Source organism: Panicum hallii, chromosome 2, assembly GCF_002211085.1.
Source record: "Panicum hallii strain FIL2 chromosome 2, PHallii_v3.1, whole genome shotgun sequence".
Classification (NCBI taxonomy): domain Eukaryota; kingdom Viridiplantae; phylum Streptophyta; class Magnoliopsida; order Poales; family Poaceae; genus Panicum; species Panicum hallii.
This window is the reverse complement of record NC_038043.1, coordinates 13268829-13339201: the sequence shown is the minus strand read 5'-3', so window position 1 is coordinate 13339201 and position 70373 is coordinate 13268829. Positions and strand designations below refer to the sequence as shown.

The window sequence follows — 70373 nt, the reverse complement described above, 5'->3', positions numbered from 1 at the left end:
ATTTTAAAAATAGAAATTATGGTATAAAAATACTACTAAATGATAGCTTAGGGTTTTAGAAGATTAACGCAAAAAGAACGGATCGAAACGGATCTAAAATGTGGAAATTATGCATGAAACAATGCTGCAGAGACCTACACGTAATTAACTATAGACTTCAGGGGTTAGCAGGAAAGAATTACAAGACACAGAAAATAGTTCTTGCAAATTAGGAAAAGTTCAGGGTTAGATCTGAAAAATTCCACAGTGGGGCTGGATTGAGAAGATGTAATAGATCTAGGGGTTTTCTGCAATTTTCGCAAGACACAGAAAATTACACGATAATTACGTAATTCTTCGGGGATGAAATTGCAAAAAGCTCGAAACAGGCCAATGATCGGCGGGTACTGTTCTCCAAATTCCCGTTGTTCTAGGGCACGAGAGGTCGCAAGGAGCGGGGCAAATGAAAGAGAACGATGAGAGGATTCGATTCCATACCTAACTTACCGTGAAGATCCATCATGGCGATCGAATTTCGCGAAGGAAGTCGCGGCGGCGGGTCTGTTCTGTTCCTGGGCTGCACTTCTGTCCATGGCAGCAGCCTGGAGCGCTTCAGGGCGGTGCAGGAGGAGGGGGCGGCGCTGGGCAAGGCCGGACTTGCAAGGGGGGCTACGACATCTGGTGGCGCGCGGACTCGGCCGACGGCAGCTCTGTTCGTGGATGTGCAGGAGGAGGAAGTGGCTCTGTTTCTATTCGTCCTAGCGGCGGCCTGCACGGAGGGAGGCGAGGCGCACAAGCACAGGGGAAAGGGCGTGACGGTGGTGCTGGTGGCACACGGCGGCGGGTCGGTGACACTCTGGTGGTGGCGGCGTACAGCACAAGGGCGGCGCGCGCAGCAGGGGGCTGGGCAGGGGCGACGAGGAGGCCGGCAGGGGCCGCGTGGGGAGGCTGCTGTGCAGGGGTGCACGCAAAGATGGTGCGCGGCAACAGGGACTCGCGGGGAAGGCTAGGGTCGGCAATACGAGGAGGAGATGCTGCGGCGGCGGCGGCGGCGGCAGCAGTAGGGGGCACGCGGGGGAGAGAGGCACAGGTGAAAAGGAAGGTCGCGGATTTATGGTAGCGCGGAGACATGAGATTTGGCAAGCAGGGTCGAGAAGATGCATCGGGCTGGGACTCATTCTTGAGTCCGGATTGCCGTCCCACGATTTAACGAAAAGAGAGGAAAGAAGAGGTAAAGAAAGTAGGAAACGACCTCGCGTCGAGATTTAAGTGGCGAGCGAGTTCGGTTATGGGCCGAAATAGGTTCGGGTGAGGGCTGAACATGAAAACGAGCTGACAGTGCTGGTGGAACATGAACAGTTTATTCGGGAGCGCAAAAAGAGAAGGAAAGGATCAGGCTGAGTCATTGGAGCTGATGGTGATCGAACATCGTCAGAAAAACATTGAAGACGAGCCATGAGGCGTCGTTTTCAAGCATGACCTGATCGGAGAGAACGGTTAGAGGAGAGAACAGTTAGAGGATCGGGAGCTCGATGGGCATCTTAAGGATTCGGAGAGGATAAGGTTAAAAGGATATACAACAAAGATATGGCTCGGTCCGACTATAATGAGAATCAAAATAGAAATATTTTTCACAACATATTTTTAAGCTTAAAATAAATTTAGAAAAGTTCAGATAAATATTTTAACCCACGAAAACTATATCCGGAAGAATCCCAAAAATTCCGAGGAAAACTCGGGAGGTAATTTGGGTCACGAGGATTCCAAAAAAAATATTTGGGACTCATGAAAAAGAAATTTAGAGCCTTCCAAATAGAAATGGATCTAGCTCTAGGATAAATAGAATAATTTCCAGAAAAATCTAAAAATTCTCGAAAAATCCTATTGATAGATGAACACGTTGTAAAAGATACTCACATAAAATATTTTAGGGTGTGACAGGTGATGGGCAAACCTCTATAATGATCAGGAAGCCATCTATCCTTCCATATATCTGTTGTGTTACCATTGCAAATTCTACGAATCAAACCCCTTTTATGAACATCCTTTATGATAGCACACCAAGTGTGGTTAGCATGTTTCTTCCTAGTCACTAATAAGAAATCAGTGTTAGGATAGTATCTTTCTTTCAACACTCGGGCACACAGAGAATTGGGGTTGTTTATCAATCTCCAACCTCACTCTCGAAGCATCACAATATTGAATAGCCGAAGGTCACGAAAACCACTCCACCTTGATCCTTAGGCTTTGTCAAGTGCTCCTCTGCTAATGGGTATGGCAATTGTCAGCAGAGCTTCCCCACCAATTATTGGATATGGAAGTTTTCATCTTTTTGCATATTGCTGGGAATTTGAAGCAGCTCATAGGGTATGTAAGGACAACATGGGCAATCGATTTGATCAGCATCTCACGACCAACACAACTCATCATTAATTTTGCCACTCCAAACCCCAATCAAGCCCTTAAGTTGAGTTGGCATATACTCGAACATCTCTAGGAAGCCCCGAATACTTCTCCATTATAAGGCTGGTGCCAATGGGGGCGATACCGCCCCTCTATCGCCCCAGCCCAGGCGAGAGACGGGCGAGAGACAGGCGAGAGGGAGAGAGAAGGCAGTAGTGCTACCGCCGGGCGAGAGCGGGCGCTATCGCCTCGCTCTCGCCCGCGTTGGCAGGCGCGGTGGGGCGGTAGGTGGGCGGTAGGCGGGCGAGAGGCAGGCGGTGCGTTGGCGCGGCGGGCCCCGGGCGAGAGGACGTGACGTGGCGCGTTTTGATTGGTCCACGCGGACTATCCGTTGAACTAGCCGTTATTTGACCGTTTGAACTCCAAAAAATTTGAAAAAAATTGCAAAAAATTTCAAATTTCATCTCCAACCCCCTATAAATACCCCACCCTGTTTTCACTCCTTCCACACCCCATTTGAGCTCATTTCTCTCCTCTACAATCCGAAATCTCTTCCACCATGACCGGTTGGTCTCCAGATTTTCGTACCTTCACCGATCTCTTGCAGTCCGACGGGTCACAATCATCTCCCCAAGATGACCCTTCTCCGATGCATCGCCATTCCAATGTCAATTCTTCGCCGCAACCCCGGTCATTATTCCCCCCTGCTGCACCTCCGGCTCCGGGGGCACCTCCACCACCATATCATTATCCGTACGAGGATTCGGAGGAGAATTAGAATTTTCTTTTAATTATTATGTATTTTTGCTATTTTTAATTGCGATGTAATTTCCTTTTTTAATTATGATGTAATCGGTAATTTTTTTAGTTGAATAAAATTAGTTTATTAAATTATTTTGCGTGCGCGAACAAAAGAGAGTGAAATAATTAAATCTGGAAAAAAAAGCTGACGTGGATGAGAGAGAAGTGAGAGCTGACACTATAGCCTCTGTATTGGAGGGGTAGGGTGAGAGTGGGGTCAGAGTGGGGGCGAGAGCTGACGTGGTGGGGCGAGAGTGAGGCGATGTACTCGACTCAGCCTAACTCCTTTTAGCTTGTTAGGATGCAGAATGGATAGCATTTGGAGGCGGGGGTCATTTCAGTCTTTTCTCATCGTTCATGGTCTCCTTTTAGTTTAAATTAGGTGGATTATTAATGAAAACTTTAGTTGGAGTGTGACTAGTTTTTTGAGCTCGCCTTTTAGTCCTCACATTGGATCACCTGATGCTAAAGTTTAGGTGACTAAAAGTTAATCCTAGCCATAGATGAGGAAGCTTTACCTAAACGAGGTAGTGGGGGCGCATGGTCTTATCCGTCACACACACAGATTAGGAATATTGCAGTTTCGATCTAGTGTGCGCTCTGGCTGCAAGTTCTAAAGACCATTTAACACAATTCACTATTGTTTAATAGTAAATATGTATACTTTACTTATTTTTTATCATTTTAGACAAATATTTCTTGCTGAAAGTATCCCTGGTCCCACTGATAACGAGTAGGCCCAAATAATTCGATTGGGGTAGTTGCCGATCCATACCACATAGTTCCGGCAACTACGAAAGCAGCAAAAAAAAAATGTTACGGTACCATGTTTATGTTGCAAATGTTGTTTTTGGATGTTTTAAACATCTATTTTGATATCACAAGTGTGCCGCATTAAAATTGTTGAATTTTAGGCACATGGAATATATCAACTACTGTATAATGTATGGCTACATATCAAACCGGCTCAACAAGTTAGCACGCCCACACATATCCCACCTTTTCATTTCATTCCATGGTGCGTGAAGTATTTATAACCGACAGAAACTGCGAAACGCAAAGGGAACACCTTTTTTCGTTACCACCTGTTGACGCTACCACCTGTTGAAGAACAAAATTGGCACCTCTTAGGTTTGCTAGAAACATTGATCTGGGCAAATCAGTCAGGCTAGAAACATTGTTAAAGTGTAAATTGGACTTCAACAATGGTAGCTCTTGTCGAAACGATTGAAATGCATATATAGAACGTTCAATTTGAATTTCTAATAAAAGAGTTCTGGCTTTAGGGAGATATTCACGTGGGAAACACCTCAGTCCGATTTTGCATATAGGTCAGACCGGTTTTCACGAGTTCGGATGGATTTTGGAGATTCCTGCGGGATTTCCTTTGTAAACTATGTCCAAGTTAGGAAAATACCTTTCCACCCTATAAATATAAAGCAATGCAAAACGCTATATTTGCTGGTACGAACAAAATCCAAATTCAAATAGGAACAAAATGCATATTCATGATTAGGAGGAAAAAGGTACCATTATCCATGTGGTAGAACCGCTTGAATTATTTCGGCTCAAGTGCGCAGACCATCGCTATACAGGCGATATGACCTTAACGCACTTCAAACGGAACAATCCAATGGTCTGTCGAGTAATGTCCCGATGAAACCACCGTATTCCGGATCGTTCAAGCGTACCTTGCACGAAGGCGAGTCCAGAGATACAATCACCGTCATATTTTTACAACGTAGGCATAAATAGTTATTACAAATCGGGTTCTGGTCGAGTACTGCAAACCTAACTAAAATAAATTTATACAGACCTTGTTTGAAAACTTTAAATTTTAACGGACATTATTCAGAGATGGCAGTGGAAAAGAAACAACAACGCGACTACTCGTCGCAAAGCAGGCACCATACTTAGCCCAAAGCATGGTGTCACTCCGAAGGGTCATTACCGGCCGGGGACGGATCCCATTCCACGGACCAGCCAGGCGGTAAAGTGCAGGGCCATGGGGAACTCGCAACTGAGTCTTCGAATGACATAGCTGAAAACTACATTACTATCAAGACTGAGTATACTAATACTCAGCAAGGCTTACCCGTCAATTGGGTATACTTAGTGTGGCAGAACCGCCTGAATTATTTCGGCTCAAGTGCGCTAGTCATCGCTATACAGCCGATACTAACTCAACGCACTTCAAACGGAACAACCCATTGGTCTGTTGGGTCTCCGCCCGATGCAACCACGGTTCAACAGGATCGAAGCAGATTTACCTCGCACGAAGGCGAGTTTACAAACGCACAACAACTCACCAACTTTTAATCCACAACATATTAAATATTATTACAAACTTTTCAAACTTAAGGTAAACTTATACAAATATTATTTAAAATGACAAGCTATACAACTTGTCCAGATTCACAGCGGAAGAAAATTAACACGCGACTACACACGTCGTGGAAGTGGACACCACACTCAGCCCGAAGCATGGCGTCATTCAGGTGGGTCACTGCCAGCCGGGGACGAATCCCACTCCACGGACCAGCCAAACGGAACAGAAGTTGGCCATGCGGAACTATCCGTGGGGTTTTCAAAGGTCATACCTGAAAAATAGACTAGCAAGACTGAGTATACTAATACTCAGCAAGACTTGACCGCTTCATTGTATACTTAGCCATATAACTAGACTCACGAAGGCTTGAAATGGTTCTGGGTTTAATTTCAGCTGAAAAGCAACAAAGAATATGAGCAAACTTTTATATTTTAGCTTTCAGATTCAAATTTTATTAACCATTCTAGATAAGCACCTATACTAGACAAACAAGGTAGATATTAACATCCATCCAGATTATTTCATAATGGTTACTGTTCTTACTCTATGTGGCAGAAGAAATAAGCAGTCTCAATCTCCGCAAGAAATGGACGATTCTGAATCGAATTTCCAAACCTTGCAAGGCAAACCTAACTCACACGCTTGGAACATCCAATGATAATTCCGAAGCAACCATTTGCCTTTCATTCTGACTCGTGGAACAGGGCCGTACGCACACCAATTGTGCAGGACATACGTCTGTAGCGCGACTACATGACCGTACTCCTATCCGCTGCACGGAACGTACTCCCGCACGTCGGTGCGTGAGAAAAACCAAATTACGAGTGGTGGGAGGTATGTCCACTCCTCAGGCCGATTGGTTACTAGGCTTACCGCTTTACCATATTTCGCGGCATGTGTCTAGTACTTTCAAACGCTTAGCCACCATTACCACACACTGTGACCTTATCAACTTTTATCAATACAGACAGGGTAACCTTCCGAGTCATGATACTGCACATGACCCCGTCCATCATCTTTATAGTGATTGCAGAATAGTAAAGATTCAACTCCTATATCGCGCGAGTGACAGGAAATCACCCGACTTCTGCCGGTCCTATTAGCAAAGCACCTATCCAATAAAGACTCAAGCACAATACATAGGTTCCTAGTCTCAATGCATCTAGGGTTCCATTTCAACTCCTAGACTTAATGCAAGATATAATATATACATATAGGATTGCATAAATGTAGTAATTTGAAATACTAGGTTATGCACCGGGGCTTGCCTTCACTAGTGAGGCTGGGGTTAGAGACGTTAATAAACTCTTCCGAACTCGGGTTCGGGGTTTCAGTTAAATCTCCGACGACATTCCTGGGGCCTTCAGAAATTTCCACTTCAGCTTCCGGGAGGATCTGATAATCTCCGTCAGCGAGAAGCGTCGAGTCTACATATCATGTAAACAATGCAGTTTAGAGATGCATACACTTTCATTCTTACTTCACTATAAAGTTGCAATCCAACGGAAACACATTTCACTCATCAAATATATCATTCACTCTTCTACTGGGCAGTCATTTATCGAGTGTAAACTAATCTAGTTAACTACACTAAACAACATGTTTAACTTCATAAAACAATTAGGGTTGGTTTTATTTTAACCTAACAAACATGATTTATAAAATATACCCATCTGATCTTAAGATCAAGATCTGACGCTACAACAAGTATGGTAGATAGAACAAATAGAAACAAAATTACCTTAAAATTTTCAGAACATTTTATGCAGTACATAAATCAGAAGAATTATTGCAAACAATTAACACCTAGAACATGTTTCATTTTTATAGAACAAACTACTATAGAACTGGGGTTGAAACTTTTACCAGCTACAGGTAAAGCTAGGTTTAAGATACTGCAAAAGTATCAAAATTTTATCCTTACAGAAACCATGCCATAAAAATAAACAAGAACAGCACTAACAGATTAAGATCTATTTATAACTGTAGTTCAACACAAAAATATAAAGTTTTTGCCCTAATCCAAATAAATTGCACTAAGTTTAGGGCCTAATTGCTAGTTTATCTGCAGTGTAATGATGACTAGCACTTTACACTTTAGCCCTTAGTAAAAGAAAAAGTTACTTTTGTAATTCAAAACCTTTTGTATAAAAGGACTTGTACTTTTGTAAAATTACATAAATACCCTTATTTTCATAACTTTACACAAATTTCACACAATTCAAAATATACAAAACATTCTTCCCATTTGCTTGCTATATTTAACACCTAGGGTGCCACACTTAGCCCATAACTAGACCATGAGAGGTTGAAAGGCTCTAGGTTTCTTTTGCTGAAAAACAACAAGAGTATGTTCTTAATTCCATATTTTAGCTTTTAGATTCTAGTTCAATTAGACATTCTAAGTGAGCACCTATACTAGTCAAGCAAGATAGACATTATGCATATATAAAAATTATTCCATTAACTATTACTGTTATTACTCTATGTGGCAGAAGTATCAAGCAGTCTCAATCACCGCGAGAAACGAACGATTCCTGAATCGAATTTCATAACCTTGCAAGGGATCCTAACTCACATGCTCGGAAACTTTCCTTTCCGGGCAACCATTCCCCTCATATTCCGGGTCGTGGATCAGCGCCACCACAAGCGACTGCAGGACCGTACTCCCGTCTGCTATGCAGAACGTACTCCCACACGTCGGTGCGTGTGTCCATAAACTAAAATTCGAGTGGTGGGGGATATGTTCACTTGCCGGGCCAATCAGGTACTAGGCTTACCGCGTATCATATTTATGGTATGTGGCTAGTACTTTCAAACACTTGACCACCACTACCACACATTGCGGCCTTATCAAATTGATCAACACAGACGGGGTACCATCCCATGTCATGGTACTACACATAACCCTGTTCGTGATCCTTATAGTGATTGCAAAATAGTAAACAATCAACTCCTATATCGCGCGAGTGACAGGAAATCACTTGACTTCTACCAGTCCTATTAGCAAAGCATCTACTCGATAAGGACTCGGAAATATTACATAGGTTCCTAGGTTTCATGCAACTAGGGTTCCATAACAACTCCTACCACTTAATACACAAGATAGATATATAACAGCATAAGTGCATAATTTTAAATTACTGGGTTATGCATCGGGGCTTGCCTTCACTGGTGAGGCTGGGGTCAGTGATGTCAATATGTTCCGAACCTAGGTTCGGGGCTTCAGAAAGACCCTTGACGATGTTTACTTGAGCTTAAGAAATACCCTCGTCGGGTTCCGGGATTAGCTTGTAGGTACCATCGGCGAGTGTCGTCAAATCTACATGATATGCAATAATTTGAAGCAAATGGTTATTATTTTGTTTTCACGGTAAAATTGCAATCCAACAAGATTACATTCAGTACATCACTTCAAGACTTAACTAATTTTGTACAAACAAAAAGAGATTTGAAAGAAATAAACTTAAGTAGAGTTTCTGGTGTAAAAACTTTATTCCAAATGGCTATTGGTGAAGATTACTACAAAACTGATCGAATCTACTTCACAGCATGCTTTTCAGATAGCTTATCTAGGTGATTAGGGTATGTATTGGCTGTGATTTTTCTTCAGCAAAAGTAGTCGATAGAGGTGTAGCCGATCGACATGTAGTCGATGGGCGTGTGGCTGATGGGTGTGCAGCTGACAGGTGTGTATTTTGCAAACAAGACCCTAGAAAGGAACAGAGACTTGCATCTGGGTCCCAAATCGACTTGAACAGAAGAAGTCGAGCGGTGGTGATTAAAATTTGGCGAGGAGGCTCACCGGCGGCGAGGGAAAGGTGGGGAAAAAGGTTCAGGAGCTCACAGCGGACTTGGGGGTAGTTGAAATAGTAGAAGGGAAGCTCGGAGGTGGCGGTTCGACTAGATACAGAGCCAACGCAGCGAGGTTCCGAGGGCGGCGATGGTGTTCCGGTGACTGGAGTGCAGAAAGGCAAAGGGAAATCGATCAAGAAGCTTCGGCGTGGAGATGTGGTGCTGGTGGTGCTCTTGGCGAAGGAAGAGAAGGGGTGGAACTTCAGTTCGACTAGAATTAGAACGGCGGCGGAGAACGAGATCGCTGGCGCAACATTTTGGGCTGCGTGTGCGCGGGAGGAGGAAGAAGAACGGATCAGGAAGGGGCAATGAGATACAGCGGTGCTGGTGGAGCACAAAAGTGGAGAGGAGGAGCGGCGGAGACGGCTGACGGCGGTGGATAGAGGAGCTCCGGCGAAGTAATTGAGCGGAGAAGAGAATAGGAATGCGGGTGCGCGCGAGGGGATAGAAGAAAGGAGAAGTTTACTAGGCACGTTCCCAAACTAAAATGAGGCGTGCGGGCGGGCGGCAAGCAACTGCTGGTGGTCGACGGTGCCACACGGCTCAGGCGGGCAGCGGCGCGATGCGTCTACGCGAGGAGGAGCCAGCGGGGTCGGTTGAGCGGCGGGCGGGCGAGCTGGGGGACAGGTGGCGCCAAAAGAGCGGCGAAGGGGCAGCTGGCGGCCGGGGAAAATGCTGGTGATAGGCGGTGGGCGGCGCTGCAGAGAAACAGAGAAGGGGAAGCAGGAGGAAGAAGATGAGGACCTATTCGTAAATTTTACAAAAGTTCAAGGAGTTCACTGTAAAGTAAAATTTTCTTCCAAACTATAGCTCTAATGAAAATATGCCCAAAATCAAAAGTGTAGAGCTTAAAAATTGCAAAAGTTCAAGGAGTTCACTGTAAAGTAAAATTTTCTTCCAAACTATAGCTCTAATGAAAATATGCCCAAAATCAAAAGTGTAGAGCTTAAAAAGATCTACCACTTTACTTTAAGGTCCAACTTCAAAAGAGTTAGGGTTTTAAAATTACTTTTAAAAATCAACAAATCATTCAATTTCAAATAAATCCAAAATAAGTTTTACCCTTTCAATGAATTTGCAAATCAATCCTTCACATATTTTGAAATTACCTTCCGTTTATACACAATTTACAAAAAGAACCCTAATTTTTCCAATATTACAAAAATACCCTTTAACGTATATTTAAGTTTTTAAAAGCATTCATCAAAACAAATACACACTAAGCACCACTTCGTACTAGAAATTAATGTGCCTAGCTTCTAAGTATCTGAAATATCACAATCCACTTCCAAAAATTACAAACCCCCCCACGCCCCACCTAAGTGAAAGGCGGGGTATTTATACTGGGCTATAGGAACTGATGCATCCCTCCTTACCCTTAGCTTTTTACAATATGCTTGGAATATTCCATAACGGATGGTCATTTACAACAATAGTATACAACTTCTCAAGCTACTTACTTCCTTCATCCTATGAAGAGTGCAATTCTAGTTTTTTTCAGACAGATTAGTGGTAGTGTCACAGCTGGAGAAAGGCACATCAGTGCCGGTCACAGGAAGCTTTAGTGCCGGTCCCTGTGACCGGCACTAAATGGTCGGCACTAACGTGACAGTCGTTAGTGCCGGCTACATTGACCGGCACTAAAGGGCGAGTGTTAGTGCCGGTCCGAAATACCAGCCGGCACTAACGTGCCTGACCCCGCCCGGCTCCTGGCAGCAAGGTTAGTGCCGGCTGGTATAACTGGCCGGCACTAAATCTTTTTTCCTATTTATCTTTTGTTTTTCATTTTTATATGTATGGCTATGCGTATTTCTACCGTATGCGACTACATAATCGTACTTTTTGCATTGCACAATAATATTAGGACAGCATATTAAACTAATATTATATATATATATTCATCATGTATGGAACACTTAGGAGTTCAAAAGTACTTGAGATATTACAAATTATTAAGAACATCAACTATAGTAATTTATCAGCTTCCCCGTCGTCGGATCTTTTTTGGCAACGCTTGTACGGACATCGCCATAAAATTCGCCCTTCGGATTTATGACTTCATCGAGCAGGAATCCGCATATCGCTTCTTGAATTGCCCTGATTCGAGCCATTTCAATGAGTTCTTCTTTCATCCGCCAATGCTGTCATATTTTTCGATAAAAACATGAGAATAAAAGATAATGAATTAAAATGATGAGCAGATGTGATTGTGCTCACGTACATTGAATGCCTCCACTGTCATTTGCCCTTTTTCACTTGCAAAAGAGTTGATCCACTGGCATACGTAGTATCCACATAAGTTGTTTTCTTGTTCCTGTCTCCAACACTATGGACAAATGTGGGTTAGGATATAGAATTTTTCTGATGTTTATTGCGAATGACATTAGTAGCGAGAGTATATTCATACCGGAAAATCAGTCACCCAACAAAGAGGCTCGATTTCACCTATGGGCAAGCCTATGTGTTTGCGGAGGTAGCAACGCCATGCAGTATTTACCACCTTGATGAGATCTTGGTACTTTGATTTATCTTGCCTTAACGAGTCGTACACCAAGACCTTGTGCTCGTCAATCCGAATACAAAGCAATATCCAATGAAAGCTGTGCATATACATACGCATAACCAATTAATGTTGATTATAATAGTTATTAAATAGTATTATTAATACGAAGGGATTGAAAAAAAGAGGCTAACAAAGAACGACTCACTGATGGTTGTATGGCAAGAGAATGAAGGGACACATGCTATTCTTACGCAACCCCCTGTATATAACATTGACTATTTCTTCAGGCTTTTGCTCTACCGATTTCTCGTGTATAATATCGGGGTCGAAGAACCCAACGTTATGGAAGTTCTTCTTTCGGCAAATTTGAATTTTTGACCTACACGACACAAGAAAAACGGGGATCAGTCAACACACAAGGCTAAAAATAATGAAACGAGAGACAATACTCACATGCACCATACACTCACGAGGGACTTGTGAAGGGCATCTTGATGGTATAAATCGTAAAGTGCTTCAAACTCGATATATACAATATCTGCCCCCCGCTAGAAATGCTCATCTTTAATCCGAGCTGGGAACATCTCTAATTCATTAGCTTTAGATTGCACGGCATACCATTTGTGTAACTCGGCCATTCTCGATGATAGAAATGGTAGCAACTCTGGCCATATCAAAGGTTCACCAAGTATAAACTTTTTCTTGCCGCGGGCATTCTGTAGGGCCTCCCCAAGCAACTGAGCCCTTGTTAGATCAGTTTGCAATATCATCCCAGCCATGGTCAACGGATCTCTTGATTCATCAGGACATTCTTCACACGGCACTATCAACGGAGGGATTGATTGTTTGGACTGCTCTCCGAGCTGGGGAACGGTCTTTGCATTGATCCGTCGATTCTTGGGGTTGTTGTAGCACTTTCTGATCTGCCGATCATAATCCGACTCCCTTTCTTTCTCCTTGGTGGGATCTTTAATGAAGTGTTTAATGAAGTGTGCCTTCGCAACCGGATCTATTTCTGGCTTCTTCTTCGCAGCCTCCCTCAGTAGCTTGCGCTTCAGCAAGAAGGTTTGAAATGATTCTTCTGCCTCTTTCTCTTCTGGAGCCTTCGCTTTCTTCTTTCTTTGCTGCTTATGAGATGGCTGGACCGAAGGTACCGTGTATGCCTTCTGTCGCTGACTCTGATTCTGTTGTGCGGTTGGTGATGATGCCGAAATTGGCTCGCTTTGTGCGGCTGGTGATGGCGGATCCATGCTGGGGTCCCGTGCAGGCGGTGGAGACGGTGGGCCAACACTAGGATTCCTGTCAGCTGGCGTTGGTGATCTTTGCCTTGAGCACCGAGTGGAATCTGTGGCTGCTTGCACCAATCTTATGTCACGCTTTGGCCACGCAATCCATGTGTGTACGGCATGTTGTAGTTCTGTTTCTTCAGGACCTATAGGGATCGGGAGGTCCAAGTCTTCCCAGCGTTCTTCAGTAATTCGGTCAACAAAGACTCTGGCGAATCCTTCAGGAATTGGCTGGCAATGTATTGTCCTGCCTTCTTCTTGGACTTCCGCATAACCCTCAGCACAAACTTTGAGCTTTTTCCCATAAAGAACCAGAAGCTCACATTGGGTCCTAACGGGGATGTCGTCGATGGGGTCCCTCGTCCTGTCGGCACCCAAATTAGGGTGCTTTGTGGAAGCAACACTGCTACGACGCTGAGAAGGGGTGCTGAACTCCACATTGGCAGCTGGTTGGTCCGAGCGTTGCCCAACTGCTGCCTCAAGTGACATTATCCGGTTTTCTAGGCTACAGATCTTCTCTGCCACTACTGCCTTGCTTCTGCATCGGCTTCGGTAGGTTTCGAGATCTCCGGAAAAGCCATGTTTCCATGGAACTACGCCCACGCCTCGGGTCTGTCCAGTGTGTTCCGCATTCCCAAGAGTGTAAGTCAGCTTGTCATTCTTTCTGTTGGGCTGGAAGGTTCCTTCTTCCGTACGCCTCATTGCGTCGTCAAGTCTTTGGGCAGCCTCTCTTAGTACGTCGCTAGTCACAAACATTCCAGTGTCGGGGTCTAGTGTGCCTCCATGAGCATAGAAGTAATAGCTTGCTCGTTTGGGCCAACTCAAGGTCTGCGGTACGATTCCTTTTGCAATTAAATTATTTTCCATCTTTTCCCATTTCGGAACAGCAACCTTATAACCTCCAGGCCCAAGTCTATGGAAGTTTATCTTTTTGCTAGCATTCATTTTGCCTTGAATCGAGGCTGCCATGCTATCAGCACTGTGCTTGTAATTCACGAATTCATTCCACCACTCTCGTTGCTTCTTCCAGACTTTATCAAAATCTGGTGTGAGGCCCTTGTTGACAAAGTTTGCCACCAATTTTTTCTTGAACGAGCCGAACTGAATTGCCATCTTCTTAAATGCCCATCCCTTTACTTTGTCAGCTTTGCCTAGGGGAAAGTTGAAGTGCAACGACACCTCTTTCCATAACAAATCTTTCTCTGAATCTGGCACGATATCTTCAGGTCGATCAGAGACTTTATTTCTCTTCCAAAGCTTGTACTTTATGGGGACGTTCTCCCTAACAAGATATCTCAATTGATTTATAAAGGTCATCTTAATTTGACCAGGGGCTAGTGGCTCGCCGGTTGCTTCGTTGATCTCCGTGATGGTCGTACATCCTACCATCTTCCTCTTAGAGCCATGTTTCCATTTAGGCTTCGTCGATCCTGATGCCTGAAAGAATCGCAAATTTATCAAGCGGGTTGCTAGCAACTAGTGGACATCGCGGCAGGTATTGACAAAATGTTTATCCTGATGCCTGAAAGAATCACTAAACTTTCATACCTCGGCTTCCTCGACATTTTCTTCTTCCTCCCCACTAATATCTTGCTCCTCGTCGCCATGATAATGCAAGTTTAAAAATTGGCTGCCATCGTTCTCGTCCTCATGAAACTCTGGAGCTATGTGCCCAGTACTACCACAAATGAGCTCGTGCATTAACTCGTCTTGGTTGTCCGTAGGATCCATTTCCACTACCCGAAACAATAAAAAAACATTAAGTATTTTCTAGTACTAATAAAATGTATGTATTTGCAAAAATATTGTCCACATGTTTATATTCATAAATGCTCACATGGTTATTTAGATCCAGAAATCAAAACACCAAGGTGCCGGCTTAAATGCACCAACCATCATCTTAATACTTAATCAAGTTACTGTGCACTTAAATGCAATCATTTACCGAGTAAACAAAGCAACCATACTCATAAAAGGAAACAGTTAGGTGCTGATGTGTGAGCTTAGTTTTAAACTGCTTTTAGCCTGAAGTGTTTCCTTCAATTACACGTTACTAAACTCGTTTCCAACAGCTAAGCACACACATAAAACAAGAAAAGTATTTAGAGTCTCCTTTTAACTAACAGGCAAATAGAATCAAGGTATATAAAAGCAACCATATTTTAATCCAAAATAAGTTAATATCTTTTACAACTGAACAAAACAAATTCCTGAATTTATATATACAGAAAAGAATTATTTAGTAACAATTAACAGACGCCTCTCCGCGCGAGATTGACGGCCCGGCCTGCCCCGCCTCCATGCTCGGGCCTCCCGTGTGCGAATCGGGGCCAGTGCATTGCCGGAAGATCAACAGCATTCACACAGAACACAAAACACTCAAGGCAAATCAGCATTGTAGATGCCATACTATGCTGACTGATCACTGGAACACAAAAGCAAATCACAGACTATCATTGCAAGTTCTCAACTATACACCAAATATTGAACTAAAGCTAGAATTAGCAGTAGGCATAGACATTACTGAAAATTCTGAACATCATTTCACTGTAGCTTTCACCAACCCTGGACAGAACTGGCCACACTAAAACTAGATCAGGTAATCAAAAAACATCATTCACCCTGGACAGAACAAATAGCTTTCACCCTGGACACTGAAGATTCTTTGATACCTGCGCATTGCGTCTCAGACTGAATAGCTTTCACAAATAATTCTGGACTAAACTACATGGGCCCTTACACACTGGACTAAATTACTCCTTTCCTTTCATATTTAAGCTGCTGTAAATCCTCACCAAAGAATTTATACGTCTGCTAACAATTCAATGGCCAGGTAGAACCTACTAGGATGTCCTGATTACTCAAGAGAAAGTTGATTTAATTTCCAATCCAGATGGCAGTATAAGCAATTCTTTTTCCTAATAATTTACTCATGTATAACTGTATAGCAGTATAAGCAATGCTAAGTGGCTCCTTAGCATGGAGGAGCATAGTTCAACATACGAGAATTAAGAAAGCTAGCGCTTCAAATCAATTTTAGCCTTGTAGGATCTTTCACGCGAGCATCAATCCTTCACATCCGGTCATTAGCAGAACAAAGACAAATTTGAGTTCTGAGCAAGCCAAGCTGATAATAATGAAAAGTTGACAACCAAACTAGTTTTAAACTAAAGGCAGATACACGTATGAAAAAGGCAAGATATTGCACTGCTTACTAGTGAAAGCTTGGTCACTGAAGTTCCAAACCTAAAGAGAATTCTGTATAAGACAATATTTGCAAACCTCCCCCAGCCAGGAAGGTGATAGAAGCTTATACTATTGAGCTTCTCAGCTCATCTGTTTCTTACTTGGAAATGTTGGGAAAACATGAAATACTCCACTGCCGTTGTCATTATAATGCCAACGAGGCAATCCATCGAGTGCCCGAATAGCTCTCTAGTCAACAAGAAAACTCCACATATAACAAAATTAGCTAATACTCTTATCATCAGACAGAGAAAATTAATTCTCACAGTGATCGACTAGACTTGCTGCAAAGATGCTCAAGTGTACAATTAAATCTCAATTATCGAACTCAGTTTCGGTATGCATACACAGACACACACACAACGAATCGGTACGCATCCAAATAGGTTGAGAAATATGAGCTGTTTCATAGAGCTTCCTACTATGCATATTTAGATTGTAAATATATACGATGATGATGAAGAAAGCTATATAAGGACAGCTGGAACAATATCTTATGCTATTGTTGGAATGGAGAATCACATGGCTCTGAATCAAATAATTTAGGTACCTAAAACTTTGCATATGTATATGCCTTTTTTTGCTAAATTTGTTCTTAGTGATGTGCTTTGCATAGCCATTTATAAGAGGAACTACTATCTAATTTGCTAGAAATATAGATAAAACACCTATGGTTTTTGTCAGAACAGGTCTGAATGTTGTACTTAGTTCCGAAATGCGGCAGCCAAGCAAATAACAAACAAAAATGCTATCTAAGATTGTCGTAGACAGGTAGATTGTCGTAGAGGACAAGGTGCTCACCGTGAATCCGTTTTTGCGATCGGAGGGCGAGGAGGAGGTCCGGAGGGAGGGGTCGACGGTGGGGGCCGGAGCTTCGGGCGGCGGCAGCAATGGCGCGAGGACGCCGAGCAGTGGCGCGAGGACCTCGATGCGGCAGGGGCAGCCGGGCGGCCGGGCTGCGCGGAACGGGCCGCGCGCGAGGACGACGAGGTGCGCGGCGGCCGGAGCTTCGGGCGGCGGCAGCAATGGCGCGAGGACGCCGAGTAGTGGCGCGAGGACCTCGAGGCGGCAGGGGCAGCCGGGCGGCCGGGCTCCGGGGAACGGGCCGCGCGCGAGGACGACGAGGTGCGTGGCGGCCGGAGCTTTGGGTGGCGGCAGCAATGGCGCGAGGACGCGGAGCAGTGGCGCGAGGACCCCGAGTCGGCAGGGGCGGCCGGGCTGCGCGGAACGGGTCACGCGCGAGGATGACGAGGTGCGCGGCGGCCGGAGCTTCGGGCGGCAGCAGCAATGGCGCGAGGACGTCGGGGCGGCGGGTAAGTTGGGGGCGACGTCGATTTGAATTGGGTGAAGGGGCTAATTTGTTGGGGGGTGGCTCGATTAGTGCCGGCTGACATTACCAGCCGGCACTAATGCGCCCACGTGATGTCAGATGGACAAGTTAGTGCCGGCTAGTGTTACTAGCCGGCACTAACGTGCTCAAGTTAGTGCCGGCTGGTATTACCAGCCGGCACTAACGTGTACCATCCGCGCGGGAATTGGCCACGCCAGTTCCCATTTACACTAAATTTTTAATATTCATAAATTTATTCATAATAGGCTTAATAATTAGAATAATATAACAAAAATTTATATCTTATTTTTAGCTACACAATAATTATAGTAATTATATGTACACAATAATAATAGTAATTGAAGTAAATTAACGAATATGCAACCATTATCAATTATGTGTAGAGTAAAGGGTTTATATTTGTATATGTTTCTGTTATTCATAATAAATCGAAAACATTTCATTTTGATCCATGCAAAATTCTTCAAAAAACTTTTCAATAGTAGCCTATACAATGATGTAATCAATTCGCATATTACTTGATTATTTGTTTGTAATTTAATGTTTCAACGCTTCTAGTAATGCAAAATTAGTGAATGTAAATAATATTTATACCATGCAAAAATATAATATTATCTGAAGATGATATTATGTCATAATTGGAGAAATAGTATCAAGAATTGAGATAAATACCATGCGGTGCGTTACATTACATCACTGATTGAGAGAATTCAATAAATAATTTATATAAAACTACTACTCATTATCATTATCTACTGGAACATTGATAATCTTCCTTTTGACAAAAGTGCCTTGAGCATGATCACAGCGTAAGTAAGGTGTGTCCTCTTTGGATAAGAGGATGCTAGGGTCAATTTCAACTGAGAATGGAGGAAGGTCATCAATCTGGTCATAATCTTCCGAATTGTCCGAAATATCCTCAACTCCATCAACTTTTCTTTTTCCTGGAAGAACTATGTGCCGTTTCGGCTCATTTCCAGCCTTGTCTGCTTCAGGCGTCTTATCTGACTTCTTCTTCGGTTTGCTCGACATGTCCTTCACATAGAACACTTGTATCACATCCTTGGCTAGAACAAATGGTTCATCTTTATATCCAATCTTTTTAAAGTCAACTATGGTCATCCCATACCGGTCCTTCGTTACGCCTCCTCCAGCCACCCATTCGCAATGAAATAAAGGGACAACTATGGGTCCATATTCAAATTCCCATATCTCCTCTATGACACCATAGTAGTTGTTCTTTTCTCCATTACTGTTTACTATACACATACGGACACCACTGTTTTGGTTGGTGCTTTTTTTGTATTGAGCTCTCGTATAAAATGTATACCCATTGATTTCGTACCCTTGGTATTGCTGGACAGTGATTGATGGTCCCCTAGCTAGCCATTGAAGTTCTTGATCAACTGTGTTGTTGCCCAATAATTTTCGTCTGAACCAGCCGTCAAAAGTTTTTATATGTTGGCGTGTAATCCAAGCAAGATTCTTTTGTGGATTTTCAGACTGTATAATATTCATGTGCTCATCAATATATGGAGCCACCTTGGATGAATTCTGAAGAACCGTGAAGTTTGCTTGGCTGAATTCACTACAAGGGATGTTCACATTACATTTCTTTCCTAGTGTGCCTTTTCCCTTTAGTCGCCCCTCATGGTGTGACACGGGGAGCCCAATTGGATTGAGATCAGGAAGATAGTCAACGCAAAACTCAATGACCTCCTCGGTTCCATAGCCCTTAGCAATGCATCCTTCTGGGCGAGAATGTTTACGCACGTACTTCTTCAATACTGCCATGAACCTCTCGAAAGGGAACATAATGTGTAGAAAAACAGGACCCAGAATAGTTATTTCTGTCATAATATGAACTAGAAGGTGTGTCATAATATTGAAGAAGGAAGGTGGGAAGACCATCTCAAAGCTGACAAGACATTCGACAATGTCTTTCTGCAGCTTTATTAGATTATTCGGATTAATTGCTTTCTGTGAAATTTTATTCATGAATGCACAAAGCTTTACAACTGCCAATCTCACATTTTCCGGTAGAACACCCCTCAGTATAACCGGAAGTAATTGTGTTATCAGAACGTGGCAGTCATGGGACTTCAAGTTTTGAATTTTCTTCTCTTTCACATTTATTATGCCCTGTATATTTGAGGAGTACCCAGACGGGACCTTGATACTGTTCAAGCAATCGAACATGCTTTCCTTCTCCTCTTTACTCAGATTATAGCTGGCAGGTTTTAAATAGTGGCGTCCTTTGTCTCTCTTCTCGGGTTGCAAGCCTTGTCGTCCAGCTAGCATCCACATGTCGCGCCTTGCTTCCAATGTGTCTTTTGACTTACCATACACTCCCAGAAAGCCTAGTAGGTTGACGCAAAGATTCTTCGACAGATGCATCACATCAATTGCGTTGCGAACCTGTAAGACTTGCCAATAAGGTAGGTTCCACAATATAGACTTCTTCTTCCACATTGGAACATGTCCCTAGTCATCCTTCGGAACAGGTTGGCTACCGGGACCCTTTCCAAATACTACCTTCACATCCTTGATCATCGAGAACACACGCTTTCCATTACAGAACAGAGGCTTACGACGAGTTTCGGGCTCTCCTTTGAAATGCTTCCCTTCGGTTCTTAGGGGGTGATCGGTAGGAAGGAATCGGCGATGGCCCATGTATACGCACTTCTTACAGTGTTTCAAATAAATGCTATCGGTTTCATCATAACAGTGGGTGCAGGCCATGTATCCCATGTTCGACTGTCCCGAAAGTTTTGCAAGTGCAGGCCAATCATTGATGCATACAAAAAGCAAAGCTCGGAGGTTGAAAGACTCCTGTTTATACTCATCCCACACATGTACACCTTCTTCTTTCCAGAGCAGTAAGAGATCATCCATCAAGGGTTGCAGGAACACATCAATATCGTTGCCAGGTTCTTTTGGCCCTTCTATAAGCACCGGCATCATGATGAACTTACGCTTCAGGCATAACCAAGGAGGAAGGTTGAACATACATAGGGTCACGGGCCATGTACTATGAGCGCTGCCAAACTCACCGTACGGATTCATTCCATCCGCACTTAGAGCAAATCTTATATTCCTTGGGTCGTTGTCAAATTGAGGATACTCTCGGTTAAGGTTTCTCCACTGGGACCCATCTGCTGGGTGTCTGATCATGTGATCCTCCTTACGGTCTTCTTTGTGCCACCGTATCAACTTAGCGTTGTCCTTGTTTTTGAAAAAGCGCTTCAGACGTGGTATTATAGGGAAGTACCACACCAACTTCGCGGGAACTCTCTTCTTTACCGGCTCCCCATCAACATCACCTAGATCATCTCGCCTGATCTTATACCGCAATGCGCTACAAACAGGACAAGCTTCCAAGTTCTCGTATTCGCCGCGATACAGGATGCAGTCGTTAAGACATGCGTGAATCTTCTGCACGTCCAATCCAAGAGGGCAAACCATCTTTTTAGCTTCGTATGTTGTTGACGGCAGTTCATTACCCTCAGGAAGCATGTTCTTTACAATCTTTAATAGCTCACCAAATCCCTTATCGATGACACCATTAGTTGCCTTCCATTTCAGCATCTCTAGCGTGGTACCCAACTTCTTCTGCTCCGGTTTGCAACTAGGGAACAACGGCCTTTTGTGATCCTCCAACATCTTCTCAAACTTTAATGCCTCCTTCACAGTGTCACTGTCTTTCTGTGCATCAAGCAACGCCTGACCTAGCTCGTCAGGTGGCTCCTCTTGTGCAACATTTGCTTCACCCTCGTCCATTGGTTCATCTTGAAAGCCACCTGCTTCATGAACCCATTCCCAATCTGGAAGATTGTTATCACCATCGTCATCTTCTTCATTATCTTCCATCATAACTCCAACTTCGCCGTGCTTAGTCCAAAGGCTACAGTTACTTATGAAACCATTCAAGGCCAGGTGATTCCATAGAGTTTCTCTTTTTCGGAATTCCTTTTTATTTTCGCAAACACTGCATGGACAACACATTAAACCCTTTGGCGACCTATTTGCTATTGCCGCCTTGAGAAAAGAATCTAAACCCTGAATCCACGCCGAGGTGCTCCGGCTTCCGTGCATCCATTGCCGGTCCATCCGTACAAATTAAAAAAAATCATGCTCATTATCCCTAAAAACAGGTTACTATGAAGTAATTCAAAAAAAATATAAATGTGTCATAGGCCACCTATCTAGTAAATTTAAACTAAATAGCAAAATAAATTGGCACAATAACATATACACATGTCACCATGAAATAATTTAAAAAAATCATTCTAAATGTGTGATGGTCAAACTATATAGTAATCATTCTCTAAAAAGCAACTAATCAATTCTACCTTGCTCAAATTAATGAACAAATTAATGAATCATGCTCATTGTCCCTCATCCTTAAAATCCCTAAAATTTTGCATAATAACATATACACATGTCCCGTGAAATAATTCAAAAAAATTACTCTAAATGTGTCATAGTCAAACTATCTAGAAAACCTTCTCTAAAAAGTAACAAATCGATTCTATTTTGCTCAAATTAATGAACAAATCGGAAAATTATGCTCATTTTTCCTCAACCTTAAAATCACTATTTTCTTTATCTAGAAAGTATGAAACAAAGAATAAACACCGTGAAAGAAGAGTGGAAGAAGCTACTAACCTTTGGTGCACTTGGATGGGTGAAATCCTCACAAATTTGGGGAAAAATGGGCAGCACCTCCCCTATAACACGCCATGAGAGAGAGGAAGAGCTCGGTTAAAGGAAATGGAGGGCTCGGGAAGAAGGACTGCCAAATGAAATGGAGGGCTGGGGATGTAGTGGCCGGTATATATGGGGCAAGTTAGTGCCGGCTGGTGGCTTTAGTCGGCACTAACTGTGTACGTTTAGTGCCGGCTATAGCAAACAGCCGACACTAACTTGTAATTGACCAAGTTAGTGCCGGCTAGATATGCCGACCGGCACTAACGTGCGTTTTGACCGTTGTGGCAGCCGTCTGACTGTTGGGGGGATGGCACGTTAGTGCCGGCTGGGATTTCTAGCCGGCACTAACGTGCCCGCCTTGCCCTGTTCAGGCACGTTAGTGCCGGCTCGTTTTTTGGTACCAATGTGACATTCTCCGGCAGTGTGTGAAAAGACTTGCACTCTCATTTATTTGTCATACACGGTTAGTTTTGGTATGCAAATCAAATCTGACCACTTAATTAGGCAGGCAGTCGATTAAGATCCAATCTTTAAAATTGCACTTTTTGTGAGATTTTTTTCAAACTTAGAATTTTACTTTTTATGGAACGGGGGGAGTAGTTTACGTACTCGTGGTCACCCTCCAACCTTCGAGGATGCTCCACGCTTCCCGTGTGGTCGTGAGGCGTCACTTTCGATCTACCTCTTTGGGACAAGTTTCTCCAAAGGTGCTGATCGCAGCATGTCTTTCTTCGTTGCTTATGTCATAATTAACCTTCGATTCGCTTATACAAGGCCTCCTGCACAAAACACATTCAACAACACTGTTTCAACAAGTTAGTTCGCCGGCAAAGGTTTAGTCTCCCTTAGCGAACGATTTTTGCACCAACACGTGACCTTCTACTTCCATTATTTTTTAGTGATCCCCCGACAATATTTACCTTTTACTTTTTCTAAACTCTAATCTCTCTTCCAACCTTCATTGTTGTTTGTGTACTTATCTCCATAACCAAAAATGGCATCCTAGCCTTGCTAGCCGACCAAGGGCACACCGGCGATGTCCACACCATGGCAGGATCCCTCCGGAGGAGAGCATCTTCCAACACATAAGTGTGTGAGTTATCGTCCTCGAATGACCGATTCTGGTGAAGTCCAAGGAAACCGATTTGAACTCTTTCAAAAACTGTGGTCAAACATGTTTTCGCACACTCATAATGTGTCGACCATTTGCGATCTGCAATGCTCTAAAATGCTCTAGTGCTTTGGCATTTGACCAAATTTTGCGTCAACACCACAATTATATTTTGCATCATGTTGCAATGGTCCTAGAAAAGACTACCTAGCCATACCTTTGTTCAATTAAGGATTGATTGATATACAGTCATACACTACTATGAACTATCATGTATTTGTCCGAAAAGAATATACATCAATTGTTATCATGTAACAAAAGGCGTTATAATTTTGTCCTGAAAGTCCTCCTTCCATCGATCGATCGATGGGATATACACAGCAACACAGTATATGTACGAATTTACATACACATATGCATGCATATAAAATGACCATGTATGGGCAATTCACGCCTCGGAATTTCCTTCGAATTTCCATCGGACATGTTAAGCTTGCGCGTCGTCGTCGGTTTGCTGCTGCTCATCGGGATCCGGACCCTGGTCGTCGTCATCGATATCGGTGGTGCCTCCGCCTGCCACGGTGAGGTAGTCGAGCGCGGTGACGACGTCGCTGATGCCGGGGCGCATGGTGGCGTCCTCCTGGAGGCACATGGCAGCGATGGCGAGCGCCTGGTGGAGGCCCTTGGTGGGGTAGTCGCCCTGGAGCATCGGGTCGGCCATCTCGGCGAACCGGCGCTTGTTCTTGAAGCGCGGCCCCGCCCAGAGCACGAGGTTGTGCTGGTCCGGTGGCCTGGTCGTGTCGATGGCGCGGCGGCCGGTGATGATCTCGAGGAAGACGACGCCGAAGCTGTAGACGTCGGACATGGTGGTGAGCTTGCCGGTGAGCGCGTACTCGGGCGCGCAGTAGCCGTAGGTGCCCATGACACGCGTGGAGACGTGGGTCTTGTCGCCGGAGGGGCCGACCTTGGCGAGCCCGAAGTCGGAGAGGCGCGCGCGGAAGCCGGTGTCGAGGAGGATGTTGGAGGCCTTGAAGTCGCGGTAGATCACGGGCGGCTGCGCGGTGTCGTGCAGGTACTCGAGCCCCCGCGCGGCGCCCTGCGCGACGCGCATGCGCGTGGCCCACTCCAGAGGCGCGCGCCCCGGGGGCAGGTCCAGCAGGTGGTCCTCCAGGGACCCCAGCGGCATGTACTCGTAGACCAGCATGCGGTGGTTGGCGTCGGTGCAGAAGCCCAGCAACGTCACCAGGTGGGGGTGCTTGAGCAGGCTCAGCATCAGCGCCTCCACCAGGAACTCGCGCGTGCCCTGCATGCCGTTGCGGTCCAGCTGCTTGACGGCCACCTCCGGGCCCGTCGACTTGGGGGGCAGCCGCCCGCGGTACACGGGGCCGAAGCCGCCCTCGCCCAGCAGCGACTCCGGCCGGAAGCCGCCGGTGGCCTCGGACAGCTCCGCGTACGTGAAGGCGCGCGCCGTCACCTTGCCGGCCTTGCCCATCTTGAGGATCTCATCGGCCACGCGCTTGTGGCGGTAACTCACTGCATCACAGATTCACAATCTCACATCGTTGCCATTCGAACGGACGATGACCATCATTGAGATTATTTGAGAGGGCATCGATGGATTAAGGTGGGTGGGTACCTGAGTCGCCGACGATCTCGTTGACGAGGGCCACGAGGTTGCTGTAATCAACGCTGTTGTTGCGCTCGGAAAGAGGACGATCCTTGTTTCCGCTCGACGAGGTGGCAGAGGACGGAGAAGCCGCCGACGAGGAAGGAACAGCCTGATCATGGCCGCCCCCGCCGCCAGCGTGGGACTGGAAGCAACACAAGATGCCCATCGGCGTCGCCTCGGCCGGTTCCCGACTGGTCAGCTACCGCCCGGGAATCGAGGCGAATGCTTGAGCAAATTCGAATCGAATTTGCCCAAGCATTTCAGTCCAATCCAATCGGATGGGATTCTCTAGAACAATGACACCCGATGCTGGGTGCAATGCCAATGCAGCGTCGAACCGTGCGCTCCGCCGGCCGGCAAGGGGAGGGGCGATCGGAGGCACCGATGATCCAATTGGATGGAGGCTTGGGCCCGGAAGATGCAGCAGCAACAAACGAATCAATAACACAGGTCACCTAGAAAGTGAATGATCCAGTTGTCTTGTGGCCAGCAACCTGGCCGCCAGGGCGCCAAAACTGGACCAATATAACTAATGGCTGGCTACAAATAGCATATGGCCGCGTGCATGGTTGTGTGCTTGCAGGTTGCTGCTGCTGCTGCTGCTAATTTTGGAACAAAAACAACTGCATCTCTTCTCTTTTGGGCCATTTCAGTTAATATACATACTACCTTGGATGAATCCACCTTCAGAAAACACACTATCAGCCAACTACCAAATTCAGTACATACCAAGCACATAGATTGATCAATGACCAGATCTTTGAAAAGCAGCACTAGCATATCAAGTGCCTGATATGAGAATATGGCAACCTAACTCTCCCTCTCAGGCTCCCCACATTGCCCACCGCCATTGCTTTCAAGATTCAGCTTCACTATCGTCTTCTGCTGCTCATCATCTGATGGTACATGCAGATGAGCCTCCAAGGTAATAATCTCCCAGTCATGATGCCGCAAAAAGGAAAGCAGACCATCCTCTGTGCGACACAACAGATTCCATCATCGTGTTGTATCAGGTACACAACTAATCAGGCACAGCAAAGGATAAAATTGAACACCAACCTCCATTTCGGGTTGCCTCAATTTGGAAAAAGCCTGACCCATGTGGCCCAGATACAGGGAATGCGCATGAAACAGATCTGCGTCGGTGGCCCACCTCAAGAGATGCTTCATACCACGGTCCTCTAACTAGAGGCACCCCAATTGCCTCGATAACCTTTTGGTTGTCAGCAGCCTTCTCAATTGCCTTACTGAAAGAATTCAAACTTGTAAGATCTCCTTTATTAGGTTTATCATTGAGAAAAGCACACAAAAATGCAATGTCACATCCATGTACATTTCTAACATTGCACAGCAGCACGGGGTCAGATAGAAAATATGGAAAACAATGTTCATAAGCATCTAGAAAATTATTAGGGTAACAGAAAGTACGATGGCTGATGAACAAAGCCGATGTCCGCAAAAAATTAGATAAAAGGAAAAAAATATAAGATGGATGGAATTCAGTTGGCAGTCACACAGCTATGTTATTTATTCGGCGCAAGGAAAACAACAGAGACCAAATAGACCAAGCACATTATATGTGTGTGAGGACTCAACCCATCTATTCCTATTTGCAGTCATGAAACGAAGCACCATTCACTAAACAAACAAATTACCATTCAACCAGATAATAGAGGAACCATTGTGGTTGTCCCAGATGAAGCCACAACTCATATTGAGTGCTGTGCGTCAATTTTAGGGTGTGTTTGATTGGAGAGCAAGCTAGGATGGAACGGTTCCATTCCAGTTTTCAAGAATGGGATCACTCCATCCTAGTACCTTAGCATTCAATTGTAAGCATCTGATTTTATACCCTACATAGAGTTCAGTCTTAATTATAAGTGATGCATAAGTGCACACAAAAGCGAAATGCTCACTTTTGGGGAAATTGTCCGAACTTTGCCGTGCCCATCCCCATCCCATTTTGATGCGGAAAGAAATCACACCTTTTGCTCTTGAGTAAAGACCAAAGCTACTGATGTTTGCCGGTCGCAGTTGCTCGCATGCAATTCAATTCTCTCCCGTAACTAAGAAGAATAAAATATTGGGAGCACAAGAGTAGATTGGTACCGGATTGGTTTTGAATGGAGCAAGCCAAAAAAGAAAAGGGAGAAAGGAAGCTGACGTTGTGCATCCATGGAAGATGGCGAGGTCGTTGACGGCGCTGAGCACGAGCCCCCCAGCCAGGCTGATGGCCCCGATCGACAAGACCCTCCGAGGCAGCGATCCCTTTCGGCTTCCGCTGGAGCCGCCTCCATAGGAGCTGAAGCCAAGGTTGGCATGCCATGGCATGGCACAGAAGAGAAGATGGAAGAGATCTCGCGTCAGCTCGGGCTTGGGATTTGGAAGGGAAGAGTTTAGGATGAATGCATACCGGTAGAGAAGACCACCGGTCGAGGCTGGTGGAGCGCGCAGCTGAGAGATTCCAGCGAGCTTTCTCGCCGCCGCCGCCCTCGACATGGGACTTTTCTCCGGCGACGGAGGAGAAGAGGAAGGAGGCACCGAAAAAGAATGAAGGACAGCAAATTGCATCGTTAATGGGCCTCCTGGTGAGGCTCGGCCCAGCCCAAATGCTAACCGCATCGTATTATCTCCGCTCCACCAGCGGACAGCGGCCTCCCCTGCCTGTGGCTGGCTTCCTTGGTGGTGGTGCTGCTCCAATCTAGCAGGGGAGTCGAATCGATGGCGGCGTGGTCGTCGTCGCCGTCGCTTCGCCACCTCCTCCTCCTCCGCCCGCGCTTACCTCTCGGCCCCACCTGCCTCGCCGGCTCCTTCTCCCGTCGCCACATCCACAGCCACAGCCGCCGCCGCCTCTTCTCCTCCGCATCCTCCTCGACGCTGACCCACGGTGACGAGGCCTCGACCCATGTTGATGCTGGCGGCGTTGTCGACGTCAACCCGCCGCGCGGCACCAGGGACTTCCCGCCGGAGGACATGCGCCTCCGCACCTGGCTGTTCGATCAATTCAGGGAGGTCTCCCGCCTCATGGCCTTCGAGGAGGTGGACTTCCCCGTCCTCGAGTCGGAGGCGCTCTTCATCCGAAAGGCAGGGGAGGAGATCACGCAGCAGGTCTCTTCTTCTTTTTTCCCTCCCTCTATTTTCTGCTCTCATCATCGTCATTGTTGTCATTCGGCGGCTAAGCCCATTCTGATTTGTGAACTGAAGTCATGTAGTATAATTTTGCTATTGATTCTGCAATGCAGCTCTACAACTTCGAGGATAAAGGGGGTCGCCGTGTTGTTCTCAGGCCCGAAATCACCCCTTCCCTCGCGCGCCTAGTCATAAAGCAAGGGTATGTATGCCTTTGCTATTCTATTCTCACAATCTCACCCATTCTCATGCCTAGAACCTATCTACTTATTTCTGTCAGAATGTGATTTTCGCCTACCCTTCTTCTGTCTAGAAAATCAGTCTCCCTTCCACTGAAATGGTTTACTATAGGACAATGTTGGCGATATGAGCGCATGACCAGAGGAAGAAGACGGGAGCATTACCAATGGAATATGGATATCTTTGGTGTGCCTAAAGTTCGGGTACCAATCTTCTCCTCCTTTGCTGATTCCTGATGCTGCTATGCTTGTACATTTGAATTGATTCAGTATGCCATGCCATTATTCAAATTCAGGCTGAGGCTGAGCTTCTTCAGGCTATTGTTCTCCTATTTCAACGTCTTGGAATTACATCTTCAGATGTGGGGATCAGGGTGTCCAGCAGGAAGGTAATCTTTCACTCACTCAATTATCAATCCATCTGAGTTCACCTTATCCTCAATATTTCCATTTCATGTTTTTTGTCCTTTTGTCTTGGCTGTATGTCCTCCAAAAGTAAATTCGTATGGTTTGTTGGTATGCAATTCATCATAGTTAACTCTTGAATTTGTGTTGTCAAATTGGTTTGGTACATGACCATGATATTTTGTGGTAGTGGTTGTCCTTTTTATTCCCACCTATTTCACAAGGAGGTGGAACTCCAGTGGGAATTGGGCTATCTGAATGATGCAGATGCAACTTGAAAACATCTTGATATATGCCAGTGCATGTGTTTTCTTTTCATTCTAGCTGACTATTATTTGCCTTTTCCAGGTTCTTCAGGCTGTGTTGAACATGTATTCCATACCAGAACATTTATTCACTGAAGTTTGTATTATTGTTGATAAGGTATGCCAAAATTCTGTTTGTGACATAACACATGGTCTTTTCTGATTGTTATACTATGTTGTCTTCTTGCCTATTGTATTCTGTTTGTAGCTTTGGGAGCTGACAAGCTGTGGTAACTTCTAACCTCAGACTGCAAATCAATGTAGGATGATTTGTATATCTTCTTCAGCTTCTTACATTTTTAATAGTGGACTAGTTGACCAACATTTCTTTTTTCTAATGGAACAAGTTATTTTAAACCCCCCTCAGCTCTTGTTAGAATTCAGAAAACATCCCTCTATTCCAAATTTTGCCTTTTAGTAGTTTGGCACTTGCTACCAAGAGCACCTGTTGGTCCATTAGATGGTGGTATGGACCATTCCATTGTACCCATGCTTGTATCATGTGAGTGAACAGCTGTTAAGCTGATAAACTTAGACCTCATCAGCTCATGACTAACTTTATCGTGAAATTGGAAGTAACCAGTAATCATTTATTACAGAGCCCTAGTCCTTTTATACAATTATTGAACAGTGCAACAGATTATCAGTGCTGTATCTTTTGTAACAATTTGATGAATACCATGCATTAATTTATTTGTTTATTGCTATAATTTTTATTGGTATTATTACATGTCTTGCATTCTAAGATGAGCATTTTGCAGTTGGGAAAATTGACTAGGGAAGAAATTGAGAAGGAACTGATGTCAACTGGGCTGTCATCTGAAGCTGTCCAGGGTATCATTGAAGTGCTTTCGCTCAAGTCATTGTCCAAGCTTGAAGGTTTTCTCCTAACCTTTGGTGGTTGACTTGTTATTATGCATGCTCTATATGATATATGATATACCTTTACTTGAATATCACCCTAAGGTAATGTAGCTAAATTGTTAATTGTATTATTTAGAAACTATTAATTAAAGTTATGCGCTGGGGTCTTTGTGCTGAATTTGTTGCTAAGCTGATAATTTTGGCTTTCTTTATCCATATTTAAATGTTTGTTTTAATGAATAATCTTCACTGATGGACGTTTTGACAAAGGTTCTTGTTTAAATATTCATGCAGAGGTGCTAGGCTCTGGTGTTGAAGCTGTTGCTGACTTGAAGAAACTCTTCTCATTTTCGGAGCAATATGGTTATGCTGATTGGATTTGTTTTGACGCATCAGTGGTCCGTGGCCTTGCATACTACACAGGAATTGTATTTGAGGTAGTTTTCAGCTCATCTCTTTCTCATGTCTAAATTTGTGAAACTTATTGGTTCAACTGCAGGACTGCTAGCATCAAACTGTAAACAGAAGCTTATTTAAAAAGATTTTATTCATTTTCAGATAATAATATATTGTCTACAAATAATATTTCTGCTAGGTTTTCCCAAGTTAAATGCCGTAGTTTGTATTCTTACTTAGCATTGTTCTAACAGCGCTGCTAGCGCCCGGGCGTCTGATGGGAAATTTCCCATCGGACGCTTCGTCGCAACATTGAGAATTCACTAAGGTAACATCGGACAACACCTCTTGCAATATACGAAATCATACGTAAAATTGACTATAACATCTGATTCTGAGATATAAAATTCCCACCGCAACATGTACATCATGTCTTGTGCAACATCCACTCAAAATAGTAACATGCAGAAACAATGTTTGCAACATTGACGCTTACCTTTTGGGACATCCAAAATTATATGTTGCAACATCAGAAATCACAAATTTTAAACATCAAATAAAAACTGATCACCCGTTGCAACAGCATAAATCATCTCTTGCAACATCCAAAAAGAATCTTTGCAACATCTCAGCTCGGCGCCCTACGGCTGTTCGGCGCTCCGCCCTGTGCATGCATCCTTCCGACGCCTGCCGGCTGCCGGCCACCGGTCGCCCGCCCTGCCCGCCCTGGGCGGATGCTCGCCTTTAGCCCTAGAGAAGCCGCCCCTACACACACGCCAGCCCCTCCCTCCTGCCACGGAAAAATCGAGCCCCTTGAGTAGCCGTCGCTGGAGGAGATGACTTCTATGACTTTGTGCATGCGGGTGCCTGAGGCTGCCGCGGGGGCGCGGTCCTACCCAACGAAGTGCTCCCAAGGCGTCGGGGTGAGATACGAGCACACCGACGGCGGAGGTCATGCTGAGCTTGGCAGCGTAGGCCAGCTGTTGACGCCATTGATGAAGACTCCTGGGGAATGGATCAGAGCAGCCTGGGGGAAAGATGAAGGAAACAGCGGTGGGCTGTTGGCCGGACTTGAAAAGGCACGTCCAAACTCCAATGAAGGGAAAACTCGAGTCCGTGTCGCTGGGTCCGTGCGACGTCTCCGTATGGAGCGAGACGTGCGTCCGGACGCCCGTGCAGAAGCATTACCGTTGTTCTAAGCGCTTAAGCAAGATTATACATTGTCCATGCAGAATGGCATATTAAAATTTGATCAACAATTTAATATAGATGCCTGATTAGATGACTTATTTCGTTATCATAAAGTATATCTGGCTTCTTTAAGGTAGTGTTGATGTGCCATTCCTTCTTCTTTTTTCCCTTTTTTGGCTAAATATATTCTGCTTCATCATTTTCATGCCACCAACTCCTGTTTCATTTGAAACTCTTGGTCCACTTTTGTAGGCATTCGATAGAGAAGGTAAACTTAGAGCAATTTGCGGTGGTGGAAGGTATGATAGATTGCTTTCAACATTTGGAAGTGAAGATATTCCAGCTTGTGGCTTTGGATTTGGAGATGCTGTTATAGTGGAAGTATGCCATGTTCTAACCCATCTTTGGTTTCTTTCTTTACAGAATCAAACAAGCTGCTTGGTGTAAGAAATAAGTTAGATTGATGTTTAATGAAGATAGAGACTACTTCCTGTTAATATGAACTTAGAAACAGAACCAATTCAAGACAGTAAGCATCACAAGTGTTAGCTGTGTTCTAATTTATGCAAAGTGGACGACAGAAATAAGATGTCTACTACTTAACAACTTGAATTTCTCAAAAGTATTATTTGAAGTTTTAAATTATCTTGAGTCACTGCTTCAAGAGAGTGACATTTCATTATTGTAATTAATTTTCATTCTGACAGCTGCTGAAAGAAAAGGGTCTGTTGCCTGATATGTCACGTCAGATAGATGACATAGTCTTCCCTTTGGATGAAGAGCTCGAAGGACCAGCATCCAGTATTGCTTCTTCTCTGAGGAAGAAAGGACGAGCTGTTGACCTTGTAGCAGACAAGCGTCTCAAATGGTATATATTATAGCGTCTCCCCACTTCCTATATGCTGTGTCTGAAACATCCCTTTTACTACTACCAGGGTATTTAAGCACGCGGAGAGGATCAATGCTAGCAGGCTGATATTGGTTGGAAATTCTGAGTGGGAGCGTGGTATGATTCGTGTAAAGATACTATCAACAAGGGAAGAATTTGAGGTTAAGGCAGGCGACCTCGAGTGAGCTTTTGCTGATTAGAAGACTTAAAGTTCCGAACGTCATGCTTTCTTGCCAAGTTGTGTAGATACATATATACGTGGAATAGATACAGCTCATGATATGAACCTTTGTTGTCAGAGTTGTATTTTCATTTGTTTGGTTTCAGTAATTTAGTGTAAAGAGTCATCATCGGGAGTTATTGTTAGAATGCGAGGTGAGGCTTGCTTGGATAATGCTGGTGTGTTTGGATGGATCAAATCAAACAGGAGCTAGCTAGCTTTGAGTTTAACCTGATGTAACAACTTGGGGTTTATAATACTTATAATAGCCTACAGAAAGATACTTATCAGATACGTGCCATGAGTAGCTTGTTGCTGTAACAGCAAACCTATTATATTCATTCAGACAATGCGAGGCTCTTGCCCTGACGGAAGTCCTGCTCGTTAAGAATTCTTCTTTTCGGTGGGGGCAGGCGAATCCTGCCTCTCTGTGAGCCCCGAGAGCACGAGAGGCCTGTGAGGATACACCTAACTAAGCTCGTTAAGAATACAACCCATCACTCCTTACCAGCTTATTTTCTATCAAACCCTAGGTACAAAACGGCAGCGCGGCCGTCCAGGCAGTAGCACGGCGCGGCTCACCTGCGCGGGCGGCGGCGCAGCGTGGCTAGGCGGATGGTGTCGAGGCTCACCTGCGCGGGCAGTCCCGCGCAGGCCGGCGGACAGTGAGCCGTGACGGCGCAGGGAGGCGGTGCGGCGCGGCGTGGCCGGCGAGGGGATTGGCAGGACGACGACGTAGACTAACCGGACCTACGTGGGCTAATTGGGCCGTCGGGCCGGCCCGTCATGGAAAAAGTCCCCTGTGCTGAGGCACGTGGGCCGCCCCGGCACGAATAGATAATCGAGCCAATCGGGACGGGTCTAATCAGGTCCGGACCGTGCCGTGCCGGACAGCCCGAATGGCTAACTATAGTCTCAGCCTCTCAGGAGGGTGCTGCTGGCACCGAGGCGCCGACGTAGCCGAAGCCGACGATGAAGGCCGCCGCCGACTGCAGGATCAGGTACAAGTAGAAGTGGTCCTGGCCAAAGAAGACCATGTCGTAGACGGCGCAGTAGAGCAGGCACGCCCCCATCACGAGCTCCAGCACGTGCACCTCCCGTCTCCGCAGCAGCTGCTTCTTCTCTTTCCTCGCGACCGCCGCCGTCGTGGCTGCCGCAGCCTTGCCGCCGCCGAGCTTGTCGGTGACCACCCACTCGTTGGCGCGGCTGGCCTCCAGCAGGCCGATGGCAACGGCCTTGGAGCGGTGCAAGGACATGACGTTCTCGAAGAGGATCCAGAAGACGAGCAGGTGCCCGGACCTGGGCGTGCAGACGGCATTGAGTAGCGTGATGACGGCCGGCACGTACACGGCCACGTACTTGGGCAGGTGCACGTCGCCCTGCACCAGCACGCAGGCCGGGATGACGAGGCAGTAGAAGAGGAAGGTGACGAGGTGCGCCACCACCTTGCGCACGAAGAAGAAGGCGTAGAGGAGGTGCAGCTTCTTCCACGGCGAGACGCGGTCGCTGCGCAGGATCTCCGGGAGCACCTTGCGGAGGAGGTTGGCGGGCCCGCAGGACCAGCGGTGCTGCTGGTAGCGGTAGGCCCGGAAGGTGCTGGGCAGCTCGTTGCGCACGGCGAGGTCGCCGGCGTAGACGAATCGCCAGCCGCGGAGGCTGGCGCGCACGGCCAGGTCCATGTCCTCGACGGTGGTGCGCTCCTTCCAGCCCCCCGCGTCGGCCAGCGCGGCGGCGCGCCACACGCCGGCCGTGCCGTTGAAGCCGAAGAAGGCGTGGCAGGCGGAGCCCACCTCCTGCTCGACGGCGAAATGGTAGTTCAGGGACATCTCCTGGATGCGCGTGAGGATGCAGTCGCCGGCGTTGACGAAGCGCCAGCGGGCCTGTACGAGTGCCACGCCGGGGTCGCGCAGCAGCGGCGGCACGGCGCGGCGGAGGAAGTCGGCGTCCGGCTGGAAGTCGGCGTCGAAGATGGCGACGAACTCGCAGCCCCGGGCGTAGGGCTTGCGGAGGCCCTCGCGCATGGCGCCGGCCTTGAACCCGTTGCGGTTGCTGCGGTTCTCGTAGCGGATGCGCACGCCCTTGCGCGCCCACCGCGCGCACTCCACCTCCACCAGCTCCCGGATCGCCGGGTCCGTCGAGTCGTCCAGCACCTGGATCACCAGCCGGTCCGACGGCCACGACAGCCCGCACGCCGCTCCGATCGACAGCCGATACACCTGGGCCGTGCGCGTGTTTTAATTATTCTTACTGTAGGATCGGGTAAACTGACTGCTCTAGAATCTAGATATACAGATTATATATAAATATAATAAGCGTGGAAGCATGCACACCGATACATATGGCAAGAAATTACTAGATATAATCAGATTAGGGAAACGGAAATGATTAATTCCAGCTTAGCTATATATGCAAACCATTCATTTCCGTGGGTTTTGACGTGGGGCAAAGGTAAAGAAAAAGAGGGGAATAGGAAAACAAAAAACTGCTGAAGCTAAAAGGGAAACAAAGGCTTGGGGGGTTTCTAGCTTTTTCGTGGAGGAGAAACAAACTAAAGTGCATATAAGAGGCAACAACCAATTGCACAGAAGAAACGCACCCAGATCATGCATGCTTGGGATGATCGATCATGCCATGCTTGGACAGGTACGGTCTATCGACGCTTCCCTTGCTTTCAGTTGTTTCGCATGCATGAAGACTTCATGCTTGTTTGCTTGCGCTATTGCAAACAAACAAACAAACAAACAAACAATGTCGTACTCATACCATAACAGTGAGCCAGGCATTAACTCAGTGGCAAATTAGCAGCTAGTAGAATTAAGGAAGAAGAAGAAAGCAAAACGTGAATCTGGAGCAATAATCAGAGCAATCACGATCACTCACCTGCCTCTCGTTGAACATGGGGATCTGGACCAGGACCATGGGGCAGCGGCGGTCTTCGCCGGACTCCAGGTCGTCGTCGTCGTCGTCTAGCCGCATGCGCTTCCGGGCATCGTCGCGGGCGAGCCGCCGGCGGCCGGCCCGTTTGCGGCGCCGTTGCAGCCAGAGCCCGGCGACCACGGCCGCCATGTAGAGGCGCTCGAGGAAGAGCATGAGCGACATGGTGGCGCAGACGTACACAGCCAGCTGCAGCCCCGGCACCACCACGTGCCACCGCACCGCCTGCCAGGCCGCGCGCATGACGGACGCCGCCGCCGCCGGCGGCGACGACCCGGCTGCCGCCGCGGCACCCAACGCGAGGCTTCTCATGGCTCGTTTGGCCGATTTTGCTTGGCGGTTGGCCGCCAAAGATTGTTTTTTTTGGCGGTTTTTTATATTTCTTGGCGCGGTTTTTGGCTGCCAAGGCAATTCTGATTTCTGGTAGCGACGGATCGCGCGGATGTCTTCCTCGATCCCTCCTCATGGAATGTTGCTGGGGTCGTCGACCAGGGTTTAGTTTGCATGTGCACGTACGTATACTGCTTGTACTGGAGTGGAGGGTTGTCTGTCTATGTGTACACACATACTTACATACTAGACAGAGGGGGTGTATACATACAAGTATACAGTAGAATATACATATCTGGCGCGCCGGCTAAGGTGCCCCGTCGAGTGTCGCCGCTTATTGCATTGCTTTCCTTTGCGATGCGTTTTTGGCTGTGCCTGCGTTCTGTGTATGTATGCACTCCAGACTCCAGCCGTAGAAATACCGGGTGCGGTGCACGTATGGCCCACAGGGTACGGCTAACACGCGCGCGCGCACGGTGGTATGAATAAATGCTTGCTAAGATGAAGATATATTCTCCGATCTCGATCCATCCTATGAAATTGTTCGTATGTTCCTACGAGATATTAGATATACTTGCTAGCTACAGTTCTTGCAGGCCTCGTTAGGCAGGCTCACTACCGGAAAAAAGATCTTTGCCGAGTGTCAAATATTTTGCCGAGTGTTTTTTTTCGGGCACTCGGCAAAGATCTTCTTTGCCGAGTGCCGGTCTTTGCCGAGTGCCTTTTTCAAGATACTCGGCAAAGAAGCTCTTTGCCGAGTGCCCTATTTAGACACTCGGCAAAGAAGCTCTTTGCCGAGTGCTTTTCCTAGACACTCGGCAAAGATAATTTTCAAATCATATTTTGAAGTAGTAAATTAATTCAAATAAAAATATTTTCAACTACAAAGTTGTATAACTCATCAAGATGCACAATTCTTATTTTGGACATTTCTTTATTTGACAAAATAAATATACATTTGTTCACAAAACATATATCTCTCTCTCGTAGTTTATGAAACTAGAAGAGAGATATATAAGATTTGTGAACAATATTAGAATTATCATATCAGATGAAGAAATGATAAAACAACCAAAATAAACTTTGTAGATCTCAAAAAGTTATGAAAGTTTGTAGTTGACAACTTTTTTATTTGAAATCATTGTGTTATATTAAAATACGTTTGAAGTTTTCAAATTTGAAATTCAAATTTTGTAAACGATCTCGGATGAAGAAACTTTCAAAATAAAATTTGTAGATCTCAAAAAGTTATGAAAGTTTGTAGTTGACAACTTTTTGATTTGAAATCATTGTGTCATATTAAAATACGTTTGAAATTTTCAAATTTGAAATTCAAATTTTGTAAACGATCTCGGATGAAGAAACTACCAAAATAAAAGTTGTAGATCTCGAAAAGTTATGCCACTTTGTAGTTTACAACTTTTTTATTTGAATTTATTTACTATATCAAACAAATAATTTACACTCGGTTAATTATAATATGTGGAGAATAAAAACGTAATGTTGACACATGTGGTCTAATGGTGCAGTGGTAGAGTGAGTTGTTTGTATGCAGGAGGTTGTGAGTTCGAAACCTATTATCGACAAATTATGAAAAATTGCTGGAAAAAAATGTGCAACCCATTAGATGGGTCCCAGACACTCGGCAAAGCCTCTGATTCCGGTAGTGGCTGGCATATAGTAATATATATCATCCACACATACCACATGCGTGGGCGATGGATACTTTATAATTCTCACCGTCTTTTTTTCCTTTATTTCCGCCTCCGGTTTCCGTCATCTACTTCCTACTCCGTGTTCCTCTCCGATCCATATATTCTTCTTCCTCCATCTCCTCCCCCTCATCACCTACCCCTAGTAAGAGTTAGGCGGGATTTATATAAGGAACCACTTAAACTACATTAACCAAACCATATTGCATAGCTTTTTGATTAATTTAAACCCAGGCATCCTTGGGATGCACCCATTGTATACAATTAGCACAATTATTATAGGATCACAGTTGTGGTGCATGCATACATGAAAAAGGAAACAATGCAAATTACGTAGACCACAACTAGATTGATAAGAGAAATAATAAAGGTTTAAGAAAAGAGTTCAAATTACTCCCCTCAAGTATGGTCAAAATCCGTATGATCCCTTAATTATCTCTTAATTCAATTTGGCCCCTAAACTATATTATTTGATTCAATTTACCCTCTAATACAATTTATCTTTTTTATTTCTCGATGTACAAGTGGAATCTTAGGGTCCCTTTGGTTGAGCTGTGGATTCCTGAGAATCTGATTTCAGCTGCCAGCTATGGGAAATCAGCTGTGAGCTGCCAGCTGTGGGAAAGCTGAAAGCTGTTTGGCTAAAGCAGTTGTCAACTGTGAATTCTAGATACAAATGTCTGTTTATGCCCCTATTATGTACAGAATAACAACCAATTCATATGCACAGAATAGCAACCATATAAGCAAATAGTTGATCTTCATCCATTAATCTACACTGGAACAACATCTCTAACACATATATGCAAAGAAGAAGGGAGGGAGGAGAAGAATGGGAGGGCGTCGGCCGGAGCAGGGCGTCGCAGCACCTCGGACGGGGGCAGGGAAGTCGCAGAACCTCGGGCCGGAGCAAGGAAGTCGGTGCACCTCGAGCCGGAGCAGGGCGTCGCACCTCGGGGCCGGAGCAAGGCGTCGCACCTCGGGCCGGAGCAGGGCATCGGCGGCGGCAACAGATCCCGCCGCGTGCGCCCGACGGGGAGGCGGAGCAACGACGGTTGGCCGACGGGAGAGACGGAGCAGGGCGTCGGCGGTGGCGTCCTAGGCTCTGGGGGCCCGACGAACGGATCCGGCGGACCGGCGGGAGAGGCGGAGCAAGGACCGCACGCCGGCGGGAGAGGCGGAGCAAGGACTGCGCGCCCGCGTCGGCCGAAGAGGCGGCGACCGGCGGCGCTCGGACCGGCGGCGGCGCCAATCCTAGCTCAGCTCGTGCTCGTGCTCGCTCTGGACAGGGAGAACATGCGGCGGGGAGAGAAAAGAAAGAGATAAGAAACGAACCGTTACCTTATAACCAGTGGCATGGTGGGTAATTTCCACCCAAACGGAGAGAAATCTGAGGGGAGGGCAGCTTTCACAAATGAACTAGAGAAATCAGTAGATTTTCGAGAATCACTTCACCTCCTGTACCCCTTTGGTTGAGATTCTAACTTTCAATGTAGGAATTACTTCATGGAAGCCAAACCAAAGGCACCCTTAATTTAAGATTTTGCAGGGCTATAGTGGGCATCACAATATATGTCAAAAAATATATTATAAGTTTTCCATAATTATTTGTTTCTATAATTTTATATCATAGTTGTTAATTAATTATTAAATAGCATACCCTACCAAAATAATAGTAAAAAATTCTTGAAATATTTTCTAAAATGTGTTATGATATCATCTTGCAAAATTTTAACTCAAGACTTCGCTTGTGCATGGATAAATAAAAAGATTAATTTTATTAAGGGTTAAATTGAAGCAAATGATATTGTTTAGGGGGTAAATTAAATCAAAAAATACTTGAGGGGAGTAATATGAATTTTTTTCAAGGTTTAACAGCATGCGCAGTAGGACTAGTTCTACATACATACCTAACATGGGCTAGGTTACACGGGGACTCCTATCAATCTCGTGGAAGATGGCTTAGATGGTGTATCTTTAAACCCAAAACTGCGGCCAACAAAGCCCAATCAACAGCAAACCACTGGATATTTTTAGGCTGCGCTAAAAAAACCGTACAAACCTCCGTAACAGGCCCGCAACATGGCAGAAAAATAGAATTAAGCCCAGGCTGCAACGGTCGGCTTGTTGTGCATGCCGGTTTATTCTTTTACACTATTTTCCCTTTAATGCGTTTGTCTTTTTAGTCTTTGTGATTAACTCACTATGTTTATAATTCTGTGCTTTCAACATTTTGAGTAACTGGGTTCAAAAGCTTTTTAAAACCCCATTCAACAATTTAGAAATCTAGTTCAACATTTCTATGAAAATATTGAAATAATATTAAAATGTTGATTAATATGTAATTAGTAGTCAACATTTAGAAATATGATAACATTTCTTCAAACATAGTTCAATATTTTGCAAAAGCCATTTCGATATTTTCATTAAATGTTGAAGTAATATATTCAACATGTTGAAACGGTTAATTGGAAATGTTGAATATAAAAAATATATTCATATCGGATCTTATTTTGTTATGTTAATTCTAAATGACATTATAGTTAAAACGGTTTTGAAATTAGATAAAAAGTGCGAGAGATAGATGCTTTTAAAGTTTGAAAACAAACTAACGGTGCTCACTTTTCCTTCCAAGCGAAGTCTGCCACGTGTAAAGCACAAGCGTCAGAACGTGCATGGCTGATGCCCCGTGCGGCCGTGCGCCTACATCCGCGTGGAATTTCAGCCATTCTAGGTTTCTACACGAATCTCAAACATTGGTAGGCGTGTAAGCTTGTTTTTTCCAGAAGATGTATAGGAATTCCCAAGTTACACATAGGGGTGCTAACGGGCCCAAATGGTCTGTGTCGGCCCACTAGGTAGCTAAATTGGCCTGATTTGAAAGCGCTGGGTTAGGTAGGCCGGTCCAAGGGCAGATGGTCCGTATGGCCGAGGCCCCACACTCACACACTAGGCGGACGGTCCGTTGGTCATTGGGTAGACACATGCAAGGTGTTCGGTGAAAGGTCCTTAGACCGATGCCAGCGGACGGATAGACCGCGTGGAGTATGTCAGAAATTTTGAAATGGGCCTTGGAGCCGACGGCCCAGCAGGAGGAGCAACGGGTGGACTAAATTGCCGACTCAGCGCTGCAGTTGGGCGTCCATATCCAGAGTCCAACCGTCTGCCTCCTTCTCCCACCGACGAAATCTGCTTGCTTCCGTAGCACGCGGCGGCGGCGGCGACGACAGCTAGCGATCTGGCGACTCCCGAAGCGACGAACGGGACGGGAGGCAGATCCGCACCCGGTGAACCTAGCAGGAGGCGGCGCCGGGAAGGAGACGCGGAGAGAGGTGCCAAGGCGAAGGCAGCTCGAGCGGAGAAAGTTGGCGACGACGCTGTCAGCCTGGATCCGCCGTCACCACCAAGCGCATCTTCCTCTTCCGCTCGCCCGCGCTGGTAAGTCGGCCCTAAATCTCCTCATAGCTTTGGTTAGGGTTTGGTAATTTGGTTCTTTCGTTAGGTTACGGTTTGGTTTGATTCGTTCGGTTGTTTGCCCCAAAATCTGGTGATATCCTCGTTTGTTTCGGTTCGTTCGGTCACGGATTGGTGGCAATACACACAGATTAGTTTGTTAGAGCGGGTTAATCAGCTCTGGTTTAGGAAAATCTTTGCATTGACTGGGTGCGTTCGGAGGTGGGTGTAGCGGCGTAGTAGCCTGCGCTGCAGCCCGTAGGCCATCAGCCTATTGCGCATCCACGCGCTTGTGTAAATCGGAGATGGTGCGCCACAGCCAGCGTCCTAGCTTATCCGTAGTGTCATATGCTCTTTTAGGTTTTGCCAAAAATTTTAACGCGTGGAGTATCCCCTGCTCACCTACCTATCATCCGAGACATTGCCAAACTCGCATTGGTTGGAATCGGAACACTTGTCAGTGTGGCGCAGCCTGCCTTATTGTTAAATGTTTTGCAAATGCATATCTGTGTACTGCAGTAGTACTTGTGATCCAGAGCGTACAATGCAATCCCATGACTGGATTAAATTCTTTTACCATATGTCAAGTATTTACGACAGCCATTCGGTTTATTTGTCGATCTTCATTAAGTTTCGACATCGCAGGGGTAGCATACAAAATTGCAGTACGGCATTGCATGAAGCGATTACAAAATTTATTTAGTATTGCACTATTAGTTCACATGCGGCATGCGGCACACCATATTTGTGCTGCCTGTTTTTTATTATATATCACACTTGTTAACCATAATGAAGTCCTAATCTCTGATTATAGTCCTTGCTAACGCGCCAACAATCATGTCCACACTCCACAGAATGCAGACTTTATAACGAGTATAGGATGCAGTACATATAAAACTTGAACTGTCATATGCAATTTTAAAATGAGTAGGTTGATGTTTTTATGTGTAACCTTTTCGGTGCTTTCTATATTCTACATATATGCCCTGTAGTTGAAGCAATTTGTTATACCCACCGTGTCTGTTTTATTAGCCGTTTATTTGGTATCATAGCTCTGTAACAGCATGTATTTCTTTTTGTAACCATATGTTGTACGCAATGTAGCTACCCGAGAACCCCAGTCAAGAGGATGGCCGATCCAAGCAATCACCTTCCACCCCACTTGAGCCAGGGCACCGCGAAGCCACCAAATTATGGCTCCTTGGACCCAAGTGCTATGGCCGACCCTCAATTTGTTGCTTTTCTGCAAGCTACCTATGCTGCCCAAGTTGCCCAAGCTGCCCAACCTGCATATTTATCCCCGCCCGCATATATAGACCTTGAGTCCTCCCCAGCTTCATGGCCACCACGCGCTGCCAGCCTTGCCGCTTTGCATGCTCAGCTGCGTCCACCCATTGGCATCCCCGCTATGCCACCTACTCCAAACTTTGATAACAGCCCTACCCAAGTCAAAAGTCGAACCGGCAACTTCACAATTGCTGAAGACAAAGCTATATGTTCTGCCTTCATAAATGTGTCCAAAGATCCCATTGTCGGTGTGAATCAGAGTAGTGAAGCTTATTGGGACCGTGTCCACAAGTTCCTATATCCAAACACCCCAGTAGAGAGACAGAGGCCGGCATAGTCCATCCGGAAGTGCTAGGGAACTATCCAAAAAGATGCTGCAAAGTTTTGTGGCTACAAAGCCGAACAAGATAGGAAAAACCAATCCGGCAAGACGGAAGAAGATAGGGTGAGTATCATAGTATTAGTAAACAACATATATTTTGATCATGCTGCTTTGGCACAGATGGTGTCTCATATAGCTGTTTCTTGTTGTTACAGATTGAAGATGCGAAGAAGCAGTATCATGGCCTTGTTGGGAAGCCATTCACATTCATGCATTGCTGGGAATCACTTTGTGGCCAAAGGAAGTGGCTGGACCTTGTGGGGGCGAAAGGAAAAGACGCCGACAACAATGGTGAAGAGTCAACACCTGATCTTGTAGACCTTAGCTTCCCTGAAGAAGATGCAAATGACACTCATCCAATTGGCCGAGATTCTGCGAAGAAGAGAAGGAGCAATAAGCTGCAGTCCTCTTCTACAGCTTCCGCTTACGTGGAAGTCCTTCAGAAAATGACTGACCACAAAGGAAAACAAATTGTGGCGGAGGTGGAGTGGGCTAATGCTTTCAACGATCGTGAAGATCGGAAGCTCACTTTGGAAGAGAAGAAAAGGGAAGATGGGATCATGAAAATGGATCTATCTGCGCTCGATCCATATCAGCGGAGGTACTTTCGTCGGGAGATCAAGGCGATCCTTGCAAGGACACCTGCTGACGACGATGAGCAGGAAATGGATGACGACTTTGGCGCTAGAAGCCACGGACCTTCTGCTGACTAGTTCGTCCGCAATGGTTGTTTTAATTTTATGTAGTCTTGTACTGTACGACCTAATAAGTGTGTTGCCGTGAGTAGAGAAACATCATTTTATTATTTATTGTCCACTGTCCGAAACTTTTACATTTGCTTGTTCTGTATTGTTTAGGAAAAACTTTCGTAATGGTTGATGTCTAGCAATAAATGTTGTTAATGTAGGTACAACTGGCCCTCACGGTCCATGGCATGTCCAGAATATGGTTCAATACACGCTTGTGCAACGAAAGCAGCGGACCCAATGTCTTCCACAAACTAGTGCCGCCTATACACTGTAGGCAGCGCTTGAATTACATGGTTTTCAGAGACTACTACCCACAAATTGTTGTAGCGTCTACTATACCTCCGGTTCCCTCGGCAAAAATATGGGAACGTGGCAGTGTGGCGGCAGCGGATGCACACACCAAATTGGCACGCCTTTTCCATGTCCAAGCATAGCACAGCAAAAAATGAAAGCTTCTTGTTTCCTTGCTTCCTGACCGGCAAATTAAGACCATGAGGAAGCCTCGAAGCCCTGCCTGTACAAGAAACCATTCAGTGGGTGTTCATAACGGTGGATATAAAGAGAGCTACGTACACAACATTGAGTAAAGTTAACGTACCATAATCGTGCACACGATTAGTTCGAGCGTCGACGACAATTTGCCCACACATGGTCCACCAAATCATCACGGAGTTGGTGGTGCGTTGTTTTGCTTTCGATGAGCTTGTGCCTTGCTATCAACTCCTCTATAGGGGGAATATTCCTACCTGTGCCAAGGTTAGGATCGGTAGCGTCATCATAGTCTTCCCACCTTGGAAGTGGGAACTCCCTCTCATCTTCGATGGTCATGTTGTGAAGGATTATGCAACATTCCATGACGAATTTGAGCACACTTGGTTTCCAAAGCCGAGCTGGCTGGGCAACAATCCTGTACCTAGCTTGAAGTACACCAAATGCCCTTTCAACATCTTTTTTGCACTCTGCTTGCTTGAGTGTAAAGAATTTTTGCTCATCAGTTATAGGACAATGCACCCCCCTTCACAAGAGTAGCCCACTCAGGGTATATACCATCAGCAAGGTAGTAACCCATGTCATATGAATTTCCATTGACGGTGAAGTTAACAAGAGGGGCATTACCTTGAGCCAGGTCATCAAACAAGTGAGAGCGGTGCAACATGTTGATGTCATTGCACGATCCAGGGAGCCCAAAATTGGCATGCCATATCCACAGGTCCGATGAAGCCACGGCCTCTAGAATGACAGTGGGGTGGTGACAATGACCACTATAGAAGCCGTGCCATCCAGTAGGGCATTTGTCCCATTGCCAGTGCATGCAATCCAAACTTCCAAGCATGCCAGGGAAGCCCCTCCTCTCACCTATTTCCAGCAGCCTTGCAACATCTTGAGCATTAGGGCGGCGGAGATACTCATCACCAAATAAGCGGATTATTGCCCAAGCAAATTTCTGTGTCGCTTCTGCAATTGTAGTCTTTCCCATCCTAAGTTTCTCATCAAGCTTGTCTGCTGAATTGCCGTTGGCCAGCATCCTCAATGCAGCTGTAACCTTTTGCCTAGGGGTGCAGCCTAAGAGACCCCTTGCGTCCAGGTTTTGCCTGAAGTAGTAGTAGTTTGAAGCAATTGTTGTTGTGATCCGGTGGAACAACCGTTTTGTCATCCTGAACCTACAAGCATGAGGTCAAGCATTACATAAATATTGTGTACAGCAAGTGTAAGTCTGCACAAAATAGGTAAATAAAAATAAAAAATCATCACACGAACAAACGTCTTGATGAGGCAGTAGCATATTCAGACCTTAGCAAGCCAATGAAAAACATGCAAACGGACGATTGGCATTTAAGTTTTGATACTATTGGTAGATGTCTTATAATCACAAAAGCCATGATATACAAAAAGTAGTACCATATACACACACTCTAAATAAAAGGAACGCAGCATAATACACAGCAGAACCAGGTTTGTCAGAGCATATTGCTAAATGGCCATGTTAGTTATATACATATTTGGACTGCACCTAGCAAAAGATGACAAAATCATAAAGCTGTCTAACATTATGTTGAAGTTGTGGTTCTTAAACTCAACTGAACTTTCATATGCTTCAATTAATGTACGTAGGTCATGTATAGCTGGAGAACTGAGGCAACGCAGTGTCATCATAAAAGTAACAGCTTTGTTAATCTGGTTTTGTCTAAACTAATTAATTAAGAGGTAGCAGGCTGCAGGCACCACTAATAACCGCACCATTGCCATGTCAAAAGGATTGAGAGCAACCAATGTGCTCCAACAATGCAGAGCTACAACACACTATTGGTAAAAAAATAAGGCCGGTCAATATTTACAAGCAGCCCAAACCTTCTTCTAAACGCTTTGTCATTGTAAACATGAATGTCGTTGAAGTAGTCTTGCCCAAGCCGGGCGTCGCCTTCGTGTAGCCCTCGCAGCACAACTTGGCGACCCATCACAGAGCCTCTCCTTGTCCTCGGTTCGCGTTGCACGCAAAGCTCCATCGGGTCACCAAAGATGGCCAAGTCTTCATCGTCATCGTCGCACGAATAGGCGGGGTACGCGTCCCGTGCGATGAACTTGCGAAAAAGTTGGAGCGCCATGGATTGGAGCCAGTTCTGGGGGTTAAGTTCGAAGGTGAAAGCAACGTACACCTCCCACCTAGCCTGGTTTGCTTCGTTGGAGGCGCAAGAACACAACGGAGATGTGGTACAGTGAAGATCTACAACGCTACAGGTCGAATGGAATGAAAAGGGGATTCGAACCTTCACAGCGATGAATCTGCCTGCGAGACGCGGTGAAGAACCGGGCGGACCAGCAGAGAAGTACCACCCATTAGCCTTTTGCCTTCCCGGCCGCGGATGGCGAGCTTCGGTAAGCGCTACGATGGCGCCATGGCACTTGAAAGCAGCAAGAGCTGTGCGGATGAGGGAGACCACCGAGCTCAGCGCCGCCGTCTCATAGAAGGCTTCGTTGTCCTCCGACGGACCGCGACGGCCAGTCGGCTACTGGACAATGGAAAGTGACGGAGTGAGCGCCGACCGCGGGGAGGATTTCGTTTCAACTGGACGACCGCTTTGCGTGGGAAACGAAAGAGGATGGGGATTTTTCCCACCGGCCGCGCCAACGTCCCATGGCCGCCAGCCCTTCCACATCGACAATTTAGTCCACCCGTTGCTCCTCCTGCTGGGCCGTCGGCTCCGAGGCCCATTTCAAAATTTCTAACATACTCCACGCAGTCTATCCGTCCGCTGGCGTCGGTCTTAGGGCCAGAACATGCAAAGTTGCGTGTGCTCAAGGGGTCATCACGGCGAACAGGCTAGTGGTGCGCGGTTGGAGTTCGTCATGGTGAGGCAAAGGTGCGGACTTTAGGCAGCCTGGACATGCGCTGGCGTGCCACGCCCGCGCATGACCACGGTGATGCGGAGCGTCATGGTCGTCGTGGTCCGCGCGATGATCGCGGTTGCAACGATGACATCAGATGTAGGGATGGGCACCTGCATCAAAATGCAGCTCGAAGGCCAGACACAGGGGTGACGGTGGCTACACGGTGGCGCAGAGAGGCTCGGCTCATGGGCCCATGACCCATGGAGGCTTCCTCGGTGGCTGCACGGATACCACGCCTATCATGCGTGGCAGCTAAGTCACTTTGGGTCGGTAGTGTGAGTTGAGTTGTGGGCCTTGGGCTGTTACATGTATTGTGTGTTAAGCTGGCCGAGTGCCAACGATATATGTAGTGAGACCGTGATCTTTTTTGGCATCCAAGAAATGAATGAAACATTCCTCCCACCATTTTTGTTCTTCTCTTTCTCTTTCTGATTTTTTTCTTCCCCTTCCTTGGATTTCCTTCTTCCAAATTTTATCGAAGTTATTGTGGTGATCTTCGGACACTACATTTGGTATCGGATTTGGATTCTTGATCAGTGGATTTCTCGTTTGTCCTCTCGGCTCTTGAGGCATAATCCCCGATTGGTCAGAGGTCGCCCGCGGGCTTGATCTCTTCGTAATTCCAATTTGTGGTGCTCTCGGGCTTGGAGCAGAGACTTCACCACGACTCCCACTCGCCAAGCCGCTCACACACGCCAGGTTTGTGCGGCCATGGAGGAGATGGAGCAACGCCTGGCCAAGCTGTTCGACGAAAAGCTCACATTGATGGCCGAGAACATGGAGGTCCTCATGGAGGTGAAGCAAAACATTGCCGATCTGGATTGCAATTTCTCGGATCAGGTGGCCTGTATTGACCAGATTCAAGCCAAGGTGGATCTGGCCATGCCATCGCTGGGACAAGTACAGCAAGAGCAGATTCAGGTTGCTCGAGCACTCAAGGTGACTGCCCCGCCTCCTCCCAAACTGGTGATTCCCCCTCGTGATGGTGCTGGTTTGATGGGTTCTCGTCCTTCGTTCCCACCTCCACCCACTCCGCAGTACCACCCGTCTCATGTGATTTTTCCACCGTCTCCTATTTTACCTGACCCGGCAGTGGTTAGTCAGTCGTCCTTACCCGTTTCATCTGGTGATGGGAGTTCTCCTCGTGATGATCATCCGATTAGTGGGGGTTCTGAGGATGTGGGCACGAAACGTGTTTGGCTGCCGAAGATGGGTTTTCCAAAATTTGATGGTACTGATGTGCGCATTTGGCTCGATAAGTGCTCTGCTTACTTTCAGTTGTTCCAGATTCCTGAGGCATTCAAAGTTACTGCTGCTACCATGAGTCTACTTGATCGAGCTGCTCACTGGTACCAGGCCTACAAGGATTCGTACGGGGATCAGACATGGGATCAGTTTCAGAGTGCTATTCTGGCTGAATTTGAAGGAACCACACACAGGGAATGGAACTTCTCACTCTGAAGCAGACTGAATCTGTGGAGGCCTATAGGAAGGCATTTGAGCAGTTGGTCTACCATATTTGCTTGTATGAAAGTCTATCAGTGAGACTGTTCTGATCTCCCAGTTTGTACTCTATATGCAAAAACCATCGAGAAGAAAAAAAATCTTTATTTAGGAACATGTATCTGTCGTTAACTTTGACCATACGGTGATGACACTGCCATTCGGAGCCAACATTGATATCCGTGACACGGTGCCGCACAGAGACGTGATGAAGGAGTACGGTCTTGATCCGAATGGTGGCATCCCCACCTCGCTCAAAGGTGAGGATTTCTTCATTGGGACAAGGCCGTACTCCTTCACCACGTCCTTATACCGCACCATTATACCACACCATGTCACGAATATCATGTTGGCCCCCAATGGCAATGTCATCAACACATGCTGAAGGTTAACGACAGATACATGTTGCGAAACAAAGGTTTTTTTACTTCTCGACGGTTTTAATGTGAGCTGGAATAAATACATCATTAGAGAGTCAAAGTCTTTCATTCATAGTATAATACCAAGTATACATCTTTTTTTCACTTTCTATAATTATTCAATTTGACATTTCACATTGCACATAAACATTCAATTTAAAAACTCACATTCACACATTTCACATTTCACATTCAAATCTACATATGGTCATATATACATACTCTCATTCTAAAAATAAAAAATCCTACTATACTCATTTTCATATCAATATTTTTTTCTAAATAGTATTACTCTCTCTATGTATATACTCCCATTCCAAAAAATAACATTCTACTCTATGCAAACCTTAAGTAATTTGGGCTCAAATGGTGTATAAATCGAAAAAACTCCAACATTTTTTCCAATCTAAAAAACCTCAAAATCTCTATTTCTAGACCATGAAACGAGCTACAATAGCAATGGAAGATGAGGGGATGAAGTTTCTAATCTTTAAACCATTGGATGGATGGGGGAATCAAAAACTTTCATAAATCATGGAGAAAATTAGCATGACCTTCCCTCACCCGAGAGCCAAGAATAGGAAGAACACGAATGGAGGAAGGGCTCGGGCAGGGGAGGAAGATGGGGATAAAATGGTTTGGAAAATTTAGTCCTGGTTGGATCCACCAACCGGGACTAAAAGTCCCTCATTTATTCCGGTTGGTGGCTCCAGCTGGGACAAATCGGCCCGTGGGCCTCTAGTCCCGGCTGGAGCCACCAACCGGGACTAAAAGTCCCTCATTTATTCCAGTTGGTGTCTCCAGCTGGGACAAATCGGCCCGTGGGCCTCTAGTCCCGGCTGGAGCCACCAACCGAGACAAATGAGGGACATTTTAGTCCCGGTTGGTGGCTCCAACCGGGACTAAATGTCCCCCACCCTCCCGACAGGCCCCTAACCATTGGACCCAGGACTAATGCTTTCATTAGTCCCAAGACCAAAACTGCCCGAGATAAATGAGGAGGGTGAAAGATCGTTTCTGTAGTAGTGCCGTATCAAAATTTCATTCGAGTGAGTGGGAATTGTCGAAACAAGTGGACGTCCAGAATCTGTCAGGGTGCTGCGTCGTCATCTTTTGGGCTGTTGGCCCATGTATCGTGTTGAAGCCCAAAAGGGGTCACGGGGGTCTAAGTCGACCATTGGAGCATATATTCGGTAGCCGCCGCCATATCAGGATTTGAGTTTTGTTTAGTTCTAGTTTTCCATCGAGAAATAAACATCTTTTATTGTAATTATGACGCCGAATCCTTTTGCTGTGAATCAGGACCCTCATTGTTGTTCTACAACATTATGGTGATTAGTCCTTTCATGTTAAGAGTTTGAACCGCATATTCATCTTTGCTTCATACATGTCTGCAATTTCAGATTGCGTGTTTATACTTTCTTGCTTGTGTTCTTCGATTCACTTGCAAGGAAAAGCCTTCTTGGCAAGGTCAATCAAGTTGTGCTTGGTTGACAACCAACAGAGCAATAGTGTAACGGTTGCACGGGCTCGAATCGCGACTGATTAGAAGTCCGGATCGCTAACATAGAGACTCCACCAATCGAATTTACCATACCTATTGAAAGATCGGGCTAGTGCTACATCAATGGGTATCAAGATTCAGGTAAACCGTGAGATATATTATTTTGTGCTCTTTAGATTTATCTTACTTCCATTACCAACGGTTGAGAAAACACCCTAAAAAAATAATTCCGCTATCCTATAACCCCTTTGTGCCCCACAATTTTTTAGTTCAATTTGTTTTTCTAAAATTTTAGTCCCCCGTTGTGTTGTCGTGTTCATCATGTCTTGGTCTTGTTCGTGGTCTTTAGTGTGAACTCTTGTTTTTGGTTTGCTGGTGCATGTGTTTGTTGCACACAGCATAGGTTATAAAGTGAGAGAGAAAAGAAATTTTTTCCACCACCAGATTGGATTGCTGCATTTATTGGAGAGAAGAAAAGTGTGAATCATATACATATTTGGCTTCCTTTGTTTACTCATAGAAGGATATATTTTGTGTCTTGCAACAATTCTAAAAAAACATAAAGAAAAAGGCAAAAAGGTTCTAAAAAATGAAAATAAAAAGCCACACCAAAAACAAGGGAAAGAAAGAAAAGGAAAGAAAAAATTCAGAAGCGCTTGCATCCTTTGTATCCCTGTGCAGATACATGCAGAGTTGTATTGTTGCTTGCTTGACCTAGGTCCAGGACGAGTTTAGGCCGACGACATATACTAGCTTGGGACTACTTTTCAGTCTTGCAATTCTAAATTGAATTTTTGATATTCCTTACTTCCATATTATGCCTACCCAAAGCTACACATATACTTCTGATCAATACAGGTTCACCTTGCAACTATTACCCTCAAGCTCACAACGGATTGTGCCGTCCTGTTGGATTTGGTAAGAACACTTGCAAGACGGTGGTAAGCCGCTTGAGATATTGCAGTTCACTTATCCACCTCCCAATCCCAATAGTTGCTAGTTGATAGGGATAATACTTTTTGTGTTGTCTTTTACTGTCTTCTAACAATGATAGGTTGTTCATATCCACCAACTTATGATGGCATAAGTGCTGATGAGTACGTTGAGTGGGAAATAGCAATGGATAAAATATTTGCTAATCGTTCTATGTGTGCAAGGAGGAAGGTTCAGAATGCATCTAGTGTATTGCGAGATTCTGCTTCAACTTTGTGGGAGACGTTAAGTCCATCAGATAAACCTCAAACTTGGAATGATATGAAAATTCTTATGAGAGAAACTTTTGTTAATCCACCTCCTGTATTGAATTCTAATAATTAGGTGCATCATCTAGATGATCAATCCATTGTCATTCCTCTTGCTATGGCTAACCTTTGGCAGGATACTATAAAAAGCGAGAACACGGCATGAAAGAAAATGAAGTGCTCACAACCTCATGTCAAAATTCAGAACAGTCTTTTCATACTGCACCTGTTACTCCCGCTGAAAATGAGAGCAAAGGTAATGCCTATGGTGGTACACTCACGGATGGTGAGACTTCTCTTGATGTGCTGAATTAGTCCACCAATCATGCTTTTATAGAGCAACTATTAGTGGAACCTACTCTTGATCTCTCTTTGTCACGGGATGACTTCGTCGATGTTCCTTGTGATAAAGATGATTTGTTTGATAATGCTTCTGCTATAAATGTTTTAAAACCACACACTTGCGCTTAAATTAAACATGTTATTCATATTGCTAGCGCAAATGATGAGCTCAAATAGTTGTTTTCTTTAAATACTTTGGGTTACACTGAATTTGACATTTTCTGTAATCTAAATTGTTTGGAAGATAGACTTGTTCACTATGCTGATTTGCCATGGTTTTCTAGACACACATATCATGCTATTGGCAAATATAACAACAAAGGACAGTATATGATACATGGAGTCTACATTTGTGGAAATCTGAAGTCTCCTTTTGTCATGCAAAATTGTGATAGATTAGAGGGCTGCCATACTACTAAAAATGTCATCCCATGTTCCTCTAGTTTTGTTTTAAAGAAATCTATTCCTATATTGCATTTTGTTAGTGCTAATCTTTTGCAGGATAGTGTTGGCAACCATCGTGTGCATTCCGATCCAGGAGCCTACATGCTTGCTGAATTTTTTGTGTGAGATGACACACTAGCAATTTGGAAACATTGTCAGATTCCTCCTCACAATTATTTCGGTTGCCTTTATTTTCGCAACCCCATTCGCCTTTGTGTTGTGCAGGATCAGTTTAGAGCACATCTGATGCCAAGGACAGCTTTTCGTCAAGAAGGGGAGGATGCTGAGGACACGACACCTATACATATGATCATGATTGGCGCATCACATGGAAAAGGAGTCCAGCAAGGGTTTCCAAGTAAAGGAGGAGTCCCAAGGCTAATTCAGTTCGAGACGCTAAGGTGGAGGCCTAAAATAACTCAAGTTCGAGTCCACCTTAGAGTCCAAGAGCAGCACACACCAAAAATGAGGCCTAGGATGCATACAAAGTCCGTTTTGGATGTTATTTATATGGATGGAAAAGAATTTCATAGAGCTTCTAATGGCACCAGTCCCACATCAAAATTCCATCTGAGTCAACAGAAATTGTCGAAACAAGTGGACATCCAGAATCTGTCAGGGTGCTGCGCCGTCATCTTTTGGGCTATTGGCCCATGTATCGTGTTCAAGCCCAAATGAGGCGTGACCAGGGGGTCTAAGTTGACCCTTGGAGCATATATTCAGTAGCAGCCGCCAGATTAGGGTTGAGTTTTATTTAGTTCTAGTTTTCCATCGAGAAACAGACATCTTTCATTGTAACTATGACACCAAGTCCTTTTGCTGTGAATTAGGGCCCCCGTTCTTGTTATACACCATTGTGGCGATTAGTCCTTTTATGTTTAGAGCTTGAACCCCATATTCATCTTTGCTTCATACATCTGCAATTTCAGATTGCGTGTTTATACTTTCTTGCTTGTGTTCTTCGATTCGCTTGCAGGGAAAAGCCTTCTTGGCGAGGTCAATCGAATTGTGCTTGGTTGATAACCATCAGAGCAGCAATGTAGCGGTTGTAGATGTTCAAATCGCGACTGATTAGAAGCCCGAATCGCCAACGTCGAGACTCCACCAAATGAATTTACCATACCAATCAAAAGATCGGGCCAGTGCTACATCAGAAATTAAACAAAAAATTTTGTTCCTTTTATCATAATCAGTTTTTTTATGCAGATGGAACATGCAATAAGATACATGCTACCTTCCGGGGGCTCCTCCCCCAAGCTAGCTCATTGTCTGGGGTTGGGGTTGTACCCTTGAGCTTGATAGAAAGCTCTCTACTTTGCTTCTTGTTGCCTCAGTATGGCGAGGGCTTGGGCAAGCTGCGCATCTTGATGGTGGTGTTGGCTCTTCGTGTTGTACACATGTTGGTAGAAAGCACCTTCGAGCTGCTGCTGTCAATGGCCTATATCATCCACTTGGAGATTGATGTTGCGTATTCCCTGGCTGAGCTCATGATAGCCTCGAGCCGAGGATGAGCGACGAGCGGCGAAGAGTGGGGGAGTGACACTTGAACTAGAACCACCACTCTAGTTCCAGTGTGTCCTTGCGGGCTGATCCCACTCTGCGCTGCTCACGCTTTGCCATGCCGAACCTCCAGCTTGTTGTTGGTGGGTGGTTTGCTCCCAACCGGGGTGATATCCTGACATAGACTCGGATACCTCCCCAGCTGGAACATACCCTCCAGCATATCCATGGTATGCATAAGGTGGTGCTTGTGGCATGTCCATCGTGGCATTCCATGACATGCTTTGCATCATCGTTCTTGACACACTACTCCTGCGTGCGGCTTCCATTGGCTGCAACTCATAGGTCAAGCTCCGGCACTTATATAAATGATACCCCAGGTTAGGAAGCGGGATTTCATTTACATAGCCCGGGAAAAAGAAAACAAGAGAGCCATCTGGAGCATGTCTGAGTGTATGTCCATAAACCAAATAATTTTTCGTCGATCACTAAACGCGGGGAGCTGATATAATAAATGTTTGCCCAGCTCAAAGCATCCAAACACATGGCAATACGGGTGATCAAAGAAGTGCATTCAATGGAACCCACCGTAGTAAAATTTTCTAGCCATTGTTTTATCATAGACTTCACTAGGGAAATCTTGATTTTGTTTACCATGGTGAAAAGAATTCTGAGTTCATCTATATAAATGGGTCGAACATCATCTCGTGGGAAACATGTTAAGGCGAGCCATTTATGCACCAAATGCAAAGTGGGATTTTGAATGTCATTGCACCTTGGTTTCCCATAGGTGCTCTCCCCCGAAATGGACTACCTAAAGCTTTGCTTTTCAAAACCGCGAGTAGCTTTTACAACATCAGTATTGTAGCGGTGATGAAAACCCAAAATCGTGCTGAGTTCCTTCCAATAAAGAAAGAATTCATTTCCAAAAAGGCGAAAAGAGATGCCATCATTTTCCTCAACGAGGGTGCATAAAAACTGAATGGTCAAATCCCGGGAACCCAGCTCAGAAAAATTTGCAAAGTTAGTCCATCCCACGGTTTTTCAAATGTTGGCAAAATCGGTATCCATACCTGCTTTCTATAGGAGGTTGGGGTTGAAAATCCTCGTGTGGCGGAATCGCTGGTCCTTCAGCATGTTGTAGCCTTGAAACTCGCGGTCACCTTGGATGTTGAGGTGGGAATCATCATAGGCTTCTTCCTCCTCCTCGGACTGCTGCTCTTGTTCCTAAGGTTCGGCTTGCTGCTCCTGGAACTAAGGCTCGGGCTGCTGGGATGACGCTTCTTCGGGCTCTCTCATGGGGCTCAGCACGTATGTTGGTGTTTTACCACCACGCCCACTGAGGGATACCCCCGAGCTGGTGAGTTTGTAGGTAGGTGCAAGGAACATAAGGTTTAGATAGGTTCGGGCTGCCAAGAGCATAATAACCTACGTCCTGTGTGGTTTGTATTGCCTTTGATGGTGATCGAGTGATCTCCTAGGTGATTCCCTGGATAATCACCCCTGAGGGGGTCCACTCCGCCCTTATATAGTCTGGAGGGACAGGTTTACATGGAAGTCCTAGTCAGATACATGCCCTAGTCCTATCCGAGTACTTTTCTGGTAGTTCCCTACTGTATCCGACTAGTTTTACTACAATAGGAGCAGTTCTACTAGGCTACGAGTAGTTACACAGATGTAGAGCGTGGGCCATATCCCAACCCTTATCCTAGGAAAAATGTGCCACGTGTATAGTCCCGTGTACCCGAGTTTGACAACATAGCTGCTGGAGTGGTGCGAGCTTTAGCCACCATGAGAGTGGCTCGATTTTGAGCCCGTCACCTTCTTGAATGTGCCCATGACCTTCTTGCTGAAACCCTTCATGCCTGCAAATGAGAGTAAAGAACAACACACAAACAACTCGAAACGGGTTATGTGAGAGTCAGCGAAAATAGGTTAGCCGTCCGAGAGTTAGTAGTCCTTGCGGGGCTTGGTCGCCTCCACAACAAATCATCCTTGCAGGCGGGAACGCTCCACAAAATCATTCTTGCGGGTGAGAACGCACAACAAAATTGTTCTCGTGGGGTAGTAGTACCACCACAAACACGTTCTTGCAGCGGAAATTGAAGGAAACACATAATGCAAGTGAAAGGAAAAGTGAGGGAAATTTTTTTTTCTTATGGATTAAGAGCAAGAACACAAGAACAAGAATAGAGGGAGATGAAACTCAAGTGCTAGTAGGCACAGCTTGGTTTGGGGCAACAAGAGCCAGCCCTATGCACCGGCTTTAATAGAGGAGCTTCCCCCTTGGTCTGGCGGAATCAAGTGGGTCGGCCGGCCCCATTTTGATGCCAAAATAGTAGAGTTTTTGCTGCTGCCTTAATCACCCGCCACAAAAGCCCAAAAGCACTTGAATGCATACAGAACTAGGCCGGTGCAGGCTTAGGAGTGGCCCCAAATAATTTGGACATGAAAATCATCCATATTCATGTAGGCACTATCTTCCAAATGCTCATGGCTGAAATTTTCTCCCCAAAATGCCCTTTGAATGCTTGTCCAAATCCAGAATTTATGAGGGATGCAAATGCAAAAGTTGAGGGGATCAAATATGCAAGGGTTTGAATGCAAAAGATGCTAATGCAAAGCAAAAATTTGAATTGAAAATCTGAGACTTCAAACATGCAATGAGTGAAATCAAATATGAGATAACTACCGATTTACCTGCCGGCTAGGGTTCAATATTTTAAGTCTTTTGAACGAGACATTTTCATCCGTCAATTTGAATTTGATTGATGAAGAATTTGATTTGCCTTTGAAGGAAATTTCTTGACTCACCGGTCATTTTGATTATCGATGAAATTCTTACCTCGGAGCAGGTGTTAGTGGGTCTTCGGGGATATCTTCTTGCTTTTCTGTATCGAAGTCAAGAATTGTTTTTGATATTGACCATCCTGTACTGATGACCCTGAGAAATGGATTAATATCCACTACTTGAATTGATTGCATCCTGATGATGTGGCTGATCGTCTCATCAACGTAGTCCCTCTAACTGCTGGTGATCGGGCAACAACGGTAGAAACAAGACTCGAAGAGAGATCAAGAGCCATTTTGTTGAAGCTTGCTGAATGCAAGCAGGACTGATTCAATTGCCGAGAGTTGGACTTTTGAAATGTTGATGCCACATCATGCCCTTCTTGAAGTCGACTCGAATTCGTCATGGAATTTCCGGCTAATTAAAATCAATTGAACACTACCCTGTCTTCACATAAAGAGAAAACAACAAGGTTGTCCTCTGCTAGAATATTGGCTACCAATCACAGATAAAATCCAGAACATTAATAATTCTTTTAACCTATGTCTTTCCCAGCAACGACACCAAAAATGCTTGTTGGCATTTCTTAGCATCATCAACAGGATCGTTATATCCTCGGCAACGACCCTAGAAATGCCTATGGTATTTCTTACGTCACAGATAAATCCACAAGCGCATGGAATACCGTTGTAGCATTTTACCCGTGAGTAATCTCGGGTGTCGTAATTATATTTTTGCAAGGAAGGCAGTTGTTTAAAGAGTTCTCAAGTTTAAGAGAATATCATGATCAAATATCCAAGTTCTAAACAGGGTTAATTGATAATATAGTTGAGAGGTAGTGTGACATAATATATATCCACTCAAATATAAGGAACCAGGATTAGAGAGAGAGAGAGAGAGAGAAAAGAGAGCATTCAAGGGCATAAAAAGATTATTCATATCTAAGCAAGCATAGCTCATACTTGTGTACACATACACATATGCATGCTTAGGATCAGGTTCTAGGCTCCCAAGCACTACCAGGAGAACCACACATGACTGGCAGAGGAGCCGCCAGCCAACTCGGCTACTTTATGGACCTCCTACCGTCACTATCCGAAAGGGGAGGGTTACGCTGGATGGACAAGACTGTCACCATCTGCCGCCTATCTCATCTAGCCATGGGATAGGACCGCATTCAAATGTAACCTTTAACCTAGACACCACGTCTGCATTAACGATTACCACTCTAGTCTCACGCAAGGACATCCATCTCTATCAGGAGCCTTAGTTCTAGAGCGCCCAATTGAGGATGATGAAATCGTTGCTGTGGCCTAAATGTCTTACCATGTCTAAGCATGCAAGGCACATGAATCAAGTATGAACTATAAAGGATCACATACTAGCCATAAGCATATGAACCAAAGAAAAGCTAAGATAAGAAAATAAACTTTATTACTAAACTCAAGTCATTACATAAAAGAGAAGATACAAGACCATACCAAGCTCTTCATGAAGACCAGAAGACCTTGAAGGACTACTCTTCACCTACACTCCACTAGCCTAGAGACCTTTACAATGGAGTGGGAGGCTACATCTTGGTGTGTTCAATTAGGAGGAAACCCCCTTGTATTTATAGGTGTGGCACAGCTCCTCTCAGCCGGCAAACTAGCAGGGCTCACTTGGAAACGACATTGAGGAGGCTTCAGGAGGTGACACGTGCAAACTTAAGTCGGTTGGAGGCCAAGCTGGTTTGCCCGAACTAGCAGTTTGGCTGAACTAGCCTTGGGACCCACCGACTTCTTCTCCGGTTGAGTGACTTCCAAGTGGGTCCTTGCACCTCTGGTTGATAATAGGGCTGGAGTCAAGTCAGTTTTGCTGCGGTTGTGGGCCCTCCAATCCATGTGATGTCCGTGTGGTGGCGCGTGATTGGTTGAGGCCTTTCTCCTTGAATCAAAGGGTGTGCTTTCTCCTTTATTTTAGCTAAATTTCTGCATACATAAATTTCTCTAAGGACATGTGGAATGTAGGGTTTTTTATTAGTAGCATGTGTATAAGAAATGCAAATTCCTCCTTATTTGAGGTCAAGTTGATGCTTATTTTTGGTCCGTAACGAGCGTCGACAACCACATCGGTATTTTCCCCTGAGGATGTTTTCATTTCCCTGAATGCGATCTATGGGGTTGAGAAGCAGAAACTGATCAAGTTTAGATCATTGGCTTCTAACCAAGTGGTACTGCAGCTCTTGGATACCTGCAGCTCTCACACATTCCTCAATGCCAACTTGGTGGATAAAGTCCTATGTACTATGGTTGACACTGATCCAGTGGAAGTCAAGATGGCTAATGGATTGTTCCCAAGCTGTCAAAAGTTTTAGTTGGTGGGTTCAAGGCCATACTTTCCAAACTGATGCTCTGGTCCTTCCTTTGGGTTCTTATGACATGATTCTAGGAATGGACTGGTTAGAGCAGTTTTGCTCCATGAACTGTGACTGGATGGCGAAATGGGTGGAATTCTCCTACAATGGTACTACAGTTAAGTTACGGGGTATTGTGCCTCATTCTTCTGTGGAACTGCAGGAAATTTCTACTGACCATTTGTTCAAATCCTAAAAGGCAATGATATATGGGCCATGGCTATGGTGAAACAAGTGGTGGATATTCCTATACGACCTTGCCTGCTTGCATTCAGCAGCTATTACAGCAGTACTCACCAGTGTTCCAGGATCCTAAATGCTTGCCTCCTTGTAGAGCTTATGACCTTGCTATTTCACTCCTTCCTAATGCTATTTCGGTGAACTCAAGGCCTTGCAGGTATTCTCCTTTAAAGAAAGATGAAATATAAAAACTAATGATATGCTGACTTTTGGCATCATTACTACTAGCATTAGCCCCTTTGCATCTTCAGTGCTCTTAGTTAAGAAGAAAGATGGTTCTTGGAGGTTTTGTGTAGACTATAGAAAACTTAATGACCTTTCGGTCAAGAACAAATTTCCCATGCCCATTATTGATGAGTTGCTTGATGGGCTGTCTGGAGCCAAGTACTTTGCTAAGTTAGACATGAAGTCAGGTTTTCTCCAAATAAGGATGTTGCCTGCTGATGAGTACAAAACTGACTTCAAGACACATCATGGTCATTTCCAATTCAATGTGATGCCATTTGGTCTAACTAATGCTCCAACAACCTTTAAATGCTTGATGAATTCCATATTTGCCCCATATTTGAGGAAGTTTGTCTTGGTGTTCATGGATGACATCCTCATATACAATCCCACACTTGAGTCCCATGTGGAATACCTATCTCTTGTGTTTCAAGTGTTGCAGCAGCACCAGTTAGTGGCCAAGTTCAGCAAGTGCAGTTTTACTCAGTCCAAGCTTGAGTACTTGGGGCATATTATATCTAGTGAAGGTGTATCTACAGATCCCACTAAAACTCATGCTATGCTTCACTGGCCAGTTCCAACAAATGTTACTGAGTTAAGGGGATTCCTGGGCCTCACAAGATACTATAGGAAGTTTGTGCGCCACTATGGAATTATTGCCAAGCCACTCACTCAGCTTCTCAAGCTTAAACAGTTTCAGTGGTCTGAAGAGGCTCAACATGCTTTTGACAAATTGAAACAAGCCATGGCCTCTACACCTATCTTGGCCTTGCCAAATTTCCATGAGCAGTTTGAAATTGAGATAGATGCTTGTGATACAGGTGTTTGAGCAGTTCTCTCTCAAAAGGGGCACCCAATTGCATTTTTTAGCAAGGCTCTAGGGGTCAATAACCAGAAACTTTCCATCTATGAAAAGAATTCATTGCAATTCTCATGGCAGTGGATAAATGGAGATGATATCTGCAGAGGGGTGAATTCCTGATTAAAATAGACCATAAGAGCCTTTGTCACCTACAGGATCAGACACTATCTACTGAATGGTGAAAAAGGCCATGGCTAAATTGGCTAGCTTACAGTTCAAGCTGCACTACAAGAAAGGGGCTGAGAACAAGGTGGTTGATGCTCTTTCAAGAGTAGGACACGCTTTTGATTGTGCTGCTGTGTCTGCTGGTACTCCAGTATGGCTCCAGGAAGTCCTGAACATTTACACCACTGATGTGTCAGCATATCAGCTCAACAGTTACTAACTGAGTTGGTAGTGGTCAGTCCAAACTCCGAGGGTTTTTGCCTCAAAAATGGCCTCATTTACAAGAACCAACAGGTATGGGTTGGTAGCAATTCTGCCTTGCAAACAAAGATAAGTTCTGCATTTCATTCTTTAGCAGTTGGGGGCCATTCTGGTATACATGCAACTTATCAAAGGGTAAAAAAGTTGTTCTATTGGCCTGGTCTTAAAAGTGATGTTGAATCATTTGTGAAACAATGCCAAGTGTGCCAACAGGCCAAGCATGAAAATTGCAAATACCCTGGTTTGCTCCAGCCCTTGCCTATACCTGGTGAGTCTTGGATAGATCTGTCTATAGACTTTATTGAGGGTTTGCCCAAGTCTGACACTTTCTCTATCATCATGGTGGAGGTCCGTTTTACCAAGTATGCTCACTTTTTCCCTCTGAAGCACCCTTTTTCTGCTAAGTCTGTGGCCATGGTATTCTTTGATAATGTGGCCAAGCTACATGGTGTCCCTCACACTATAGTTTTAGACAGAGACAAGGTGTTCACTGCTACCTTTTGGAAGGAATTATTTGCCTTGCTGGGAACCAGGTTACTCATGAGTTTGGCCTACCACCCTCAAACTGATGGCCAGACAGAGAGAGTTAATCAATGCCTTGAAATGTTCCTTAGGTGTGCTATTCATGACTCACCAAACAAGTGGCATAAATGGCTTGCTTTAGCTGAACTCTGGTATAATTCTAGCCACCACACTACTATAAAATGTTCTCCCTTCAAGGCCCTCTATGAAGTTGATGCAAATTATGGTACAGTACCAATTCAGTCTCCACCGGAATCATCTGAAGCTGCTGCCCTACTCCAAGAAAGGCAACTTTAGCTATCTTCCTTGAAGGATAACTTACACAAGGCCAGCAGAAGATGAAGTCTTATGCAGACAAACACAGAACTCCACGGCAATTTTAGGTCAGGGACTTTGTCTACTTGAGGCTGCAACCCTATGCACAGTCTTCTGTGGCAAATCGTCAATTTCCAAAGTTGGCCTTCAAGTTCTTTAGGCCGTACAAGGTGCTGGAGCGTGTGGAAAACTGCATACAAACTGAAATTGCCACCACATGCTCAGATTCAGTCAGTTTTTCATGTCTCTCAGCTAAAGCCTTCAATACCTGATCATACTCCAGTGTTCATTGACATACCTACTCTGCCTGCACTGGATGTGGTCGATGTAGTACCAGAATCAATTCTCAACAGAAGGCTCGTGAAGAAGGGTGACTCGGCGGTTACACAGGCGCATGTCCAATGGAGTGGTTTACCTGCAGAAATGGCCACTTGGGAAGACTACTATGCTATCAAAGCAAGGTTTCCATCAACACCAGCCTGGGGACCGGCTGGATCTCAAGGGGGCGGCAATGTCGTGTGTGACGGCTAAGTCATATTGGGTTGGTAGTGTGTGTTGAGTTGTGGGCCTTGGGCCATTACATGTATCGTGTGTTGAGCTGGCCGAGTGCCAACGCTATATGTACGGAGACCATGGTCTTTCTTGGCATCGAACAAATGAATGAAACACTCCTCCCACCATTTCTGTACTTCCCTTTCGCTTCCTAATTTTTTTCTTCCCCTTCCTCGGATTTCTTTCTTCCAAATTCTATCGAAGTTATTGTGGTGCTCTTTGGACACTACAATGCCGGGCAACAGAGGGGGCGGAAAAGAGGCTACGCAACAGCTCACCGCGAGTTTACATTGTAGAACGTGACCAGCTTGGTGAGGTCTCGTGGGTGCTTTGGGACAGCTCCAGCTCCTTGTGGTGGTCCTCCTTTTACTTGACGTGATGACAACGATGGTGTGCGCGGCCTCTAGCATCAGCTGCTCTGGCTTCAATGGTGCCCTCCTCCCTCTCGGCTCCTAGCTGCTTCGGCTTCAATGGTGCTCTCCTCCCTCTCGGCTCCTCCTCCTTGAACTAGTGGTGGCAGTGGCTGGAGGAAATTGGAAAAACCCAGTGTGGTCTAGGGTTTGTGAGGGCTGGCGGAGGAGCTTACATAGGTTTAAGGCTGATATCCGAGCTGCGATGGTCAACGCTCTCTGGCGTCCATGCCACGGACGTGTGGCATATCCGGGGCAGTGCAGCTAGGGTTTGCAGGGGTACAAAGCGGGTAGGGACTGGTGGAAAGGGGCGTGGGTGCTTGGTGGCCACCGCCGCAGGCGGTTATGCCCATCTATCATGTTGTAAGGCTCCGATCATCGTCGATCTCCGCTAGTCACGGGTGGAGAAGATGAAAAGGGGGAGGGGAAGCTTACATGTGGGGTCGCTCGGTCTGCGAGTCAAGGAGGCGGATGGTATGGGCAGAGCCGCTAGCGGTAACGAGCTGGGCTGCACACAATTGGTTAGGCCGGCTTGCGGGTGCGGGGTGCCTTACCAACTTGGTAGGCGGGGCCTCGGTTGGCCGCGTGCTTGGGCTAGCTGGCCCGGGGTTAGGGGTTTTGTTAGCGGGCTGTATTAGTAGGTTAGGGCTAGCGGACCGTGTTGGTTAGTGGGTTAGGGCAAGGGATTGGGTTAGGCCCATGTTAGATTGGTTGGTTAGGGTTTGTATTTGAATTTCAAATTTGAATTATATTCAAATTAGAATTCACACTCAAGGAACCAATAAAACCAAATTAAATCCAAGTGTTCACACTAGCATTTAATCTTCCTTATTTCAAAATTAAATTTAAATTACTAGGAATTTTGAGAGAGATGAAGACACTTACATTTTAGCTACACTATTGGCACATGCACACAAAAAAATTAAAATCTCTCAAAAATCACGCTCAAACATTCCGTAAAAACAACTGATGTTACATACACCCCAAGTATCCCTACGGAGAAGGACATGGATCTCCAGGAGATGGACCCGGATGGAACTCCAAGTGTGCGTGGCACGTATACTAGCTGATGTGTGCCGCAAGCCATACGAGAGATAAACTAGGTTCTAACCAGAAGATCTTCTGTAAGGAATATTAAACCTAACCCGATGTGTTTCTTTGTAAAACAAACCAACAGGTAGATCATGATCCGACTTGTAACCCATGGTTGTCGGATTATATAAGGCGGCTGAGGGATAGCATACAGACAACCCCGGATAAAAAGTCCTAACCTATAAATCGTCGTAGCCTCAAGCTTTGTTGAACAGAAGCAATACAATCCACCATCCAGCATAGGACGTATGATACCACGCCCCATGCAGTCCGAACCTGTTCAACCCTTGCATCTTGCACATCCATGAATTCTACTGCTTGGGGATACCCTAGGTAGACTTTCTGGACTAGAAATCTGGTAGTTGGCGCACCATGTAGGGGAATCGTTAGGTTCCTTCCAGCAAACTCAATGGAATCTCACCGTAGCGTCACATGCTCCAGGCAGATCGCATCCTAGATTAATGACGCCGTCGGCACCACCCTTGTTTTCGGGACCCTGCCGAGGATGGCTCCTTCCTAGGACTCCAACAATGGCGCCTTAGCATCCGAACTTTTAGTCTAGCTTCTCCCAAATCCAATTTGGGCCTCTTCGGCTAGTTCATCCAACAAATCGGTGATCTCTTCCTTATTAGCCTGGCCCAAAGCCACACTGCAAGAAACAACAGCTCGGTTGTCAACCTGGCAGATCTAATCACCGAATTAGACCGCCTTAGGTAGACCATCGCTGAGTGGATCGCTCTCGCCGAGTCAGTGCTTTCATGAGGCTTCTGCACGCTCACCGATGCAGCTTCCACTCAGCTTGAGAAATAGCACCACCAATTTCTCGGATCAGATCCATCGCAAGATGGATGACATCCTTCGCCTAGGCCTGGAGCGTCCTCGAGTCATTCAGATTGGATCCTCACGGGCTTCCGAGTCATCGGTAGATCCAATCATCACCTCAACACCCGAGGACTGAAGACACTCCTTGAAAAATCTCGTAGCCTTCTACAAGAGATTTAGAGGAGCTCTTAAAGATCTTGCTGGTCTATGCTAGGGAAATCTGATATGATATTGGCACCAACGGTGAGATTGTAGAGAGCATCCACCGTTTGATGTCTTATCTGGCATTGGATAGATAAGGAAGAGAAACTAATTCGAATTGCTTCGGGTGATAGATCCATCTCCCTTAACCACTCAGCACTCAGCACTCATGATAGAGGTCACTTAACGAACTCATCTTTGAGAGGATCGGAACACTACTAGATGGGTAAAACAGCATTTGTAGGGTGTGAGCAATGGGATATCGGGAGGAGAAAGAATGGTTGTGCCTAGAATTTTATAGGTATTTTTAGGGATGGGTGGGGCTATCACCCGCCCTAAAAATAGGGCTTATTTTCAGGGACGGGTGATGGCGTCACCCACCTCTAAAGATGCATTTTTAGGAGCAGATCAACTGATAAGATCAACTGATACAGTAACCCCAATTCTTTTGTAGGAATGAGTTACCTTTTGACCTGCCCCTAAGAAATGTAGGGCGTTGCTACAAATTGTTTTTTAGCAGTGGAATGAGTTGCCGCTGAAGTTGCTGGGCCTGAGGAAGCGGCCCTGTGCAGGGGAGGACGAGCGGAAGCATTTGGAGAAGGTAGAGGTGGGTGCCATGGCTGGGTGGTCGCTGGGGAGTTTGGGGAGCTGGAGCTGAGTGTTTGGTCGGGGTGCCATGACTGAAGGGTTTGGAGGGAACAAATTAAATAGGATGATAGGGAGACATGCTGCGGTGGTTCCCCATGGTTCCAGGATTCACGCGGGCAGAAACGTGCCATACGATTTTGTCACCCACCACATATAGGATTTTAACACCCATCACCTGTAGAATTTTATAACCCACTACCTGTAGGGTTTCCACTACAAGGAAATAGCTTAATTTCATTGGTCAGAAACCGTTGAAAATAGCCAAAAAACCATTAAAAATATATATATTCGTCGGTCGGCTGACGAAAATAGACCGACGGAATAAAATCAACGAAAATGAACGTATTTTCGTCGGCAACCGACGAAAATACATCTCTTTTCGTCGGCCAAGGCAGCCGACAAAAATTTATCACCCATAAAATTTATCATTAAGAATATTTACAATTTTATAATTTACTAGCTTTAGGAGTTAATCACCGGTAGCGCACTAATTAAGGCTGGTTTCCTGGTTGAGGTGAGCGGCATTTGCTGCAACGGTGGTGGTATTAGAGCTCCCGTGCAAGACAGTCTCCGCTAGCTGTTGAGCACCAAACCTAATGGGTGAAGCAAAGGTAAGGGTCAAGGACGGCCGCTTCGGAACTTTGAGAAATGAACAAATGCGTTTGTAGTTAGAAAATTTACTCTTGTAGGATATTCTAGTAATACCACTGTGGCAATTAGCTTTCCAGCAATCTTATACCAAGCCCTGTCATCAACTTAGCTGAAAATACAGTTTATTATATGACAATTTTGTTCAAACATGTCATCAAGATCTGCATTTTTCTTTTGAGACCATCTAGATCTGCATTTTAAAAGTGTTCGGACTAGATGATATCCCAAGCTAAGTTTTGGAACCAGATGTGTAATTGAGAGTATATACGGGTGTCTGTCCGTAGCGCTCATTGGTGTTAATTAGGCGACAGAAGCTTCATCCCTTGCACCTGGTTGCATCGGCTGCATTATGGAATTTAATTTGTTGTAACCGATACGCTGGGCACAGATTATCACGATATAAAATTCTGCTTTGCTATCGTAAGTTATAAAGAAATATAGTTTGCTTCGGACAGACAGAATGAAGGTGACACAGGATTCCCATGGGGGCGAAAGAAGACAACCCATGAATAAAGATTTCATCGGACAATAATCGAAGCTGCACCGGTGATACTGAGAGGTACTCATATAAGCATGAATATTCCCAGAATAATGATTCTAGATTCTATATGAATGGCCATAGATTTTATAAAGTAGTACTCTCTTGCACACATATATATATGCTCTTTATAAAAACAAAGTTCGTTTGTTGTCCTTTCTAAGGGTAACTAAAGAGATGCTTGATCATTGGTTAAGTTTCAAATATACAGTTGCATAACGATGCAAGACCATGAGTACCAAGTGTTCTACATGCATGCTCTAGCAGCCTCTAGCACATCAGCTGCGCTCTGTAACCTTTCATGAGTGATGAGATGTGTCTTCCACTCTTCCGCTTCGTGCCGCGGTGCATTTTAATTAGTCTTTACGGGGTGAGCAGCGGAAAATGAATCATGCACTAGCAGGACAGACCTTCGGCGTCCCGGCCCAAAATACGTCATAGCTAGCGTATTGGCCAATCTTATCTTGTGATACAACATCCAACTCGGACAATTATTGGTTGAATCGCCCTAATAAGTCTTTATCTGCTGAAATTAGTTAGATAACCAACGGCTTTACACGAACGAAAACAAATTTGTCAACATGGCCACTGCTTAAAAAATGAGCTTTCTTCCGTTCGGTTGGTATCGGTTAACTTTTGGTCCGGTACTAAATTGCTTCGGAGCTATTTTAGTACCGGATCCAAATTTGAAAGCCCTTGGAGCCATTTTAGTACGGGGCCAAGATACTGGCTGGTACTAAATATCGCATTTTAGTACTGGCTGGTGTTTTGGCCCGGTACTAAAATAGCGCGGCCATTTAGTACCGGTCAATGAGACCACCCGGTACTAAATTGTGATATTTAGTACCGGCCGGTGTCTTGGTCCGATATTAAATAATCCTCTACATGTTATTTTAAAAAGCATCTCCTACCTAATCACATGTGATGCATAGATGGGATAGTAAGGAAGTTACGCGTGAGGCCGGAGATCGTGGGTTCGAATTCTCGCAACCACGCACGCGCATTTATGTGTGAAAAATTCGCGTAACTTGTGAAATTCCGGAGGTTTGTAATATTCTTTTAGCGTGAAATCATTTAGTACCAGCCGGTACTAAATGCACGCCTATTTAGTACCGGCCAGCCTGTACCGGGCGGGGAACCGATACCAACCGGGGGTTCCCGCCCGTTACCATTACCAGTGCTAGGATTCCTAGCGGTGGGCCATGCATGTTTTGCTCTAGGTATATATTTGCTCTCGCAGCAAGTCAACATCACTTGTACATATATACATCGCCCCGGCGTCAGCTCCCACGCATGGCCACATACGCACGCCTAAATATATATGGGCAGACGATCGAATGCCCACATCTCACAAGTCGGAGCTCACAGCAATCTGAATCCTCTGGTAGTCATTCCAAAGTCCTTTGGTAACACAACACCATGGCTGGTGCACCATCTCTTATCACCTTCCCTGTTCGGCGAGGCGAACGCCAGCTCGTGGGCCCCGCGAGGCCAACGCCCTACGTCTTCAAGATGCTCTCTGACATCGACGATCAAGACGTCCTCCGTTTCTACCGATCCGGCATCTTCTTCTACCGCAGCAACGCCTCCAAGGCGGCCCTTGACCCCGTGAAGGTCATCAAGTCGGCAATCGCGGAGGCGCTCGTGCACTTTTACCCTCTCGCTGGCCGATTACGCGAGCTGCAGCCCACGAGGAAGCTCGTGGTGGAATGCACCGGCGAGGGGGTCGTGTTCGTAGAGGCGGATGCAGACGTCCGGATGGATGACCTTGGAGACTCCCTGGCTCCGCCCGTGCCGTGCTATGATAAATTGTTGTGCGAACCTGAGAGTCCAACAGCATTTGTTGTCGACCGTCCTCTGATCTATGTTCAGGTTAGTGCATGAATAGAACGATCGATCAAGTCTGTCTTAAGACTCGCAACAAGTGTACTATACTCAGTTCGTTCCAGCCTTTCAGCTGGTAACAACTTTTTATCCCAGGCAATGACGTGTGCATATAAATTCACTGCTAATGAACAGGTGACCCGACTGAGGTGTGGTGGCTTCATCTTTGGGTTCCAGATATGCCACTGCATGGCCGACGGCATGGGGATTGTTCAGTTCCTGACTGCACTAACCGAGTGTGCACGCGGCGTGCCTGGAGCGCCGATCGTGCGACCAGTGTGGGAGCGCGAGCTCCTCACGGCGAGCTGGCCGCCGGAGATCACACACGATCACCAGGAGTATGCTCCCCTCCCCAATCCTGGAAAAGACATGGTTACCCCCAGTGACGTGTTCGCGCACCACGCCTTCTTCTTCGGGCCCAGCGAGATCGATGCGATACGGTCGCAGGCCCCGCCCACCCTGCGCTCCACCGCCTCGCGGTTTGATCTCGTCGGCGCGTTTATGTGGCGCTGCCGCACCGCGGCGCTGGGGTTCGACCCTGACGACGCTGTCCGCTTGCACATATTCGTGAATGCGCGCGTCAGAAACCGGAGCCGCCGAACGGTACCGACGGGCTATTACGGCAACGCGTTTGCATTCGCGGCAGCGTCCGCTCCAGCCGGGGAGCTATGCCGGAGGCCCCTGGGCTATGCGCTGCAGCTGCTCGTGGAAGCCAAGGCCCGGGCGTCGCAGGAGGGGTATGTGCAGTCGGTGGCCAGCTTTAATGCGGCGCACAGGAGGCCGCCGTTCCCCAAGGCGCGGACTTACCTCATCTCGGACGTTACTCAAGCGGGGTTGCTGGCGGTGGACTTCGGCTGGGGCAGGCCGCTGTACGGAGGGCCGGCGACCACAATGCTGGCCACGTTCCACCAGGAGGGGAGGAATGAAGCTGGTGAGGCCGGCATTCTGGTGCCGATAAGGCTGCCAACTCTAGCTATGGAGAGGCTAAAGCAACAGTTGAGGAAGGAACTTTTAGCTTATGTTGCCATAAAAACTGCGGACAAGATAGACTCAAACTTGGTCACTGGTCCCAATCTGGCAAAACTGTAGTTGTTGAATGTTGATCTTATGTGAACTGCGCAAAAGAGAAAAAATAAAGCATACAATTGCAAGGACACTGTCGGTACATACAGACAAAGGTACCTTCTACTAGTGTGTCCAGCCGAGGGGCGCGAGGTTATCCGTAACCTCGCACTAAGCTTCTGGGCGACAGGGCGTACGGCCCGGGCCTGATGACCGAGGGCACGGTCTCCGGACCTCCCCCCACGTGCTAGCAGATCCGGCGCCTCCACGTGCCTGCATGAACGATGTGCTCAGGAACAGCTATCACGGGCTCCCACGTGTGGAAGCCGGACCCCTAGGGGGCCTGAGCACCTGGGCCAGCCAGGGGGCCCGGACCTCCCATCCCTCCTGGGAGGAGGTCCGGTGTCGCCACCTGCCCCCGGGGAAGCGGCCGCTAAACCAGCACCGCCATGTATCCGGTGGTTTCCAGTCTTCTGCGAGAAGCGAGCCCAACTACTGAATTAAATGCGGGTGGTTGGGGTGAGCGTGCCCGAGACAGGGCATGGGCTGCCCTCTGACACGTTGGGCAGGTATGGGTGACATCATGGTAAGCCCACCAGTTACCGAGGCTTCACGTCATGTCACAGCGCCGAGTGCGTGGGCGAGGGACGTATGGTCACATCACAGCGC

General features: G+C 45.8%; 6 protein-coding genes and 1 pseudogene across 8 annotated transcripts; 2 read left to right on the top strand and 5 right to left on the bottom strand.

The window, feature by feature from the left end:
- Nucleotides 1-16677: 16677 nt before the first annotated feature.
- Nucleotides 16678-21760, bottom strand: LOC112880895 (annotated as a pseudogene).
- A 2163-nt stretch (nucleotides 21761-23923) lies between these two features.
- Nucleotides 23924-25721, bottom strand: LOC112880420 (probable serine/threonine-protein kinase PBL23). Its single transcript, XM_025945032.1, has 2 exons — nucleotides 25211-25721; nucleotides 23924-25107 (listed from the first exon to the last, which is right to left on the bottom strand). Exons 1-2 carry the CDS (start codon nucleotides 25407-25409, stop codon nucleotides 24062-24064), a joined length of 1245 nt encoding a protein of 414 aa, XP_025800817.1. The 5' UTR covers nucleotides 25410-25721; the 3' UTR covers nucleotides 23924-24061.
- A 138-nt stretch (nucleotides 25722-25859) lies between these two features.
- LOC112880421 lies at nucleotides 25860-27883 on the bottom strand. 2 transcript variants are annotated; one of them, XM_025945034.1, is made up of 5 exons: nucleotides 27657-27883; nucleotides 27408-27545; nucleotides 27160-27237; nucleotides 26303-26490; nucleotides 25860-26217 (listed from the first exon to the last, which is right to left on the bottom strand). In XM_025945034.1, the coding sequence occupies exons 1-5, from the start codon at nucleotides 27863-27865 to the stop codon at nucleotides 26054-26056; spliced, it is 777 nt and encodes a 258-aa protein (XP_025800819.1). In that variant the 5' UTR covers nucleotides 27866-27883; the 3' UTR covers nucleotides 25860-26053. The 2 variants fall into 2 exon arrangements, with proteins under 2 accessions (XP_025800819.1, XP_025800818.1); XM_025945033.1 differs by lacking the exon at nucleotides 27160-27237 and having other exon boundaries at nucleotides 27657-27849.
- Nucleotides 27884-27890: 7 nt separating this feature from the next.
- On the top strand, nucleotides 27891-33171 carry LOC112880418 (histidine--tRNA ligase, chloroplastic/mitochondrial). Of its 2 annotated transcripts, none has more exons than XR_003226319.1 (10): nucleotides 27891-28351; nucleotides 28486-28574; nucleotides 28686-28815; nucleotides 28908-29000; nucleotides 29365-29439; nucleotides 30083-30200; nucleotides 30480-30622; nucleotides 32025-32071; nucleotides 32196-32301; nucleotides 32480-32619. XR_003226319.1 is itself a non-coding variant. In XM_025945031.1 (10 exons), the coding sequence occupies exons 1-10, from the start codon at nucleotides 27965-27967 to the stop codon at nucleotides 32844-32846; spliced, it is 1464 nt and encodes a 487-aa protein (XP_025800816.1). In that variant the 5' UTR covers nucleotides 27892-27964; the 3' UTR covers nucleotides 32847-33171. The 2 variants fall into 2 exon arrangements, 1 of the variants encoding a protein (XP_025800816.1); XM_025945031.1 differs by lacking the exon at nucleotides 32196-32301 and adding an exon at nucleotides 32708-33171 and having other exon boundaries at nucleotides 27892-28351; nucleotides 32025-32153; nucleotides 32480-32640.
- A 633-nt stretch (nucleotides 33172-33804) lies between these two features.
- LOC112880894 (glucomannan 4-beta-mannosyltransferase 1-like) lies at nucleotides 33805-36127 on the bottom strand. Its single transcript, XM_025945623.1, has 2 exons — nucleotides 35762-36127; nucleotides 33805-35097 (listed from the first exon to the last, which is right to left on the bottom strand). The coding sequence occupies exons 1-2, from the start codon at nucleotides 36125-36127 to the stop codon at nucleotides 33805-33807; spliced, it is 1659 nt and encodes a 552-aa protein (XP_025801408.1).
- Nucleotides 36128-44719: 8592 nt separating this feature from the next.
- Nucleotides 44720-45382, bottom strand: LOC112880893. Its single transcript, XM_025945622.1, has one exon. It carries the CDS (start codon nucleotides 45380-45382, stop codon nucleotides 44720-44722), a length of 663 nt encoding a protein of 220 aa, XP_025801407.1.
- A 22795-nt stretch (nucleotides 45383-68177) lies between these two features.
- LOC112880892 (benzyl alcohol O-benzoyltransferase-like) lies at nucleotides 68178-69731 on the top strand. The gene is made up of 2 exons (XM_025945621.1): nucleotides 68178-68630; nucleotides 68778-69731. Exons 1-2 carry the CDS (start codon nucleotides 68178-68180, stop codon nucleotides 69729-69731), a joined length of 1407 nt encoding a protein of 468 aa, XP_025801406.1.
- The last annotated feature ends 642 nt before the right edge of the window (nucleotides 69732-70373 follow it).

Bases quoted from the DNA above. Each gene is read 5' to 3' on its own strand.
- LOC112880418 (XM_025945031.1), top strand. From the start codon at position 27,965: ATGGCGGCGTGGTCGTCGTCGCCGTCGCTTCGCCACCTCCTCCTCCTC. The intron at 29,440-30,082 runs GTATGCCAAAAT...AGCATTTTGCAG, and splicing joins TTTGTATTATTGTTGATAAG to TTGGGAAAATTGACTAGGGA. The intron at 32,154-32,479 runs GTATGCCATGTT...TCATTCTGACAG, and splicing joins GAGATGCTGTTATAGTGGAA to CTGCTGAAAGAAAAGGGTCT.
- LOC112880420 (XM_025945032.1), bottom strand. From the start codon at position 25,409: ATGGGCATCTTGTGTTGCTTCCAGTCCCACGCTGGCGGCGGGGGCGGC. The intron at 25,108-25,210 runs GTACCCACCCAC...TCTGTGATGCAG, and splicing joins CGAGATCGTCGGCGACTCAG to TGAGTTACCGCCACAAGCGC.
- LOC112880894 (XM_025945623.1), bottom strand. From the start codon at position 36,127: ATGAGAAGCCTCGCGTTGGGTGCCGCGGCGGCAGCCGGGTCGTCGCCG. The intron at 35,098-35,761 runs GTGAGTGATCGT...CGCACGGCCCAG, and splicing joins CCATGTTCAACGAGAGGCAG to GTGTATCGGCTGTCGATCGG.
- LOC112880421 (XM_025945034.1), bottom strand. From the start codon at position 27,865: ATGCGGTTAGCATTTGGGCTGGGCCGAGCCTCACCAGGAGGCCCATTA. The intron at 27,546-27,656 runs GTATGCATTCAT...CCTTGGCTTCAG, and splicing joins ACCGGTGGTCTTCTCTACCG to CTCCTATGGAGGCGGCTCCA. The intron at 26,218-26,302 runs GTTGGTGTTCAA...TGTGTCGCACAG, and splicing joins TGAGGCAACCCGAAATGGAG to AGGATGGTCTGCTTTCCTTT.
- LOC112880892 (XM_025945621.1), top strand. From the start codon at position 68,178: ATGGCTGGTGCACCATCTCTTATCACCTTCCCTGTTCGGCGAGGCGAA. The intron at 68,631-68,777 runs GTTAGTGCATGA...GCTAATGAACAG, and splicing joins GTCCTCTGATCTATGTTCAG to GTGACCCGACTGAGGTGTGG.
- LOC112880893 (XM_025945622.1), bottom strand. From the start codon at position 45,382: ATGACAAAACGGTTGTTCCACCGGATCACAACAACAATTGCTTCAAAC.